General features: G+C 43.5%; 1 protein-coding gene, 1 long non-coding RNA gene and 1 pseudogene across 2 annotated transcripts; 2 read left to right on the forward strand and 1 right to left on the reverse strand.

Annotated features, from left to right (window-relative positions):
• Positions 1-204: 204 nt before the first annotated feature.
• On the forward strand, positions 205-7,686 carry LOC101521402 (dnaJ homolog subfamily A member 1-like; annotated as a pseudogene).
• A 10,567-nt stretch (positions 7,687-18,253) lies between these two features.
• LOC131480805 (uncharacterized) lies at positions 18,254-44,711 on the reverse strand. The gene is made up of 3 exons (XR_009245832.1): positions 44,613-44,711; positions 39,803-39,902; positions 18,254-18,370 (listed from the first exon to the last, which is right to left on the reverse strand). It is a non-coding gene; the product is annotated as an uncharacterized LOC131480805 (long non-coding RNA).
• On the forward strand, positions 44,353-59,275 carry PGRMC2 (progesterone receptor membrane component 2). The gene is made up of 3 exons (XM_004588159.3): positions 44,353-44,823; positions 57,200-57,355; positions 59,030-59,275. The coding sequence occupies exons 1-3, from the start codon at positions 44,406-44,408 to the stop codon at positions 59,125-59,127; spliced, it is 672 nt and encodes a 223-aa protein (XP_004588216.2). The 5' UTR covers positions 44,353-44,405; the 3' UTR covers positions 59,128-59,275.
• The last annotated feature ends 1,673 nt before the right edge of the window (positions 59,276-60,948 follow it).

Genomic DNA, 60,948 nt, shown 5'->3' on the forward strand with positions numbered 1-60,948 from the left:
ATCAGATCCAGGGCTTTAGTCTCGGCGGGGGACGGGGCCGAAGGGCACAGTAAGAGGCTTTCTCATGTCTGATGGATTTGAAATCTTGGGAGTATGATATCTTGGGAGATAGTAGCCTTTCTGCAACCAAGAGTGGAGATCACATCTGAGAATAAGATCTATATGTGAAACAGAGAGACATGGAGATGACAGGTGGCCCTGGAGATGTTTCTAGATGTCAAGCAACAGGTAAGGTAAGCCAGATTTGCCAGTTACTAATGACACTTAGATTTTTTTTTTTATTGGAAAGGCAGATAGACAGAGAAGAAGATCTTCCATCCACTGATTCACTCCTCAAGCGGCCAAAACGGTCAGAGCTGAGCCAATCCGAAGCCAGGAGCCAGGAGCTTCTTTCCGGGTCTCCCACACGGGTGCAGGGTCCCAAGGCCTTGGGCCATCCTCGACTGCTTTCCCAGGCCACAGGCAGGGAGCTGGATGGGAAGCAGGGCCACTAGAATTAGATCCAGCACCCATATGGGATCCTAGCGCGTTCAAGGTAAGGACTTTAGCCTCTAGGCCACTGTGCCAGGCCCTATTAAACCCATTCAGGTTGAGCATTCCAAGCTGTCTACCAAAGAAACTTAACTTATTTACAGCTTATAACACAAAGATAGCAGTTTGCTCCTACGCATTCCTGCAAGAATACGGAGGGGGCAGACATGGTCAATAGTGAGTTTTGTCAATAAGGGATTTTGCAAGGTGGAGGCTGGGGTTTTGTTGGTTTTGACAACTCTGAATCCAATATTTTTGTTTAATTCATCAAACTGGAGCTTTGCTGTGCACATAATACTTATAAAAGGACCTTACATGGACCCAGCACTGTAGCGCAGTGGCTAAAGTCCTCAACTTGCACTTCCGGGATCCCATATGGGTGCTGGTTTGTATCCCGGTTGCTCTACTTCCTTTCCAGCTCCCTGCTTGTGGCCTGGGAAAGCAGTTGAGGATGGCCCAAAGCCTTGGAACCCTGCACCCTCACGGGAGACCTGGAAGAAGCTCCTGGCTCCCTGACTTTGAAATGGGTCAGCACCAGCTGTTGTGGCCACTTGGGGAGTGAATCAGTGAATGGAAGATCTTCTCTGTCTCTCCACAACTCCGTATGTCTGACTTTTCAGTGAAAGTAAATAAATCTTAAAAAAAAAGGAATCTTACATGGACCAAGTGCTGCTGCTTAAATACTCACACACCACTTATCTGAGTGAGTGCCTGGGTTCAAGTTGTGATTGCACTCCAGTTCCAGTTTACTGTTAAGGCAGGTCCTAGGAGGCAGCAGATGACGACCTGCCACCCACACTGGAGACTGGGATGGAATTCCCATCAGACTGGCTGGGCGTGGCTGACATGGGCCTTGGGAGTCAATCAGTGGATTAGAGATTTCTGTCCATCTCTCACTCTCAATCTCTGTCTTTCAAGTAAAATAATCAGTACACAGTTTTCGAAAATACTTTCATAAGGACTGGCATTGTAGTGTGGTGCATAAAGCTACAGCCTATGCCAGTTTGCGTGTTTCCATGCAGCTCTCTGCTATAGCCTGGGAAATGCAGCAGTTTAAATCCCTGCCAACCAGGTGGGAGACCTGGATGAAGCTCCCTGGCTTTGGCCTGGCCCAGCTGACCATTGCAGCCATCTGGGGAGTGAATTAGTGGATACAAAGTTCTCTCTATATATAACTCTTCTAAATAAGTAACTAAATCTTTAAAAAAAAAAAAAGATAGACCTTATGTGACTTAACTTACATGATTTAACAGAACTTTATAAAAATAGACTTGTAGGGGTGAGCATTTGGTGGAACATTTGGGATGCTGCCTGGGACGCCTATATCCTTTATTGGAGTTTCTAGGTTCAGGTTCTGGCTCCACTTTCGAGTCCAGCTTCCTGTTCCTGCACACCCCAGGAGGGAGCAGGTAGTTGGCTCAAGTAGTTGGGTCTTTGATACCCATATAGGAGACTCAGCCTGACTTCATAGCTCCTGGTTTCAACCTGTCCCATCCTCCCACCCTTACCCCAACTGTAGAAGGCATCTGAGGAGTAAACTAGCAGACAAAATAATTCTCACTCTCTTTCCTATCTCTTTTTCTGTTTTTCAAATAAATCTAAAAAGAAAAAATTAAAACAGACATATTGGGAATTGCGTACCGCGTGGAACGAAAACATTTTCCTATTGCAACTTAATTCCCATATTGTAGAAACTGAAACCAGCCTCTTGTCTGTTTGCTTTAGTCCAAGATGTTTTTGCTTGTCCTTTATCATAAAGAATTCACTGACTTGAGAGTAGTTCAACTGGCCTTGCAAGGCTCCAACCACCAGATTCAAGGAGTCATTTGCTTCTCCAATAGATAAGAACTGTAACGGCCAGTTTTGTCCTGGGGTGCTTTGTGTAGGGGAATTTCAGGTCTGGGCACAATCTGTCCTTTCCTGTAATCCCCAGACCAGCTGGAGCCCACCTGGCCATCATAAATTCCCTAAAGAGCACAGCCTCACTGACCAATTTGAGGAAGGTCATGAACACCATGGACCTACTGGGAACCTGAACATCAAAAAGCTGATTACACACCTCTCAGCCCCAATTCCAGTGTAAGAACCTTCTCTCCTAACTCGTGTGGGAGACCAAGAATTAAGCAATAGCTGCTGCGGGGCTCCTTGCCCTGTGATCTGCAATAAATACCTACAGTCTTCCACCACTCCGATGTTAGCCATTGGTTTTCTGTGCATCAAGTGAACAGACCCAGTTTGTGGTTCTGTAGCAACATCTCCAACTAGTTTGGAATGTTGTTCAGCATCCCAATACAAATATTGTAAGTAGTGCAAATACAAATGGAATTCTGATGCTAATTTTTCCATTTGCGACTCCTTCAGGAATTAAAAATATTAACTAAGTGTGATTACAACAACAGTTTCTATTTTTGTACAGACTTTTCATTACTTGCCTATTTCATATGAGGTTGGAATAAGAGGAGATTGTATCTCAAGACCATGGCCTGCTGAGATCCATCCCAGGTGTGCCAATGCCTGCCAACTCACTCTAAAATACCAAGTACATATCAATAACACTCCCAAAGAGATCTCTCCAGGCTTCCCTAGTATTTCAGACAATTTTTAACTCTATGGTTCTTCCCAATTTAAAAACAAAATGAATTTCACAAACAGAATTGAAATGTCAAATTTTACTACCATCTGGATTTAAAGACTGTAAGGAAAACTAGGTTTGGGTTGTTTTATTTTTGTACCCAACATAAATGTATTACAGTACATTTGTTTTCAGACCATTTACCACCCTGTCTCTATGCATTTCACTCCCAGGGAATAAGATATTCAAGTGAAGAAAGGGAAACTGTCTAGAAAATTCTAAGCGGACCCAATAAATCCGGCAGTCTCATTCGATATCACGGGAAAAAATCTTCCAAATCCTCCTCTTCATCATCATCATGGGGATACACCAGACCTGTTCACTGCACTGAATTTAGAACGGTGAATGTGAGTTAAATTCAGTGGTTATGCTCCTCCAGGGCTTTCAATCTGATGTGTATAGAAACATAAAGGTTATGCGGGCAACTGAACAAAGGTTTTATGGTCCATCCATTTGGAGCTCAGTGCAGCTTCATTGCTCCAGAGCAGGAAAAAGAAGAGCAGCTGTGACCATCAGGCAAGGTAGATCTGTTATGTAAGAGAGGTGACAGTGACAGAGGTGAGTTTACATCACTGCTAACATGGGTAGCCAAGATCTCACCTAAAGGAAGAACCCAGGCCTGTGACACCTGCCAAAGGCGGCTGAGTAGCAACAGCAGAAGAGCCCTCCACCAGCGGATCATCCAGTTCTCTCAGGAATTCTCCAGAATCACAGCAGGCAGCTGGTGTTATAGTGCAGCCAGATAAGCCCCCTTTTGCACCATTGGTGTCCCATATCACAGCACTGTTTTGAGTGTTGACTACTGTGGTTCTGATCCAGCTCCAAGCTAAGGTGTCTGAGGATGCAGCAGATGACCACTCAAGGGCTTGGGCCCTTTCTACCCACTTTGGGAAATCCAGATGAAGGTCCTGGCTGGTGGCTTCTGCCTAGCCCCACCCAGGCCTTTGGGCCATTTGGGTGTGACCCATTTCTCTCTCTAGCTCCCCACTCTTTCTCTAACTCAACTTTCTAAACAACTTTTTAAAAAGATTTTTTTTAATTGGAAAGTCAGATTTACAGACAGAAAGAAATACGGAGAGGAAGATCTTCCATCTGCTGATTCACTCCCCAAGTGGCCACAATGGCCAGAGCTGAGCTGATCCAAAGCCAAGAGCCAGGAGTTTCTTCTGGGTTTCCCATGCAGGTCCAGGGTCCAAAGGCTTTGGGCCATCCTCTACTGCTTTCTCAGGCCTCAGGCTGGGAGGGAAATGGAGTAGCTGGGACATGAACCAGCACCCATATGGGATCCTGGTGCATGCAAGGTGAGGACTAGGCACTAGGCTACAGTGCTGGGCCCTCCAAACAAATTCTTAAATTGTTTCGTCAAAAAAAAAAAAGGAAGGAAGGAAAGAAGGAGGAAAAGAAAAGAAAAGAAGAAGAAAGAAAGGAAAGAAAGGAGTGAAAGGAAAGAAAGAAACAAAGAAAAAGAATTATAAGAGGCTGGTCAAGGACAACCCAGATTTTAGAGACATGGAAACTTGGACCCTAAGAAGTTATAATTTGACTTGGCTGACTTGAGAGAAGCATGGTGAGAACATGTGCCACAAAATGCTACATTGACTTTAGGCCAAGATTCCCTGGATGGAAATTTGGCTCTGACTGGCTTGGTCTCTCCCCCACCAAGGCGTTCCTCATATGTTCATTCATTCATCCCCAACACACGGTTCTGCTACATCCTATGCACTGTGCAAAGTGCTGGACACACAGCTCTAGAAGACAGTTAAGTTCGTCATCAGCAACCAAGCTTGTGCTTAGCAGGGAACATAGATTTTCTTTTTATTCTTGTGTTTGTTGTAGTAAAATATGCAAAACAAAAACATTCCTTTTTCAGCACTTTTATGTGTGTAGTTCAGCAGCATCAAATAAATTCACATTTGTGTGACCATCATGACACCTATTTCTAAGGCTTTTTTCCATCTCAGCAAGGAAAAAAGAAAAATTTAACTCACTAAATAACTAATAACTTGCTATTCTTTTCTCTCCCTAGTCCTTGGAAGCCACCATTTTATTTCCTGTCTCTATGGGACTATAAGATTCTCGGTACCTCAGGTAATCAGAATCACATAATGAGCCCGGCGTGATAGCGTAGTAGTTAAAGTCCTTGCCTTGCACGTGCCAGGATCCCATATGGGCGCCGGTTCCCAACCCGGCAGCTCCACTTCCCATCCGGTTCCCTGCTTGTGGCCTGGGAAAGCAGTTGAGGACGGCCCAAAGCCTTGGACCCCTGCACCTGTGTGGGAGATCCAGAGGTGTCTCCTGGCTCCTGGCTTCAGATTGGCTCAGCACCAGCTGTTGCGGTCACTTGGGGAGTGTACCATCGGACGGAAGATCTGTCTCTCCTCCTCTCTGTATATCCGCATTTCCAATAAGAATAAATAAACCTTTTTAAAAAAAGAATCATGTAATATTTGTCTTTTTTCTATATAGCTTCTTTCAGCTAACATTTGGCATCATATCTCATTCATATTGCGACCTGTTTATTGACTCACTCCTCCTTGTGGCTATTTGGCTAACACAGATATGACCGTTGGATTATCATTATCATTTCAACTCCCTGTTCTAAACTCTTTTAGACACACTCAGAAGCGAATTTCTGAATCGTATGGTAAGTATATTTATAAATTTTTGAGGAGCCATCATGCTGTTTTTCACAGTGGCTCCACAATTTCGCATCACCACGAGCAGTATACAAGTGCTCTGATTTCTCTACATCCTCATCAACTCTCATTATTTTGTTTGTGAAGCGTATTTGCATTTCCCTAATGATCAGGGAGGCTGCACATCTTGTCATGTCTGTACAAGTCACCTGTATATCTACTTTGGAGAAGTGTTTATTCATTTTAGAAATTTTTTATGTTATTGGATATTAATCCCTTATAAGATATGTGATTTACAAATATTTTTCTTCCATCCTAGGGATTTTTTTTCCCACTCTGTTGATGGTGTCCTTTGATGTAAATTCAGATTTAGATGAAAATTGCAAGTATCAGGCATATTTGAATACAAAGGTATAAAAATGAATAATAAAAAAACTTGTCATAGTTTGAGAGGGTGGAGCACTCCCTCTGTCATTCATCAGTCCAACATTCATATATTCTGGGCACTGGGGATAGAACAATGAAAACAACAAACTCCCCAGCCCTAAGGGGCTCCTAAGCAAATGACATTGGTACAGTGACATCCAAGTTGAAAAAAGAAACATCAGGAGCAATTTTATGGGGGCTGAGCTTGGGAGTTAAGAGAAAACAAAGACACAGAGTGGAAGGGAACCAGAAACAGTAAGTCTGAATGCTGTTTAGGGAACAGAGTGGAGGTGACTAAGCCTTGAGCAGAAGAGGCAACTAAAACACAAGTCTGAAAAAGTTGGAAAGCCTACATTTTAGAGAGTCATACTCGACAGTCTTACCCAATAGCCGAGACACTGTAATACAAGTAAGAATTCATCATATAGGACCAGAAATAGTTCAGCAAGTTCAGTTTGTATGCATGGAGTGCCAGAGCCATGGGGAACATGTCAATCCTAAAGACAGATGTAAAAGCTGTAACGCAAGGAAAATAGTTCGAGAGAAGAAAATTCTAGAAGTTACATGTTGAAAAAAGCATGAAGGATGGGCAAAGCATAAAATTCCATGGTGAAGGAGGCCAAGAAGCAGGACTGGAGACAGGAGATATTACCATTGAATTAGATCAGAAGGACCATGCTCTTTTCACTCAACAAGGGGAAGACCTTTTGTTGTGTATGGACATACAACCGGTTGAAGCGTTGCATTATGTGGTTCCTGAAACCAATTTTCACTCTTTCTCTTTTAAAAAAAAATTATTTTATTTTTATTGGAAATACAGATATTCAGAGAGGAGGGCAGGCAGAAAGGAAGATCTTTTATCTGCTAATTCACTCCCCAAGCAGCTGCCAACAGCCATGTGCCGATCTGAAGCCAGGAGCCTAGAGCTTCTTCTAGGTCTCCCACATAGGTACAGGGTCCCAAGGCCTTGGGCCGTCCTTGACTGCTTTTCCAAGCCACAAGCAGGGAGCTGGATGGGAAGCAGGGCCACTGGGATATAAACTGGCACCCATATGGAATGCCAATGTATTCAAGGCAAGAACTTTAATCATTAGGCTACTGTGCCAGGCCCACCAATTTTCACTCTTGACAACCAAAGCAAAATCATCACCTCTGACCCAGGTCAGACTGTCTAGCCTGTAGATACCAACGTGTGCTAAGTGAAGACATGCTGATTATCATAGACCTTATGAAAGGGGTTGCCTTGTCATTGAGTTTAAGGTCAACTTTCCTGAGAATGACTTTTTCTCTCCTGATAAATTCTCTTTACTGGAAAAACTTCTTTCTGAAAGGAAGGAGGTAGAAGAGACTGACGATATGGATCAGTAAGAACTCATGGACTTTGATCCAAACCAGGAAAGCGCCATTATTGTGAAGAGTCAAACGAGCCAATGTTCAGTTAGGGCCTCTGGTCCCTGGTGAAGTTATTTTTTGAAAATATTAATGCTAATATTAAATATAAAATATTAAATCATGACTCCCCCCTATTTTTGCCACCTTTGGAAAGAAGAGTTCCTCCAGGTTTCTGGTTTTACCATAAGAATGGCAACTAGACTGCTAGATGGAACCCCTATTGGTGGGAATCAGATAAAGACAGGGTGTCTCTGATCCTGGTGAAGTGATACTAATTTGCTATCCACATTTTTAAAGTTTTTTTTATATTTTTATTGGAAAGTCAGATATACAGAGGAAGAGAAAGACAGAGAAAGATCCTCCATCCATTGATTCACTCCCCAAATGGTCACCAATGGCCAGAGCTGTACTGATCCAAAGCCAGGAGCCAGGAGACACCTCTGGATCTACCACACAGGTGCAGGGGTCCAAGGCTCTGGGCCGTCCTCGATTGCCTTTCCAAGCCACAAGCAGGGAACTGGATGGAAAGCGGGGCCACTGGGATCAGAACTGGCACCCATATGGTTTCCCAGCACGTTCAAGGCATGGACTTTAGCCGCTAGGCTACTGTGCTGGGCCCTGCTGTCCACATTTTTATGATGAGACTATTGGTCTTAACTAATAATGTCTCTGGTGTAGTCACAGGAATGGCAGTGACTGACTACAGTACAGTGCAAGAGATAACTGGATAGACAAGTTCAAAAAATTGAGGTACCTGAAGTGGACATCTAGCTCAATTAAGACATTCACATCCTCTATGGAAGTACATGAGCTCAATAGCTATGTTGGGCTCTTGACTCCAGCTGCTGCTAATGCACTCCCTGGGAAACAGTAATGCTAAACTCCAGCAGCTGGGCTCCCGACACCCATGTAGGAGGTCATGATTATGTTTCTAGCTCTTGGCTTTCATCTGGTCTAGCCCCAGCTGTCATGCTGAGTATTTAGCCAGAAGTCAGGTCATCAATTTGCCCTAGATCACAGCAGGAATGTTAGGGCTGGGTTAGGGAAAACAGCCTTCCACCGGACCAGCTCAGCCTAGGCTCCAAGTCGTCCCGTGGACAGTGCTAGGTGGTACCTCATGGAAAACAGTAACTGCCATTGAGACCCCTTTCGGTCTGGTCTCTTAACTGTGACATGGCCCCAGTCTGAGCACTCGAAGGGCTGCTGGTCACCTTCCAGGGGGCCAGACAGAAGGACCATCATCTGTTTCAGGTCAACTGGACAATAAGAACAAGGGAGGAGATGGGTGATCAGTGTCCCCCTAGAGAGGGTCATCATGTCCACTTCTAGTCTCCTTTCAACAAAGTTCTGCCCCTTTTGTCCCAGTACTCCACACTGTGTCTCTGCAGACCCCAGACAAGTCCTCTTCTTCCATGACCATTCTTCCAGCAATTGACATAAACTAGTTATGATTTAACTGTCTTCATGAACTACTTTTAAAAATGCCAATAACATTTGAGACATTGGACAGCTAGTACCCCTTCTCATCCTTTGTTCCTCTTACCAAAATAAACATAAGTCCCCAGATGCAGGCGACTACCTAGATTGCATTGTACCTAGGCAAGTGTTAATACTGCTGGGAGAAAAGCAGTTAATAGCTCGCAAGCATTCTGGGCCTGCTTAATGCCAAATTTGTGTTAACTACACCAATATGCCAGCATAGCTATTCTTTCTTTTCTTTTCTTTTCTTTTTTAAAGTGGCTGACCAGGACACTGCACTTGCAGGCAAATGAGGGGGCTGAGACAGGGTGGTTTGGAAGAGGAATACCCAGGACATCTGCCAGCACTTCTCACATCTCAGATGAACTCTCTGGGTCAGACCAATGCACCTACCCATGGGAGACCTGAGCCAGGCTAGTTGGCATCAACCACTGCCCATCGGCACACACAAAAGCTAAAGTTTAGCCCTACTGGGCTAGTCCACAGTATCCACTCATGAGTGTCAGGACATAGGGCAGGCCATATTAGGCTGGGCCATGACACTAACTGGCACATGAGAAACCAGGCCCAGGGACAGATTCTGTGGGGGATTTGTGGGATCACCCCTTTGGGACTGCAATTCCTGCTGGTTTGCTGAAGAGCTGAGAGTGGTGATGGGCCAAGCTAGGCATAATCACAGAATTCACCAACACTCATGGGAATCGGTATTGAGAGCAGGCCAGACTGATCCAGGCTGCAGCATCCACAGGCACACCCAAGAATTGGATGTGGGGTGGACTGGGCCACAACTTCCACCAGCACACCAAAAGGCCAAAACTGAGGCACAGACTATGCTAGGAAGAGGCCTAGCACCTGCTGGTCTGAATGAGATCTGGGCCTAAGAGTGACCCTGGTAGGGGAAATAGGGAATTCCCCTAGTGTGCTGTGGTTCCCACTGATAAGCACGAGTTTGGGCTGGGTGTAGGCCAGGCCAGGCAAAGCCGCTCCACTTGTTCACAGGTGTGTGGACTGATTCAGGGAGGTGAACCAAGCAGGGCCTGACCAAACCATAACACACTGGCATGCGCCCACTGGAGAGACGGGTTTGGGCTCATCTGGCATGGCTGCAGTACCTTCTAATGAACGTCGGGACTGGAGGTGGGCCTAGTCAGGCTGAGCCAAACACCCACTGGTATGAGGTGGTCTTATAGGTGAGTTCTCATGCTGGCAGACAGTGAGGCAACACAAGCCATGCCAGACTGGGCCATAGCACCCCTCAGCACATGCAAGATCTCAGGCCAGGAGCAAACCTGGTGAGGGTCATGTAAGGCTCCCGTGCTAAGCCACTACTTCCATTGGTGAGGTTGAGAGCTTGGACTGGAGACAGACTTTCTGGGCAGGGCTGCAACACCATTGGCCTGTGTGCAATCTGGGTTTGGGGGAAATCTCAGCTAAGCCTGGCCACAGCATCCACTGGGAGATGCCAGAGCCAGGATAAGTGCCAACTAGCTGGGCTTTGCTGCAGGATCTGCTAGCAAGTGCCAGTACAGGATGCAAGTCATGTCAGACTGGACCACAGTACCCCCTGGAAAGTACAAGATCCAGGACTGGAAATGGGACTAGTAAGGAAATTGTGGGCACTCCTCTGCTGAGTTGCAGCTCCTGCTGGTGGGCATGACAGCCAGGGCTGGATTTGTGGTCTGACTTGGCTCAGCACTGTGCCTCCTTGACTGCTGCTGCACGTGCAGTGGACAGCATGCCCAGGTGCATATGAGGGACAAGACAGCCAGCCTATTTAGGCCTGCAGAGAGGTGGAGTGCCATGTCAGAAAATGGAGCACAGAAGATTGGCTAACTCTCCTGGCTGAGCTTTAGCAGCAAGTGTCTGAGTGGATGCAAGGAGGTAGACTCTGTCAGTCAATGGACCTTGGAAGGATTTTCTCAGCCTTGGAACAACCAGATCAATGGCATCTCAGAACTATAAAGATCATTCAAATAATACCCTCAGAACATTCTCCACACCTAAGATGACATCAAGTGAACATTCCCCATGCCCAGGTACTGATGTAGTTTGGCAGCTGGGAGCAGCTCCCTCCCCATCCCTTCCCCACCCCAACCACATCACCAGATAGAGGAGAAAAGGGAAGAAAAGGAAAATTGGAAGCATTTGTCCCGTACATCTTCCTCCATGCTTCGACCCTTCCCACTATAATCAGTAGTCCTCATGGGTACATATCCTTGTCAACTATGTAAACAGCATCAAAGATAAAATTATCCTTAAAAAGCCAAAATAAATGTAAGTTTAAAAAGACATATTTAAAGATAATAGATGGATGGCTAGATAGTTAGACATAGATGATAGCTGAAGAAGCTGAACGTAGATAGTCAGATAAGTAACTAGGTAGATAAACAGATAGGGAAACATAGATGCATAGATAGATATTAGATAGGTAGGAAACCAAAAGGAAAGGAGGGGAAGGACCAAAAGATAGGTAAGACTTGGTTGACCCTTAGATGTCTGGAGAAATATCTAGTCGTTCTTTGGAATAATTCAGTTCTATAATCTTTAAAAAATTATATTATTTAAGAATCTTATCAGCAAAATTAAGCCCAATTTTCTAATCTTCCCATTTTTAATTCCGAAAATTAGTGCAGCTCGGAAACAAATATAATGAAGCAGGGAAAGGGCTAGAGATGAAATCAGAAGGCTACTCTGGAACTGTCAATGTAACCTCTGGTCATAAAGACCGAGGGTAGGCCGGTGTGATAACCTAATGGCTAAAGTCCTCGCCTTGCACGCACCAGGATCCCATATGGGCGCTGGTTCTAATCCCAGCATCCCCATGCTCCGTCCAGCTCCCTGCTTGTGGCATAGGAAAGCAGTGGAGGACAGCTCAAAGCCTTGAGCCCCTGTACCTGCGTGGCAGACCTGGAAAAAGCTCCTGGCTCCCCTCTTTGGATCAGCTCAGTTCTGGCCGTTGGCGGCCAGTTGGGGAGTGAATCAACAGACAGAACATCCTCTCTGTCTCTCCTCCTCTCTGTAGAGATGAGGGACTTAAAAAAAAAAAAAAAAAGACCCAAGATAGGAATCAGCTGGGAGACAAAATTAGCTTTCTTCCAAAGCATGGCCTCAGTCTGTGCTGCCGAGGCAAGCACCGAAGAGTGGCTTTAAAGAGAAGCTGATATTGCCAGGAAAAAATAGAGTTAAATCAGAACCAGTCTCCCTCATGAAATGGACCTGGCCCTGGCTCTCAGGGAGGAGCCCCTGGTGGAATGGGGCAACTCAAGAAGGGAGTCCAAGGAGCCCTCATTCAAAACTGCTCTTGCGTTTGTGCCTTCAGGGGCCAGACTTCCTCTTTAAACTGTGATTTGACTCTGCTCATTCTAGAGAGGCAGTTGACAAAGCAAGCAAAGCCTCCATCCTAAATCCCCAAGCCTTGAACACACCCTAGCCAGGTGTTCATCACAGCCTCATATGCAACTTCTGGGAAAATAATTCTTTTCATTCCCATTTTCCACATGAATAAACTAGAGCTGAAGAAAGTCGGGTTTGACTAAGCCCCTCGTTTGCTATGTGATACAGTTGCTCCCACATTCAAGGCCAGAATCTGTGGGCTTTGACTTCATGAACACATTGTTTCCTTCTTTCAGCCATAGGAGGATTCTGTAATTTAGAAAAAAAAAGTGTTTTGAAAATGTTTATTTATTTAAAATGCAGAATGACAGGGAGAGAGATGGAGACACACAGAAAGACACAGAAAGACCTTCCACCTGCTGATTCACTCCCCAAATGGCTGCAACAGCCAGGTCTAGGCAAGGCCGAAACCAGGAACCAGGAACTCCAACCATATCTCCCATGTGAATGCAGGGGCCCAAGCACTTGGACCATCTTCTGCTGCTTCCCAAGGCACATTAGCAAGAAGTTGGATCAGAAGTGAAGCAACTGGGACTCAAACCAGCACTCTGACATTGGATGCCAGCATTGCAACCAGTGGCTTAACATACTGTACCACAACATTGTCCCCAAGGAGTTTATTTTTTCAAGTTGATTTGTTTTGACTAACTTCTCTTCCTGAATATGTTATTTTCTTGTTAAACACCTTACACACACACACACACACAAACATAACCATGCTGCACTCTATAAAAGTTGGCATGACAATTACCAAAGGAAAACAGGAACTTTGCTATTTCTACAGCATTCAAGGTTGTTAAAGTACTCAAAAAAAGTGTGGACTATCACTCTAGGACACGGAATTATTTATGTAGCTGCCACAACTTGTAAAACAATGTTGGCATTTGATATCATTTACTCCATTAAAAAAAAAATCCTGACCTTCCCAGATTCATTGCTCCTTAAATTAGTCAATCCAAGGCAAGCATTCTGAGCATCGTACATGACTCCACTCTGGTATGACACACTTGAGCTATATTTACTTACAGTACTTGTGCTTAGAACCAACCACTTCAGGCACACACAGATCTGCAATTCAGCCAGCCTTTCTCAGAGTTCCCCTTCCCCATGTCCCTCACTCAGATCTGTGTCCATTACCCCTCCTCCTCTCCTTTCTACCTGCACCAACATCCCCACCCAAATGCACCCTAGCTATGGGTCATCTGATTTCACTGAATCTATTTCTTTAATGTGTCCTACAGCTCTCCCTTCTGATTTGAATGAATGAACATTCTTTCTGCTTCACTCCCACATCTCTCATGCTGACTGCCCTGGGCTCAGCAGCCTCACCTCATTTTGAATGAAGGTCATAGGCCTAGGCCGCTCTCTGCCATCCTCTGCGTGACTGTCTGTAGAAAGGAGGATAGAACTGTCTATAGAATAGAATCCCAAGCCTCTTGCTGGCCTCTACCCACAAACTTGATCTTCCTCTGTACTCAGTCTCCTTCAGGCATCTTTGAGATGCTCCAGTTATGTCAATATTCCTGTCAAGACCCTGACTTTCTTCCTCTTCAATCCAGCAAACTCCATCTTCATTGCATCTCAGTCTTCTCTCAATGTAACTAAATTTGGACTTTCTTCATCGTCCATATTGGCTCATTTCTAAAATCTTGAACTGAAAGAAGTACCATGTCCTCAATTTTTCTGTTCTTTCACCTTCAGTGCCATTTGAACTTCTTCATGACCATAATCCCATTAAGCTATCTCGGTTCTCTTTGAACTTCCTCTTTCCAGCACACTCCAATGGTCAATTTCCTCTCTCCAATGAATTTCCCACCCCCAATCTCTTGCATTTCCCTTTGTCAATTATTCTCTTTCCCTTAATTTATTAAACTGTTCCTGCCTTTAACCTCCATTTTTTTTTATTTAAAGATTTATTCATTTTATTACAGCCAGATATACACAGAGGAGGAGAGACAGAGAGGAAGATCCTCCGTCCGATGATTCACTCCCCAAGTGAGCCGCAACAGGCCAATGCGCGCCGATCTGAAGCCGGGAACCTGGAACCTCTTCCAGGCCTCCCACGCGGGTGCAGGGTCCCAAAGCATTGGGCCGTCCTCGACTGCTCTCCCAGGCCACAAGCAGGGAGCTGGATGGGAAGTGGAGCTGCCAGGATTAGAACCGGCACCCATATGGGATCCCGGGGCTTTCAAGGCGAGGACTTTAGCAGCTACGCTAGGCCATGCCGCCGGACCCTAACCTCCATTTTTTTAAAGATTTACTTTTTTTTTTGAATGGCAAATTTACAGAAAAGGAAACACAAAGATCTATCTGCAAAATTCGCTTTCCTAAAAACCTTTGTTTTGTCTAAAACTGTGATCCAGGATGGATCCCTCTTGCTTGTTGAGTGGAATCCTTACTCCTTTGGCTGGCAACTGGAGCCTTCCCTGATGTGACCAAATTCACTGTCACGGTTTTCCATGTATATCCTGTGTTCTTCATCTCCATGTCTTCCCTTATGAGCTCCCTTTCACCTATATAACTCTCGCTTCCAAACTACCAAAATCTGGCCAGTCTTACGGTCTCACTCAAAACTTGGAAAGTCCTCCCTGATCCTCTGAGTTGAGTTGCTTTGTTCCTCAGCATTTTAAAAATGATTTTATGGTTCTTAATATACCCTATTAAAGTTTAAAAACTTAAAAATCTGCCCTCTCCACTATGCAACAAGCCCCATAAAGACAGGGAATGTTTATTATTAGTTTTATATCCCCCAAATCTTTTTATATCCAGCAAAATCTTTCGAAAATAAAAGGCTGGAGCCTGACATGATGGCCTAGTGACTAAATCCTCACCTTACAAGTGATCTCATATGGGTGCTGGTTTGTGTCCCAGTTGCTCCACTTCCCATCCAGTCCCCTGCTTGTGGCCTGGGAAAGCAGTCAAGAATAGCCCAAAGCCTTGACTCCCTGCACCTGCATTGGAGACTTGGAAGAAGTTTCTGGCTCCTGACTTTGAAATTGGATTAGCTATGGCCATTGTAGCCACTTGGGGAGTGAACCAGTGGACAGAAGATCTTCCTCTGTCCCTCCTTCTCTAAGTCTGTCTTTCCAACAAAAATGAACAAATCTTTTAAAAAAGAAAAGAAAAAGTTGGCAGTACATATCTGTTCAATTCACATGCATGTATCTGTAAGAAAGCACAAGCCAGAATACAAAGTAGCTGAAACCACTCGTGATCATTTTTCATAACTCAGCTTTTAAGGTTCCTTGGTGGCATATCTCTTTGATAGAAAAGGCTTAGAAGGTAGATTTCTATCAGAGCAGTAAAGCGTCTTCCCCACCCATGTCGTGTTCCACCTCCAGAATGATGGCTGAGCTTATACATGCAACAAGCAATTTAGAGGAAAATAATTGTCATAGTCTGTCCTGGAAAATCCTTTCCCTGCTGAAGCGAACATCAGATTATAGGTTAAAGTATAAAATAAATATCTGTGACTCCATACTGATGTAAATAAGTACTTGAATCAATAAACAAAAGAGATGACTATTTGCAGAATAAGCTTCTAATAATTTACCTACTCTCCCTTCTAGAATTTGGAACAAAAGTTTCCATTCACCCATGTCCTTTCGAACACCCCGGGCATAGTGACTTGCTATCATGAGTGTGGAAAAGGAGGAAAAAGCAACTTGATAGTGAGAAAGCCTGAGGAACTAACATCAGTGATGTGTTGAGAACAGAGCTGCAACTCTGTGTCTTTCCTCCCCAAACCCATCACTTCCATCTAGCATCCAGGAAATGCACACTGAAGGCCACTGTGCAAAAAAAAAAAAAAAGCTTGATCGATAGTTCTTGCTAATAACATACTTCTGAAAATTGCCAAGGACATGAAAGACAAGGGAAATTTGAGAAACTGTCCCCGAGCAGAGATCAAGGGCAACGTGCAGCCTCAGCCCATTTATGCAGGTATAACAGAATGCCACAGCCTGGGCCATCTATATAATGAGCAGAAATGTATTGGCTCACAATTCTGAAGGCTCAGAAGGCCAATCTCAAGGTGCCAGCATTTGGCAAGAGCCTGTTCACTGTGTCTTACTTAGCAGCATGGAAAAAAAGGCATCCTGTGGCAAAAAGGCAAAATAAGAGGGTAGACAAGCCTACTCCCGTGTTAATTAGCCCACTCGTGAAATCACAGCATGAGCCCATGGATGAGGGCAGAGCTTCCATGACCTAATCCTCTCAAAGGTTTCACCTCCCAAGACCATCTCCAGGATAAATTTCACCATGGGATTCAAACTATAGCACATGATGACTAAATGTGATGGGACATCCTGCATGGGATCCTGTAACAGCAGCAGGAAAAGGAAATGGGAAAAAAAATTAGTGAATTCTGAATAAGAGGTAATCTTGGTTAGTAATAATGTAGAGGGGACTGGGACTGTGTACAGCACCTTAAGCTGCTACTTTCAAAGGCGCATCTCGTATTGGCGCAGCAGTTCGAAGCCCACCTGCGGGACTTCCTATCCAGCTCCTTGCCAAACACTTGGAAAGGCAGTAGTGGATGGCCAGCGTGCTTGGTGCCTTACCACCCATGAAAGAGACCAAGATGGAGTTTCTGTCTTCTGGCTTCCACCTGACCAAGTCCTGACCATTGCAACCATTTGCAAGAAATAAATAAATCTTTAAAACAATAATTATGTACCAAATATTGATTTCTTTTTTTTTCAAATGTTGATTTCTAAGTTACAAGAATTAAGCATGATGTTACAAGATGATAACAACTAGAAAATTAGTTAATGGCACACAGGAGCTCACTAAACTACCATTGCAACTTTCTGGGGGTTCTAAAACTATTCTAAAACAGTTCATTTTAGAAATAATAATAGGGCAACAATAAAATAAAGAAAGCTCCACTGTGAAGAAATGATGTGACTTCATGATTTCAAAATCTTGAAAAATTACACTTCAGAAAGTTATGCATCTTTTACACTTCTGAATAAAGTTAACAAGCAGCCCAGTATGCTCTTACTACTCTAATGCAAGTCAGTTGTTCCCTAAGATTTAATTGACCTACTTAGAATTTTGTTTCTGGGCCCGGTGCAATAGCGTAGTGGTTAAAGTCCTTGCCTTGCACGTGCCGGGATCCCATATGGGTGCCGGTTCTAATCATGTGGCCCTGCTTCCCATCTAGCTCGCTGCTTGTGGCCTGGGAAAGCAGTCGAGGATGGCCCAAAGCCTTGGGACCCTGCACCCATGTGGGAGACCTGGAGGAAGAGCTCCTGGCTCCTGGCTTCCAATTGTTGCTGTACTGGCCATTGCACTCACTTGGGGAGTGAAACATCAGACGCAAGATCTTTCTCTCTGTCTCTCCTCCTCTCTGTATATCCACCTTTCCCATATAAATAATCTTTTTTAAAAAAAGAATTTTGTTTCTTCCAACTGATCATTAAACCTACAAACTAAATTTATGCATGTTCTTACATGTCTTGGCAGGACAAATTAATACTATCTGATCAAATTAATAACGTTGGCTCCTGACTCCTGTGATTTTTGGCAGGTTATTCTTGGAGTTTCTACAGCTGTCCTCAGGGGGATTTTTGGGTGAGGGTAGACTTTCTGATCAATGCAGGGAGTTATCCTTAATGAGGGCTAAAGAACGCCCCTGAGGAAAAACAGACCTCCACAGACCTTCCTGTCAAGGCAGGAAAAGCTGGCACCGTGCCCTAGGAAGAGACCAAGATGAAAACACGAAATACAAATCCTCGCGGTAAGGAAGTAATTCACTTACTCAACCACACTTTTCTTAATACCTGTGCCAAAAATACAGAAATGACAAGCGCTGAAGGGTTTCCATTCCTACTTCAGGGGCAACATAGCAACATGTTGTCAAGCAGGAAGTGCAGAGCTGTTAAGCAAATGAAAGGAAGTTTTCAAAATACAACTAGCACATCAGAAGTGGGAAGCAGTTGGAATCAGCATCATACACGCTTCATGAACAAATTCTGATCTGTGTTGAATCGCATTGGTTGCTTCCTCTGGGCCCAGTAGAGGCTACACCGAAGCTATTAGGACACAGTCTGAGCCCTGAGGGTACTTGCTCTCTGGCAACAAGGATAAGGAAATATACATTTATTATGGGCACAAAGTAAAAGTTAAAATATGCCCCCCAAAAAGTACAAAGTGCTCCTAATGTCCTAACAGGTAAGGATGGAGGAAAAGGTAGCATTTGAGCCAACCCTAAATCATGACGCAAACTAGACAGGTTTCAATGGGGGTATGAGAGGCAAAGGGACAGTCTCAAAAGTCAGCCCATTTTTTAGTTTATCTGGGGTAGAAGTAAGTATGAGCGAGCTTCAGAAACTCATAGAAAATTGAGTTACAAGATGCTAATTGTCATACAACTTTTTGAAATACCTGCATGTTATTTCTTGCCATGTATATTCCATGAACTTGTGGAAATGCCCTAAGTTCTTTAAAACGTGGCTTTGAATAGGAACCAGGGTAGATCCTAACTCTACAGCAGACAGTGGTATGAGACACATGATATTGACATGCCCTTAAAGCATTCCCACTGAGATTGTGAGAGAGGAAGTAGCAGCAGTACCGTGAGGAAGGCAGAAGACATTTTGACCAAAAGAATGACACTAACACAAAGGAAAAACCAAATGTGTCCAACTGTTAAAAATCAGTGAATATTGGGGCAGGTGTAGTGGTGCAGAAATCGTTATCAGAGACACCCACATCCTGTATCACAGTGCCTTGGTGGAGTCCTACCTCCGCTCTGACCCAGTTTTCTGATAATGTGCCTGGGAGGCAGCAGATGATGGTCCCAGCATTTGGGTTCTTGTTATGTGGGATACATAGCTGGAATTCTTGGTTCTTGGCTTTGACATGCCCTAATCCTAGCTGTTGTGGGTATTTGGAGAGTGAGCCAAAGAATAAAAGATATTCTCTCTCTCTCTCTCTCTCTCTCTTTCTCTCCCTGTGAGGGTATGCCACTATGTCTGTCACTCTAGCTTTTATGTATATTATTAAGTACATAGCTGCCTTCAAAATGTTGCAATATCAAATTTTATAAATCTGTCAACATAAGCAAAGGGCATATAATGTCACAAGGCATTCTCAGTATCATTCTCCTAACTTTTCTGTGACTTCAGGTATCTCAAAATAAAATAATCGCTAAACACCCTAGAATACACTAGAATCAAAGCTTTTCTCTTCATGATACTAATTTAAGTTCAATTAAGACATAGGTTTTCAGGATTAATTTACTTGTTTGAAAGTCAAAATTACAGAGAGGAAAGGCAGAGACACAGGAAAACAGAGTACTCCTCCAACTGCCAGTTTACTCTCCAGATGGCCACAGTAGCCAAAACTGGACCAGGCTGAAACCAGGAGCCAGGAGCTTCATCCATGTGTCCCATATGGATGCAAGTGCCGAACATTGTAGTCCATCTTCCACTGCTTTCCCAGGTGCATTAGCAGGGAGCCAGATCTGAAGTAGAACAGTTAGGACATGCACCGGCACCAATATGGGATACCAGCATCATAGGAGCAGATTTACCCACTATGCCACAAGCCCAATCCCAAGATATAGATTTCTTACATAGCCGTAAATTACTATTAATATAATATTTGAAACTTTAGGGTCCTAGTTTTCACTTAATATTGTCTTATTAAAATATTTTCATGCATCAACATAGTCATATATCCATCATGCTTAGTAAATATTAATATATACTATATTATATATGTGTGTGTCATTAGATATAGAAATAGCTGTCATTTAATCATTCCTCTGCTATTGGACGTTTCATTATTTTCAGTTTTCACATAGCATCAGTGCTGTAAACATTTCAATCAAAATTATTTTATTCTTTGAGGCATATTTCCTAGGGTATTTAGAGTAATTTTTTATACTTTTCAGGATCTGTAAAGAGGTTGTATTCTGTATTCTGTTTTAGACGTCAAAATAGTGTGGACGGAGATTTACTCATGCAAGAGAACATTTCCCATACTTGTGAAGATGGAATCAGTCTCAAGGTTAACCATCAGTACATTGGTGCTGCTGTCAGGTGGCAAGCCTCAGACACATACACATCCACACCATTCACCACGCCCCGAGGAGAAAACCAAATGGAGCAGAAGGATGCCCTAAGAGACCAAGCTGACTATTGCTGGGAAATTATTTTATTTTACTTTATTTTGCTAGAAGGTTATTGCCAACCCAGCTGGAACGCTTTATCCAGTTCAAATAAAGCACAGTAAGTCAAACTGAGAGGCAGTGGTTTGGATTAATATATCCTATTCTCACAGAACTTCCAAGATTTTAATATAGAAATAACTGGATTTTTATTCTTAAAAATGTGTACTTTGACTACACTAGGGAACTTGAGCATCTAATGGTTGGAGAATAACTTTGGGTGTGATGATAATAACTTTAGGCTAAAGATTAGCTTGAGTTAATGTTTGTAACCCAGGAACAGTAATAGGCAATTTCAGCAGTTGGGAAGTGGTTTGCCAAGGGTAAGAAACATTGGACACTGTGAAAACCATATTTCTGTCTCCAAGGAAGTACATATCCACACTCATCAGAATGGCTCCTCCACTAAGCAGCCTCAGAGTGAGGCTGCACAGGGCAGTAGTCCAGCGACATCATCAGCCAGGGCAGAACCTTTCTGCAGTCACTCAAGGGATTTGATTTTTTTTTTTAGATTTATTTTATTTTTATTACAAAGTCAGATATACAGAGAGGAGGAGAGACAGAGAGGAAGTGGAGCTGCCGGGATTAGAACCGGCGACCATATGGAATCCTGGTACATTTAAGGCGAGGACCTTAGCCACTAGGCCACGCCACCAGGCCCTCTGCAGTCACTCAAACACCAGGCTTTGGGGTCCACATCCAAAAAAGAATACCCAAAGAGCCAGCATTCATGAGGTTATTGTAAAGATCAGATCTGATACACAGGAAAGCACTTAGCACAAAAACCCACAAAAGCCTGGCTGCTGCTGCTGCTGCTGCTGTTACTGCTAGTAAACCTTTCATTATTTCATAATAACATAGCTACACTTATTTCTTCCAGTTCAGTTGAAGAATAACTAATTTAAACATGAGTATGAATTTGAAGAAGTCAAAGTACATCAAACATGAACACACTCAGCAAAACAGGCCTCTTCTCTTGTACTATTTCTCTGCAGCCCAAAGGGATCTTTGATATCAACGAAAGCACCTCATCCATGAAGGAGGTCAAGCCAATCACAATTCTGTTACTAATACTTCAGAATTTTACATAACACAGGAGGTGCTTAATAAAGGGGAGAAAGGATGAAATGTATATTTTAGAACAGCCACATCCAAGCTATGTCATAGTGCTATTCCATGTACTTTGACAGGGTAGTTAAAAGGTGGGTTTCCTTGCTATTTTTATACAGCGGAGATTGTAACACCTGCTTGATGAGTGTCTCAGCTTTTGTTTTTAGGCTTGTGCAGGAGGGTCCAAGGTGTTTGTTCTATGATTTCTCTATTTACTCAACATAATTTTATCATGTAGAATGCTTTAATAACACAGGGGCAGGGAGAGCCTGGCTCATTAGAATTAGGTTTCTTTCTCTTGATGTAGTGACACAGATATGGAGACTGAACTTTCCCCTGAGCAAGAATAAAGTTCCAAGCTTTCCTCCACTCAAGCTCAATCAATTGTTCACCTTTACACACAGTGATAAGAGCCTGTACCAAAGGTTCTTGGATCTGTCGATGTAAAAGGACTGTTACTAATGGTCAACAGTGTTGGAGATGAAATGTTGAGAACCCAGACCACAGGTGGGCACGGGGCCTTCTCCATAGGCACATGGATGCTCCTTCTGTTGGGGTGGCTCTTGTACTGACAGGTAGTCCCTGTGCTCCTATGTAGCCCACCCCACAGAGGGCACAGCCATTGCTGGGCTCTGCTGGAGATGACAGAGACAAAGGGGAGGCAGGAAGCGCCGAACTTGCCCTTTAACCAGACCCAAACAGGTTACCCTGACCCTCTGGGCCACATGCCAAATCAACAAATTTCCAAGAGCAATGATTGGACTCGAGCAACAGAATGACCTATGCCCTGGTGGTGTGATCTGAAGATCCTTTTGCCCCAGATTTTCCCTTCTGGACCTTTAGCTTATCTACTTAATGGGCATTCTGCACAATTTTACAGAAAAATGGAATTAAAAGATAAAATTATTTTGGTGCAAAAGAAAAAAAGGAAACCCAGACCTTTTTTTAAAATTTGAATTTCTGCCAGCCTTTAAGATTGAATTAGATTGTGTTGTTCTGTGATTTTATTTCTGAAAGTAAAACTTGCCATAAATTAGAGGTCATTTCCCCAAAATAAAACCCTTTTTGTAAAATGGTATATAGTTTTCAATACTGATGCATATATTGCATCGATTTTTTTTTGCCCTAAATGTGTTATTTTAATAAATATCTCTTGAATGGAAAAAATAAGCAAAAAAAAATAGAAAAAAATAAAATTTGCATTTCCAATGAACTTTTAGAAAACTCCCTTCAAGTCTGGAACCCATTATTAAAATGCAAACGCCCCTGGGACTGGTCATTAGTGCTGTAAGCCATTAACTGGTCATTCTCACCATGGAATGAGCTTATTCCTGTCTTCTTACCAGCCGGCTGAGATCATCAAATCCAATGAATAAGTTTTGGGGTTAACTTGCATTGCTGCTTTTTGGTTTTGGGGGTTTTTTATTATCTTTTGATTCAGGAGAACTTAGCAAGGATTGAAGGTGATTTGGGGGTGTAGACGCCTGCAGTGGAAGCATGGGGCGATAACAAACCAGGGTTAGTTTCTAGAGGTCAACAGGAGGGCTCTGGCCACTCAGGACAAGGTGAGGAACCCTGAAAGTGAGTACAAATCCCCAGGAAGCCCCCATTATTTCCCAATGTTGGGACCAGTCTGTTTTAGGAAACATAAACATCACTTCAGATCTGGGCAGTAATCCAGAGTTGCACAAACTGCTTATCTTTCACAGTAGTGATTGATGAGAGAGCAATTTTTCAGTGCATAAACTGAAAAAAATGAGGAAAAGTAAGTATACACACAGGCTATCAGGTGCAGATTCTAATTTAGTTGAGAAATGGAATTCCCAAACTACAAGTGATGCAGAGAAAACAACCATGCCTATGCTTTTCTCCCTCTTCACAGAGGCACAGAGCAAGGGCTAAGGGGGCCTATGCACAGTGCCTTGGGGCATGGCACATTATCTCCTCACACTGACTTGCTGTCCTGGCCTACCTTTCATGTCGCCATGGCCATCATCATGTCTGGAGTGGATAAGGACAAGACCTTCATAACTGTCAGACTCCCAAGCATGGGACCAGTGGTCACCTCTCGTCTTAAGTGGGCCAGCAAATATGTTAGCCAGCAGCTGTGGGTTGTCTTCAAATAAGTGACTGCATTCTAAATTTTTCGGGATTTGGAAAATTATCCAGGTTGCCATCCCTCAGAATTCTGATTCAGTCGGTCTGGAAAGGGCTCAGAAAATTGTGCTTCTCATCAGCACTTCAGATGATTTCTGTAATCAGGGAAATTTTGTAAACACGAAGATAAGAAGTCTGTAATTGCACACGGTAAATTAGGAAGAAGATGAGGCCAGAGGGAGTCGCTTCTTGCCTGAGAAATATGCATTGATGTCCTGTCTGGGGGATAAAGTAAATTATTATGCAGCTCCAGTCCATTGTCTGCCTGAAACTGAGAACTTTCCATGGTGTCAACAGGACACAAGACTCCAAGATAAAGAAACTATTTCATTCCTATGTGCGAAGGTTTATTAATATCCAAGACCTCATTAGCCTTTTGGTAATATATCATGAAGATCTAATGTTGTATAGCTCTTTGTGGTACTCTTTGTTGTGCTAGTCTTAAAGTCATAACCCTACCATTAGCAAAGAAAACAGATGCTAACTTTGGTTAATGCAGTAAATCAAACACGGGTTTAGTAAGAGCTAGTTCATGGTGCAATGCACTGTCATTTTGTTTAAAGATTCATTTATTTTCATTGGAAAGGCAGATTTACAGGACAGAAAGATCTTTAATTTACTGGTTTACTCCCCAAGTAACCACAATGGCCAGAGCTGGGCCAAGAACTTCTGGATCTCTCACACAGGAGCAAGCTCCCAAGGCCTTGGGCCCTCCTCCACTGCTTTCCCAGGCCACAAGCAGGGAACTAGATGAGAAGTGCAGCAGCCAGAGCATGAACCAGGGCCCATATGGGATACCAGTGCTTACAAGGCAAGGATTTAGCCACTGATATCATACTAGCCCCTGGAATACATGATGACTCACACACAGCACCGTATCTTGAGCCCCAGCCAACAGCCTCACACCATGTGGCCTGGCTCTCTAAGACAACATGGGAAGGTAAAAATGGTATTTTTATGGAGCAACAGTAGTATCAGTAAAGCTTTTCTGTATGTATTTCCTCCTTTGTTATTTTAATGTAGATGTGATAGATAAGAAGCTGACAAACACTAACGCATTCTTTGCCTCTCACTCATGACTATTTTGTCAAAAACCAAGTGAGAATAGAACAACTGAGTCTATTTCCTAATCCTCCTATTTAGGAAGACATTACATTCTAACAACATGTTCCCTTAATTTTAACTTCATTTTCAGACACAGAAACAGATGTGGCATTCAGAGTCATGAACCAATTGCAGATGAAATATTTTATACAGGGTGAAAACAGAAGTTGCTATTTCCTAAAGTGAAACTAGGTATTCTGGAAGAGTTAACATATGTCACATTAGTCTCTGAAGAAAAATGAAAGGAGAAGTTCAATAGTAAGAGAGAGGAATGGACAAGGTCAGCAGCCTCAGGATTGATGCTGTACTTGTCAACCAGGCTCTCTGCCACCATCTTTGCTGTCACATAGTCAGAACTGCCCAAGGTGGTTCCATGATCCTTTCATGTTGATAGAGCAGAAGGAACGAGTAAACAAATTAATAAGAGACGTAGCAATCACATATTAATAGGCCCGGCACAGTAGCCTAACAGCTAAAGTCCTTGCCTTGCATGCACCAGGATCCCATATGGGCACCGGTTCTAATCCCAGCTGTTTCACTTCCCATCTAGCTCCCTGCTTATGGCCTGGGAAACCAGTCGAGGATGGCCCAAAGCCTTGGGACCCTGCACCTGTGAGGGAGACCTGGAAGAAGCTCCTGGCTCCTAACTTTGGATCGACTCAGCTCCGGTCATTGTGGCCACTTGGAGAGTGAATCAGCAGACAAGATCTTCCACTCTGTCTCTCCTCTTCTCTGTATCTCTGACTTTCCAATAATAAATAAATGAATTGTAAAAGAGAGAGAGAAGTAGCAATCACATATTAAATAAAATAGAAACAAATGGTGATTGTTCATTAAGTATGGGCAAAGGCTACAATGCAACCAACCCTAGTGAAGATTTTATAAGCCCCCATGTTTTTTGCTTTTTTTTTTTAAGATTTATTTTCTACTGGAAAGTGAGATTCACAAAGAGAAGGAAAAAGATTTTCAGCAGCTTTTCCTTGTCTACATGCTCCCACTTTTGCTCTGGTGGACTCCGGTGAGTTTTGGTCACCTTGACCAGTGATTCTCCAACTCTCTGTTGCACCTGTTCCTGTCCCAAAGCTCTCTGCATGCTCAGCTACACCTGCCTTTCCTGATTAGCCATCTTGTCCTATCTAAGAGAAAGAGCTTCCATCTGCTGCTTCACTCTCCAGGTGGCTGCACTAGCCAGCGTTGAGTCAATCTGAAGCCAGGAGCCAGGAGCTTCTTTCGGGTCTCTCATGTGGGTGTAGGGTCCCAATGCTTTGGCCCACTACTGCTTTCCTAGGTCACAGACAGGGAGCAGGATGGGAAATGGAGCAGCTGGGATACGAACTGGCACCCAAATGTGATCCCAGCAGATGTAAGGTGAGGACTATAACCACTAGGCTGCTGTACCAGGGAGTCCCTGTTTCACCAGCCAGCGCTTCCTTTCGGTTACAGGAACTCAATACAGCATGTGGCTCAGCTCTCACTGGAGGGATGAGGGCCTGTCCCTCATCTGCTCCAAACTCCCTCTCCAGCCAGGCATTCTCTTTCTCAACATGCTCCTCACTCCTGATAATAGCAGGCCACAAATAAAACAGTCCTTGCATTCAGAAAAATGTGTCTTAGCAGAGCCCTCACCAAGAGAACAAAGCCCCTGAGCAGAAACGCAGGATGCAAGGTCTTGACCCTACACCTCCTTGTCTTTCTGGACAACTTACTCTTCTAGATCTCAGCTTCTTCATATGTAAAATGGAAGTAAAGTAGCCCCTACATCATAGAGCTGTTGGGAGAATTTCAAAAAAACTCCCCACGTCTTACCAAGTATACATAGCAGCTGTTCACTAAGTGTAAGCATTTGAGGGCTAGGGGCCTGGTGAATGATAGCAGCCCTGTCCCCTCCAGCAGAACCTCTGCTGTGATCTCCAACTGATCCTTGAAATAACCCATCAGGAGAGTCAGCATGGTACAGTAGGTCTCCTTGAATGCAGATGATTCGTTTCTAGCTGGGTGACCTTGCAAGAGTTGCTTAACCTCGTGGAGCCTCAGGTTTCTCATACGTCACAAAGTAATAATAGTCCCTCCTCCATACATTACCATGAGAATTCAATATACACTCTGTAGGAACAGGTCCAGTCTGTAACTGTACAAATTAGCCACTGTTGATATTGCAGGCCACTGTTCACCTGCACTTTTTACCGAATAGCTCCTCACTAAAGTAGAGGATATGACATTCCATGTGGTCACCGAAGGAAGTTTAAAAGACCTACCTGTGATATTTTGTGCTTAGTATTTCTGTTGGACGAACTTGGAGGCCAACACATCAATTAGTTAATTTATGTTTTAATTTATTGTTAAACTGGAAGAGGCCCTAAGCACCACTGACAATGCACATCAATCATATTTCTCCCAGAAAAGCTGGGATCACCTGCCCCTCAGTGTGTGTATGTGTGTGTGTGTGTGTGTGTGTGTGTGAGAGAGAGAGAGAGAGAGAGAGAGAGAGAGAGAGAGAGAAGAGAGAGAGAGAAACAGGAGAGCTGTTTTGTCAAATAAAAATGACCAGAAAAAGATATACAATTTTCATCTGATTGCTCTTTACTGAAGAAAAATAGTAAATTTGGTTTACAGGGATTTTTAAATAAAATTTTCAATTACTTGCCAAGGAAATGGCACGAGTTACACACAAAACCATCACATCGTTTTGGAGTTAAATAAAGTAAGGAAGCATCCAAAATAAGACTGATCATTCTCTTCCCTTTGGCAATCTGTTCACTCAAAAGAGAGAAGAAAATGAAAAAGAAGGAAGAAATGAAGGAAGCAAACTTTGAGGATGCAACAGAGAATCGGACAGACAAGCCCTATCCCCTACGGAATCATAACAGAGGGACAGATCATAGTCATAAATACAGCAAGATGCTCTCAGGGAATGTTAAATGCTATGAAGACAATCAAATATGATAAAGAATGGTTAAAGTTGGAAGAGAGAGTGAGTGCTCTATGAACCACAATGAGTGAGGAGAGGAGAAGATAGGGAGGAAGGAATTATAATTGAAGTCAATCCTAGGACCAAACTGGGTCTCTACCAAAGGTATCTTCCCGACTCCTACCCATATACTCAACAGCACTGTACCGAGACAGAGCTACAATTTAGTGCTTAATGCTTTGCAAGTCACTGGGTCTCAGTCTCTCTCCCAGTCTCTGTCTTGGTCACTCTCCACTCTTCCTGGTAGTACTACCTAGGTGCATCATGTTGCTTATTAAGCTACCCAAGACAAATACCTGAAGAACCCTAAAGTCCGGCTCCCCTAGTAACACGTATAAGTTTGCCACGTGTCAGAACGCTACTGCTCTGGGAGCAGCTATGAGCCTGTGTAAAATGAGTCAGGACACTCCATCTCATTCCACATGACTGATATCTGGGTCACATATCACACTGGAATCAGTATCCCAGTGACATTCTGTGGCTGGCATGACAGGCCAGAATGACCTTGGACCCTGAGCAACCAGAGGCCAGGAACAGAGCTGACTGGGTTCCAAGAGGGGTCACTGTTACTGGGGCGTTCACAGGAGGAAAGGAGCGGGGGCAGCTGTGAATCCTCAGTCAGCACATGTAAAATTAAAAAAAAAATGTAGACATAATAAAAGTAGAGTATTAGATGGTGCCTAACACATGCTTTTGGGGAAAGGGTTGAAGAGATGGTGGTGAAAGGGTACAGAATATCAGCCTGACTGGAGGAATGGCATCTTGAAATTTATTGCCCAGTATTATTATTTCTCATTTTTTTAATCTATCTGAAAGACAGAGAGACAGAAAGAGATTTCCCATCAGGGTCCAGCCAGGCTGAAGAAGAAAGCCTAGCACTCTCCTGGGTGTCCCACATTGTCCAAGCACTTGAGCCTCCTTCTGCTGCCTCCTGCGGCTACATTTACAGGAAGCTGGATCCAAAGCAGAATAGCTAAGACTCCATCCCAGGAGTTTCAACACTTGCCCCTATATTGGTTACTCATAATGTATTATATGTTTTAAAACTACTGAAAGAATAGATTTTAAATGTTCTCAGTTCAATAAAAATGATAAGTATGTGTGGTGTTAGACATGCTAATTGGCTTGATATATACATTCTATAAGGTACACATATATCAAAATATCACACTATATTCCATAAATATGTATACACAAAAATAAAATTTAAAAACCACCGAAATGTAGGCCAGACTTTTTCCTAGCCTCCATCTTCAACCCACATATGATCTATCCTGGTTCCTTGGCTGTAAGCCATGATTTGCACACAATAGTCCCAAATTTAATTTCCATTAAGAGCTTAAATGTTTCCCTTCTCAATAATGAAACTGGAAGTTCATTCCAGAGACTCTGTAAAGGATATCAGTCCTTAAGATCAACACATTTTATTCTTTTATAAGCTGGTAGTGAATGAAAAGAGCTTATTTCACCAAAAGGGGTACAAACACCATTTGTGAAACTTTTTTGTCATTAAAATATTCTAGAAACATGACCCAAAAGGAGACAACATCAAAACTCACTTTTAGAGGCTTCTGCTGAAAAGTGGCTTCAGAGTAATAGTATCACTTTTCCCATTTTATGGGACAGAGCCCTGAGGCTCAGAACAATCTCCCAGAATTATAAAACTAGAGTCAAACTCATTCCCATATCCACAGCCTTCCCACCACAGATTTATCACCCTAACCCACAGGTCTGGCATCAAGAGCACATCTTGCCTCTAAACTCTTTAAAAAGTTTAAGGACTCAAAGCAAAGATGGCTTGAAAAGTAAAACACACACAAAGTAGAGTAAAATAAAACACAAAACATAAGGGGCAAGATAGCTGCAGGTAAAAGCCAGCAGAAAGAAGCCAAAAATAATCTAATAGTGAATCAGAGTGAATTCAGGCCAACCTACCTTTCTATGTGACATATGATTCCGAGGTCAGATAAGCTTTGCTTTAGACTAGTTAAGTGAACTCATAAATCCCAAGAAAGCAAAGATCTCTCAGAGGAGATCAGACACAGACCCAAGCGTAATAAGGTCATCAAGCCTCCAACACCCTTCTAGGAAAGTCTGGGCTTCAATACCAGATGAAGAAAATCTCCTAAAACTTGTCCAATTCAGGAGTGTCAAAGGTCATGAAAGAGGGCCCAGAGTGATGGCCTAGCAGCTAAAGTCTTCACCTTGAACGCGTCAGGATCCCATATGGGTGTTAGTTCTAATCCCGGCTGCTCCACTTCCTACCCAACTCCCTGCTTGTGGCCTGGGAAAGAAATCGAGGATGGGCTAAAGCCTTGGGAACCTGCACCAGTGTGGGAGACCAGAAAAGGCTCCTGGCTTTGGATCAGCTCAGTTCTGGCCATTGAGGTCACTGGGGAGTGAATCTTTGGATGGAAGATCTTCCTGTCTGTCTCTCCTCTTCTATGTGTCTCTGACTTTGTAATAAAAATAAAATATTTTTTAAAATGAATATTGTAAGATTGAAAACGAAGAATCAAAGCTACAAGCTTTTGGTTCTCCTCATCAGAAATGAATGCCCCTACTGGTTGCTAACAAGTTCTGTTGAATCTCTACTTGTTGATCACAAAATCCTAACTTTTGCTAGTGCATGGCAATACTTGAATTACATGCATTAATTGTCACAAAAATCCAGGAAGTTTAACCTTAGGCTTTTAACTGCTGATTTTGCTGAAAGAGGTTGGGATTGCAGTGGGGTTTGGAGGGAGAGACATCAAAAAAGCAGTTCAGGGGTCAGCGCAATGGCTAAATTGGCTAATCCTCTACCTACACTTCCCATTCACCACCTCTTGTGGTGTAGGAAAGCAGCAGAGAATGGTTCAAGTCTTGGGATCCTGCACTTACAGGAGACACATAAGAGTTTCCTAACTTCAGATCAGATCAGATCAGCTCTAGCCATCACAGCCACCTGGGGAGTGAACAAGAAGAAGGATCTGCTTTTCCATTACAAATAAAAATCTTTTTAAAAAATCAGTTCATTCTTTAAAGATAGATCCAAATGCTTGTAATACATAGATCTATTTGCCTTTAAAAAGTCCATTCCTGGGCCCGGCGGCATGGCCTAGCGGCTTAAGTCCTCACCTTGAACGCCCCGGGATCCCATATGGGCACCAGTTCTAATCCTGGCAGCTCCACTTCCCATCCAGCTTCCTGCTTGTGGCCTGGGAAAGCAGTTGAGGACGGCCCAATGTTTTGGGACCCTGCACCTGCATTGGAGACCCGGAAGAGGTTCCTGGTTCCTGGCTTTGGATCTGCGCAGCACCGGCCCGTTGCGGCTCACTTGGGGAGTGAATCATTGGACGGAAGATCTTCCTCTCTTGTCTCTCCTCCTCTCTGTATATCTGACTTTGTAATAAAATAAATAAATCTTTAAAAAAAAGTCTATTCCTGGGTTGCAACACAATGGCTCATTTGGCTAATCCTACCCCTTCAAGTGCTGAGATCTCATATAGGTACCACTTCCTGTCTCGACTATTACACTTCCATCCAGTTTCCTGCTCATGGCCTGGGAAAACAGCAGAGGATGGCTCAAAGTCTTTGGAACCCTACACCCATGTGGAAAACCTAGAAGATGCTTCTGGCTTCTGGCTTCTGGCTCCTAGCTTCAGATCAGCTCAGCTCTGGCTGTTGCAGCCACTAGGAGAGTCAACCAGTGGGTGGAAGAACTTTCTCTCTGTTTCCTTTTCTGTAACTCTGCCTCTCTAAGAAAAATACATAAATCTTTTTTTAAAAAAAGTATCATTCTCCTGAAACACTACAGATGTATAGGTTCAGCTTCATTTCAAGTAAGCATTTCCTTTTTTTGCTTTGAATATTTAATCTAATACAACAGCCCCATATTTAACATTACTATTTTACAAATGTTCAAACCAATATTTAGCAAGCCAGTTAAGGAAGCACAGGAAAAAATAAAAAGGATAGCCTGATTTCCTTAAAATCAATCCTTAATGTATTCATTTACCTTCTATGAAACTGATGGTATATACTGAAAAACTATTTGAAGCTATCAAGCAATTTTCCCTTGAAGTTAATTCTTCTGATGTTTTGAGATTTATTTATTTATTTATTGGAAAGGCATATTTACAGAGAGAAGGAGAGACAGAGAGAAACATCTGTCCTCTGGTTCACTTTCCAAACAGCCACAATGGTTGAAACTGAGCCAACCCAAAGCCAGGAAAATGGAGCTTCTTCTGGGTCTCCCACATGGGTGCAGGTTCCCAAGGCTTCGGGCCATCCTCAATTGCTTTCCCAGGCCACAAGTAGGGAGCTAGATGGGAAGTGGAGCAGCCGGGAGTAAAACCAGCACCCATATGGGATCCTGACGTGTGCAAGGTGAGGATTTAGCCACTTAGGCTATCACGCTGGGTCATACTCTGACATTTTAGATTACCCAATAATGGTGTTTTAGAAAATAACATCTTGGCAGTAAACTGTATTTAGTGGAATGCACAGATCTGGGACATACCATATATATATATATATTTTTTTTTTAATACAATTGAACTTACTTTAAGATTAATTCATTTTTATTTGATAGACAGATTTACTGAGAGAAGGAGCCAGGAACCTCTTCCAGGTCTCCCACACGGGTGCAGGGTCCCAAGGCTTTGAGCCATCCTCAACTGCTTTCCCAGGCCAAAATCAGGAAGCTGATAGGAAATGGAGCAGCCAGAACACAAAGCAGCACCCATATGGGATCCCAGCGCTTGCAGGGGCTGGATTAGCCAATCGAGTCATCATGCCAGGCTGATTGAACTTGCTTGTATATACATTTTTTTAAAGATTCATTTATTTTTTATTGGAAAGTCAAATCTACAGAGAGGAAAGACAGAGAGGACGATCTTCCATCCAATGATTTATTCCCCAGGTGGCTACAATGGCCAGAGCCAAGCCAATCTGATGTGAAGAGCCAGGAGTTTCTTCTGAGTCTCCCATGCAAGTGCAGAGTCCCAAGCCCTTGGGCCGTCCTCAACTGCCTTCCGAAGCCACAAGCAAGAAGCTGGATGGGAAGCCAGGCCGTTGGGATAGTGCTGGCGCCCATATGGGATACTGAAGTGTGCAGGGTGAGGACTTTAGCCACTTGGCTGTCACTCCAGGCCCTGAACTTGCTTTTAAAGCTGAAAGAATTTAGGGAAATTTATAGTATGTATTGTGTCATTATGAATAGCACTGATAAACAGGTTGAGTGTGTCAGGATTAGGAGATCCAATAAACCATCATCCTCTTCCCTATCAAGTTGTGAACTGAGAATTAGACAAAAAAGAATCAAGATGGCGGAATAGGGTAAGGACACGTTTAAATGGACGGAAAAACATTTAACCAGGATGAAGCAGAGAGGACATATTTCAGGAAATAGGAGAGGACAGAACAACAGCAGAGGGGTACCTGGAGACTGACAGACACAGGAAAGCAGCAGACACAACGGTGTGGTGTTGCAGTGACTGATATTCCAGCACGGCGATCTGAACTCCACCGCAGCCGGAACTCCACCAGCAACCAGGTGGGAAGGGACTTTCACTGGGAGCTCGGGTGGTGAACCCAAAGAACTGTCCATTCTGCTGGTCCGTTTGATTTGACCAGGAGCATAGACAGAGCAGCAGATCTCAGATGGGCAGTGCAAGAACAGAGTGGATTTCACAGTCCAGTCAGCCCCCTAGAGCTGAATTGGGCACCATTTTGTGTAAGGAGGAAAGGGCGAGGGAGAGGACTGAGCATGCGCTAAGCTGGGAGTGAGCTCATTTCTGTCTGGGTGAACTGCAACGACGTGCACTCTACAGGTTCCACTTAGGGCAGGTCTGGGATAGCCCTCAGATCTGACGGCCAGCAAATCAAGAACCTTAGTGGTTGTACAGCAGGCGCCATTTTGGGCACTGTGGCAATAGCTTTGGGACTGCAGGGGACAACAGTGAACTGCACATGTGCTGATCTCGCGAGAACTTGCTGAGGTCCGAGATTGCACTGGTCCCACAGGAAAATAATACTGACTGGGTCATCATACAGGTCAAAATAGGTCCGTGTGGCACCCAGACCTAACGTCCAACAGGTTCCGACAAGATCAGCGCCACCAACAACCTAATTATATAGGACACCTGGTGTCTCTCTAATCCTGGGACCTGCTCCAACTGGAAGTGGGAGAAAGGTTGCAGAGACAACAGTGCAGCCTCACCACAGTATCACAGGAGGTGGAGAGTGGTGAGCCAAAAGCTGGGGCTGTGGAGACCACAGTGGAAATCTGACATAAGAACCCAGACCTGGAACTCGCTGGAAGTTGTGGCACAAGTGGCTGCAAGAAAAGTTGTGTACCAACCGCAATAAGTAAAATCGCATTGTAGACCTGTGGGTGACACAGCTTAGAAACCTACCCCAATGAGAAGACTCTGCTAACCAGAAGTACAATGATCAAGAGCAAAAGAAGAGACAAAGGCACAGTGAATAATGCCGAAAACTCTCCTGCAAGGGAGCAAAACCCTATGCCAATCTCAGAGTTAACGGAGGAAGACATCGAGAAAATGGAGCACACAGAATCCATAAGACTCATTTTAAAGATTCTGATCAACAATGAGAAGCTCATGCAAGAGTTCAAAGAATTTAAGGAAGCAATAAAGCAAATCAAGGCTGGTATATCAGAAATTAAGAACACAGTAGAGCAAATTAAGAGTACAGTGGAGAGTCTCCAAAATAGAATGAAGCAAGCAGAAGAAAGAATCTCAGAATTGGAAGGTATTTCCTGTCACCAGGGGGAACCAAACAAAAAGCTGGAAGCAGACCTGGAACAGGCCAAAAAAAGTATTCAAGAATTAAAAGACACTATTAAGAGGCCAAATCTAAGAGTTATGGGAGTCCCAGAAGGTGCAGAAAGAGAAGCTGAGTTTGCAAATGTATTTAATGAAATAATAAAGGAAAATTTCCCTAACCTAGAGGAAGAATTGGGAAACAAGTTCCAGGAGGGGCACAGAACTCCCAACAGGCTTGATCAAAAGCGATCTTCACCACGACAAATGATCATCAAGCTCTCTTCAATTGAACATAAGGAAAAGATCCTTAAATGTGCACGTGAAAAAAAATCAGTTGACATATAAAGGAAAGCCAATTAAGCTTACAGGAGATCTTTCACAGGAAACTCTACAGGCAAGAAGAGAATGGAGTGACATATTCCAGACTCTAAAAGAAAAAAATTTTCGGCCCAGGATAACATATCCAGCAAAGCTTTCTTTTGTCTTTGAAAATGAAATAAAATTCTTCCACAGTCAAGAAAAGCTAAAAGAATTTGCCTCTTCCAAACCTGCCCTACAAATGATACTTCAAGATGTTCTCTTGGCAGAGAAGAGGAATAGCACCTACCAAAACCAAAGGCAAACGGGAAGAACATCCCAGTAAAATGACAACAGAAGACTAAACCAATGAACAACCCATTCCTAAAATGACAGGACCAACGTAACACCCATGTATATTAAACTCTGAATGTAAATGGCTTAAGCTTAATCAAACATCATAGAGTAGTACACTTGATTAAAAAACAAAACCCATCTGCTTATTGTCTGGAGGAGACACACTTGAACAAAGATTAGCGGAAACTATATCACATGGGTTTTGTTATTCTCTGTTAGTTTCATCTCTTCAAAACACTTTCTTCTGATTAAATCATTCAATGACTCGTATGTCATATGGCAGCATCATTTTCTTCAAGAAGGTTCTTGGTTTTCATTTCTTCAGCTACACATTAGTCATTTAATAGCATGTTATTTAACTTCTTGGTGTTGTAAATTTCTTTTTTCCTCCTGTTGTTGATTTTGTTTTGTGGCTCTTCATTTAAGGGGATGTATAGTAGCTGTGTAATGGAGACTGTCATATCTAGTAACATGTCATTTAACTTCAGGCATTGTAAATTTCTATTTGTTGATTTTGTATCACGACTTTTCATTTAAGGGGATGTACAGTAGTTGTGTAATAGAGACTGTCATATCTAGTAACATGTCATTTAACTTCACGGCATCATAAATTTCCTCTTTTCTTTCTATTGTTGATTTTGAAACATGACTTTTCATTTAAGGGGATGTACAGTAGCTGTGAAATGGAGACTACATTCAGATGTGAGGATGTAGTGTGGTATGCATTTCTGCATCCAAAGATGGACTTACAATGAAACTGTTTACTATATCTTGACAATAGGATTCTGGACTCTCTGCCATTGTCCAGTCCCGCAATGATGGACATATGACTGAGTATGAAGAACTATATGTTAGTAATGATATAGAGGAACTGGGGGGGAGGGAACTGGGGAGGGGATAAGGGAATATGAAACTGTACTATAAAATAATAAGAATAATAAAAAAATGTATTTAAAAAAAAAGAGAGAATTAGACAAAAGAGTAACCAGCAAGAACTATCACGCCCACTGATAGCTGGTGCTGGAAACTGTGGCAACTATAGGCCTCCAACCCTGAACTCTAGGACAAGGGAAGCTTACCACAGAGTTAATAGTGGCCAGTGTTGGACTGCCATACTTCAAGACTTCCCTGTGAAATTTGCAGCATAAAAAATTGAATAAACAGGCAGCATGATCCCTAAGGCAGCATGATTCCTGAAGGTAGGTTCACTCCAAGAGTATGTTTCAGTCAATGGTGTTGAGGTGTCTCACGCAGTTTCCCACTACCACACAAGTTATTCCAAGAGGAAGAGGCTGGGGAGATCCAAGAAGCCGGTAGTGTTAATTCAACACTTGGCAACTACACTACATTCCTCACCTCATTGTAATCTCTTCATTTAGTCATCTTTAAATCTGACCTGGATTCCATGAGTACTTCCTATGGGGAACACAAGCACTAACAATTTTGGAAGAAAACAATTCCATTTATTCAATTTTCACCTACTCCTTCCCAGACAGAACTGCCTAAAATGTGACAGGCCAAAATGTGGCACCAATTCTATTTTTTCAACTTCCTTTAAAGCTCATTCTTTTGGGGCTGGTTATGGGTCATTGGCTAATTCTCCACCTTGCAGTGCCAGCATCCCGTGTAGGTGCCTGATTCGTGTCCCAGCTGCTCTAGTTCTCATCCAGCCACCTTCATATGGTCTGGGAAAGCAGTGGAGGTTGGCCCAAAGCCTTGGGACCCTGCACTCATGTAGGAAATCCAGAAGAAGTTGCTGGCTCCTGGCTTCAGATCTGCTTAGCTCTGGCCATTGTGACCATTTGGGGAGTGAACCAATAGATAGAAGATACTTCTCTCTCTCTCTCTCTCTCTCTCTCTCTCTCTCTCTCTCCTTTTCTCTGAAAATCTGCCTCTCCAATAAAAATACATAAATCTTTGTTTGAAAAAGTCATTATTTTTCCACCTTACAGAAAACTAAGTATCTTTCCATCTGTCCCAGCTTTACCATGGTTAAGTGGCTCTGCTGTGCAAAACAACCTTTAAGGCCCCTCACAGAGGATATCAATAATTTAATCACTGACACATCAATAGTGACATCAATAATTTGATCATTGCATGATACAAGACTCCCCAATCTTAACTATTTAAAAGACAGCATGGTACTAGAAACTGAATATTTTGGTCTGTATAGGAATATTCTGAGTTCAGATTATTGTAGGAACAAAGATGTTTAGATAATTTTTGTCTAATATCATTTCCAGTTCTACCTCCTAATGTCAAAGAATGCAGCTGAGAAAGCAAAGAGAAATATTGAAGGTGATTGTGCCCCATTTCATCACATAACCAACAGACAGCGAACTTTCATGATCCACACGTCTATCTCATAATTTCAGTATGTATGATTTGTGGAAAACATTCTGGGAAATTGCACCAGCTACCAGGCATACCTATTTTTCAGTAATGGAAGAATGTGACACACATCTCTATCATGTGTCTCAGCTGCATGCATATCACGGCAGTTCAAGGAAAAGGATACAGAGAATCTTCTTCCAATAGATCAATGTTATATGAAAAAGGTTAGCTAATGCTTGTTCTTACTTGAACAATTATTCATATACAGAGAAGAGCTGTATTCAATAATTTTGTCAAAAATGAAGGGCCCGGCGGCGTGGCCTAGCGGCTAAAGTCCTCGCCTTGAAAGCCCCGGGATCCCATATGGGCGCCGGTTCTAGTCCCGGCAGCTCCACTTCCCATCCAGCTCCCTGCTTGTGGCCTGGGAAAGCAGTTGAGGACGGCCCAATGCATTGGGACACTGCACCTGCGTGGGAGACCTGGAAGAGGTTCCAGGTTCCCGGCTTCGGATCGGCTCACATCGGCCCGTTGCGGCTCACTTGGGGAGTGAATCATCGGACGGAAGATCTTCCTCTCTGTCTCTCCTCCTCTCTGTATATCTGGCTGTAATAAGATGAATAAATCTTTAAAAAAAAAATGAATACTGCAGGGACCAACACAATGGCTCAGCTGACTAATCCTTCACTTTGCAGCACTGGCAACCCATGTGGGCACCAGTTCACATCTGGCTGCTCCACTTCCCATTTAACATCCTGCTTGTGGGCTAGGAAAGCAATGGAAGATGGCCAAAAGCCTTGGAATCCTGTACCCAAGCAGGAGACCATGAAGAAACTCCTGGCTCCTAGCTTTGAATTGGCTCAGCTCTGGCTGTTGTGATCATTTGGGGAGTGAAACAGTGCACAGATGGATGATCTATGTATCTCCTTCTGTCTTAAATCTGACTTTCCAAATAAAATAAATAAGTCTTTTTTAAAAAGTACTCATAGTTACATTAACGCTAAAAATCACATCTTTTTATGTTAACAAAAACAACAAAATCTGATTACTAACCGAACCCGTTCAGTTAGTCCCCTGCCAGCTTGGAATCCGAATATTCCCTTAGCTGAGATTCCAGGAGCCAGGGCAGCGCTGCTCCCATCTTCATGAAATCACTTCTCCAGTACTGACTGCACCTGTGTCGTAGGACCTAAGTAAAGTAGATTTATCCTGTACTGAATGAATCAAAACAGTATATCAGTTCAATCAGTGTGTATGCCATTCTGTACCCAAAGCTGAAATTTATAACCTGCTGAATTGCCATCTCATATTACATCCTGCCACTTGTCCAATATTGTGAGCTCTAAAACGCAATCACCCACTTTAACAGAAGCCAAAAAGATGTCCCCATTTGATGTCGATTCTCTCCCAGTAAGAATTTTCCAGGGCGAGATTTAGAGTTCACAGTTAAACTACTTTGCTCTTCTAAATTATAACCCAAAGTAGCCACAATCAACTTCATATTAAAGTCCAAAGCTAATACTGTCCAATATTGAACTCTCTGACCCTCATGAATTAATGTTCAAACAACAGGTCTCGGTACTCTCTGGAGGTGAACTTGGCTCCTCAAACCAGAAACCTCCCTCCCTGTCAGGAGCCTATCCTGTTAAGCCTACCCCCAAGTAACCCTAGCAAGGGCAAGGTTCTGTAACACATTTGTGAGGTAGCAGGGAAAACAGTCCACTTTCCAAGGGCAGCTTGGCACCCAGGAGAAAGAGGAGGGGACGGACCATACCTGTGCCAGAAGTATCACAAAACTCAATAAGGAAACATACTGGCAGCAATACAACAAAGGGACAAACATCATGTGTTAGTGGCATCCTTTCCACATGACTAAGACCACCCAGGACACACATTCAGGGGAGCAGTTAAGGCAGCCACTATTCAGGTGCCTGAGTTCATTCAACATCCTGCTCTGCTCCCAACCCCAGCCTCCAGCTGCCACTGACCCCAGGAGGCAATGTCGTCAGTTCCAGGAACATGGCTCTTGTCACCCACCTAGGAGACCTCGATCGTGTTCCTTGCTCTGGGCTCCATTGTAGTCACTTGGAGACTGAAATTATAGATATATGTGTTTTCTCTTTCTCTCTCCCTCTGCCTGTAAAATAAAGAAAAATTTTTAAGCTGATGGGGAGAGGAGAGTGTTTTCTCTTTAAATTGAGAACTACAATAGCACCTCTTATTTAAGAAATATTTACTGAATGGCATGGCACACATTTCAGGGCTTGGTTCACCTGAAGGTTCACGACTTGAGGTTGGATGCTGCCTCCAGCCACTAATGTTTGAACAGATTGATAGATGTCAATTTCTCACATATTTTTTGAGAGCTAAAATTACTTCCATCCTTTGGTTCACTCCCCAAATGGTCCCAACAACCAGGACTCGGCTAGGCTGAAACTGGGAATTTCTTCCGTATCTCCCACGTGGGTGGCAGAGGCCTAAGCACCTGGGTCCTTCTCACCTGCTTTCCCAGGGGCGTTAGCAGGGAGCAGTGTCTGAAGTGCAGAAGCTGTAACACAACGTAGCACCAATGCTGATGTAAAAGGTGACTTAACCCCTTGTGCCACAATGCCAGCAGCCTCATGACCAATACTCTAGATGTCTGCTGCGACAGTGCCCTATCACCCATACCAGCTTTTTTTTTTAATTAGAACAGAAAAGCTGGTATCAAACCACACCAAGATCTCAGTGCCTCACAGAAGAGATGTGTTTTTGATTCACAAGTCGAAGTATGTTTGCTGGGAGGTCTTCTTGACTTTGACTCTGAGACAGGACCCTGGCCAGTGCAGGGAGTCACCACTGCAAACACTGTTGGAATGGAGGCTAAAGATTCCCCCAGATTCGCTTTTACTCTTTCTCTAACCCTCATGAGCGGATTTTTCCCCTTCCTTTTAAAAGTCATCCAACCCCATGACTGCTTACACCAGTAAAAAGCCTTCATTTCCACGCCCAACACTTGAAAAAAAAAATCCTGACAATGTGCTTGGGAGAGTCTTGAGCTGCCAAGTGAAAAGGCAGGCTATTTTTCTGGAGAAACTTTGGAATAACACAGGGAGAAGTAAGGCTCAGTCCTTCTAGCCTGTCAGCTGAGCCTCCGAATTACCCAACCCCCAACAACATCTGGCTGGAACCAGAGGAAACACCCTAAAGCAAGATTAGACACCTGCCAATGGGCTTGGTCAACCCTGAAGTTATTAGAGATAATAAGGTGACTGTTTTAAGTCACTAAGACTGACGATGAGTTGGAATGGGACAACAGAAAATCAAAATCAGTGCGGCCAAAGGAAGAGAGCATGACACATGTGCACAGGCACTTCGAGCTCTTGTTTGGATGTGACACACATTACATTCTAATCACATTTCATTAGCTATGCCTCAGGCCAAAGGACTGCATGTATGGGAAAGAAACGGAAATAATTGGTGACTTACGCTAATGTACCTCAGAGAGAAGTCAGGGCTGCTTTTTGGTGTCACATTTCTGCGATGACAGGTAGTATTTACATGCAGTGTCAGGATGCAAAAAGGTAGTAACAGGAGGAAAGAAGTTGGATGACAGATGCTTGCAGATGACCCCTACACAATGTTAAGAATACAAGAAGGAAAAAAAAAAGAAGAAGGCAGTCAGAAGCAAAAGGAAGAATCTTGGATTCTGAAAGAGAATTTCGAAAATGGATTAACAGCACATGACAAACAGTAAAAATGGGTGCCATAGGCAAGGAATCTGGAGAAATCCAAGGCAAGAAAAAGATGAGTCCAGGTGAGCTGATGTAGCCACAGACATTAAGCCCAAGCAGAGAAAGAAGTAACAGAATTCTGAAGCCTGGGAATGAAATAAAAGGATATTGTCAGTGAGGAAACAGCAATGAGGAGTAAACTCTTGGAGTGGATCATGAACCTAGCATGGTGGAGACAAGGGACCAGTTATCCTAAGAGAAAATCCATCACTATGAGTGTTTCAGGGATTGAGTTCAGTGAGGAAGGGGAAGGCAGGGAGGACATGTAAGGATTTATGGAGGCCCTTGTACATCCCTGAGCTTTCTCAGTGGTTCCCTTTAAATTGGTAAGCACTCCTGGAAACCGGTGTCTGCAAAAATGAATCAGATCTCAGGTCAAGACCCTTCGGGTGAGACTGAAGTAGAGAGACTGAGCAAGTCACTAGTTAGAAAGCTAACTGCAGTCTTCAAAGCAGGACTATCCTGGAGTAGACTGGTACCTCGAGGGAAAAAAGCAAGAACTCCTACACCAGTTCAAGGGACCTGCAATGAGATAACTCAAAAAAGTAGGGGTTAGGGGAGGGGTTGAAGACATGTATGTTATCTTGGGTATGAAAGAAAACTTCTATTCCCAAGCAGATAACATCGGTTGCCCACTCAACATTCCCCACCCTATTCCCTTGACAACAGAACTCCAATACTATGCAAATCCCCTGCTCCAAACCAGTCAGGAAAAGAAACACACAGATTTCAGTTCCAAAGTAAATTGTGATTGGTAAAAAGGCAGCAGTTCTAAAGTAGTCACACTCCTCCAAGGAGTATTTCTGTGGTGGATGGGAGAAGGCTGTGCTTGGATGTCACAGTGCGTGATATGTGCTATTGACATTTAGTGGGAAGGGACCACAGCTATCAAGTGCCCAGAAATGAACAACACAGTCCTGCCTACACACTGCCAAGAGCCAGGGAAAGACGAAGCAATCCATGCCTTGTCGGTGACTGTTTCCGGGTTACGTGGTGACCCAGTTCTGATCAGTAAAAGGTGTGGCCTGCTCTGAAGCCTCCAGTGCTCCTGTCTTCCCAGCTGATGCTGTCCCACTGTGTGACACTGAGGACTGTAGCCATCTTAGCCCATAAATCAGCCTGTCATTGGTACTGTTACCAAGCCCTTTCTTCACCCTTAACCCCAGGGTGACAGTTCATCTCGGTTTGCCTGTGAGAATTTCATGACTCTCCTGCTTTCCCAATGGAATTGTTAATAGTGCCCTCTTGCATTCCCAAAAATCTTTTGTGTTGGATGATTACATATTCAACTGCCTCCCAGTTGAGTCCTCTTGGTTCTGCCTCAAGAAAAATACTTTTAATTCAAGGATTGGCAGCCTGTGGGCTCTTTCTTGCACTTCCTGATGGCTTTATAAAATAACCTGCTATATTATTAAGTAGTGGAAAAAATCAAAATAATATTTTCATGACACCTGAAATCATTGTCTATAACAACGTTTTATTGCAAGAAGGCCCTATGTTTATGGCTGCTTTCTGGCTACAAAGCAGAATTAAATACTTGGAACTCGTGGCACGCTAGGTATTACCTGGCCCATTATGGGAAAGTACTCACCAACACCAGCAGTTCCAGGTGTCCTAACTTCATGCAAACCGATTTCCCAACCCCCACTTCAATCGTTCATATATTTGGTTGCTAAATGAAGTCTCCAGGAATTCCTGTAGTAGCTCCTCCAAGTCTGTCACCAACGTATATGGTCCAAACCTGATACTAAAGGCAACCAGGCTGTGCTCCTCTTAAAGTGAAAAGGGCCACTTGCTGCTGTCCTTAGCTCCTACCGTAAGGCCCACTGTTAGTCCCTGCCTTTCCTGGACACCACCAGTTCCTCAAAATTAAGCGAAAACCCTCACTCATCAAACCAAGGTGGTTCTTGTGGGAAGGCATAGAGAATGGAGACAAGAGCCAGCACGAAAGAGGTCGAAGGAGTCCCCACATGAAGTTTCTGAAGTGAGCATGTGGGAATTCTTAGGATCTGAAAGGCTCAGACATCCCAGAAACAAAACTGCATCAAATTGAACACAAGGAGCACGCCGTCCTATCCACGTCCTACCGCCGCAGACATTAGGATTAGTCTCAAATTCTGAAACCTAGGGACAGCGGCTGCTGGGTGTGGGGTCAGGGCGAGCGGGCACAGAGACTGCCCCATCGGGGAAGCCCAGCGCAGGCTTCGTGCACCCTGGGCGCGCCGGCAGCCGCCCGCTCCTCGCCTCAGTCTCTGGCCGCGCGCCCACGCTGCCCGCCTCCCGCCGGCCGACGGCTCCCGGCGGAGCAGCAGACACCGCGCGCCCAGCACCTAGCCTCCCTCCCACGGGCCCGCCCCCGCGGCCACCTCAGCGCACGTGCGCCCGAGTGCCAAGAGGCGGGAGTGGACGGACGCGAACTCAGGCCTGGGAGGGGCCGCGCGACCCCGAGCGCACGCGCACAGCAGGGAGCCCCGAGACGCCACCGAGGACCGGAGAGCGCGTGGCGCTCCGTGACCCGCGCAAGCGCCGCGGCCTAGCTCCGCCCCCTGCGCGCGCGCGCGCGCGCTCTGCGCAGCCTCGCCCCTCTTCAGATCCGCCCTCCTCGTCGGTGTCAAAGAGCCGAGGAAGCAGGGAAGTGTGGGGCGAGGTGGGCGGGGCGTCGCACGCGTGCGCGGGGAGGGAGGGGTACGGGGAGACAGCCGCGACAACGTTACCCCGCCAACACCCAATCAGGAGCCTGCCCGGCCCCGCCCCCTGCCCTCCCGTGATTGGCTGGGAGGCCCCCCTCATGGGCGGGGCCGGCCTGGGGTTGGGGGAGGGCAGGGGGCGGGGAGGAGGAGGAGGAAGGCGCTGGCGCGCGGGCAGTGATGGCGGCGGGTGATGGGGACGTGAAGCTAGGCACCCTGGGGAGTGGCAGCGAGAGCAGCAGCGACGGCAGCGGCGAGAGCCCGGGCGGCGCGGGAGCGGCAGCGGAAGGAGGCGGCTGGGCGGCGGCGGCGTTGGCGCTCCTGACGGGGGGCGGGGAGATGCTGCTGAACGTGGCGCTGGTGGCGCTGGTGCTGCTGGGGGCCTACCGGCTGTGGGTGCGCTGGGGGCGCCGGGGTCTGGGCGCCGGGGCCGGGACGGGCGAGGAGAGCCCCGCCGCCTCTCTGCCTCGCATGAAGAAGCGGGACTTCAGCTTGGAGCAGCTGCGCCAGTACGACGGGTCCCGCACTCCGCGCATCCTGCTCGCGGTCAATGGGAAAGTCTTCGACGTGACCAAAGGCAGCAAGTTCTACGGCCCGGGTGAGGAGGAGCTGGACGGGGAGCGGGAGGACTGCCCCGTTCGCATTCGGGAGGCCCCAGCCTTGCCGTCGCCGGGACCCGCGGCCGCAGCGCCTGGAACGGCCCTCCCCACGCCCCCGGCCGCCCCCGCGGGCTCGGCGTGCCCCTGGGTCCCCGAGGAGCCCGTTCGCGGGGCCCCCCAGCTTCTTCGTTCCACGCAGCCTGTTCTTCAGCTGAGTATTCCAGAATCCTTGTTGTTGCCCGTCGGACGTCCACCTCTCCTTGAGCATGCTAGTTCCTGGGATGGGTGTGGGCGGGAGGGAGGGACGGTGTCCAAACCTAGGGCCTCCAAGTTTTAGACCCTCGTAATTTGTACTTTTAACCCTTGCCACGGATCTGTCTCGCTCTTTGGGCTCGTTACCACTCGTCACAGGGCCACGTTTAAGGACACGTAGTTTCAGGTTCCAGTCTTCAGTCTGGGAACTACATTCGGAGAAGCGATGTCTGAGATGCTTTCCAAGATTAACAGTGTCTGGGATGAGGGCTGACGAGAAAGCAGATCCTACTTAAATGTGGGGGCCAGACTACTCGCCCCAAGTCCTCGGGGGTGGAGCACATACACGCAGCAGGCGCGCCTGCCTCTCTCTGCTTGTTACTTTTTACCCCCTCTCTTTTTTCCTCTTCCTTCGTTTTACGTTTGTGACAATTTTCTTTTTTGCTGGTGGGAAAGTGAACGTTCAAATTCAGATAAGAACTTAATGACCTACTACTGTGTTTTTAGTTAGCCGAACTGAGGAGGAAAAAAAAAGAAAAAAACTTGGAGGAACTTTAGATCCGTACCCTGCATGTACCAGTTGAGCGAGTTAAAGATGTTTGCAATTTGCTTTCGGAGAGCTGTTGGTGGTGAAACCCTTTCACAATGTAGTTGAAGCTTACGTTTCACATTATGCTAATAAGCTTCAGATTCAAGGAACCTATCCCTATTCCTTAAAAATTGAGCAACACATTGTGCATCCTGGCTGTGCAGTGATGAATAAGATTTAGGAGGAAAAAATGACTACAATCAGAATCATAAAAGTAGAGGCCTAAAAGTGACTTAGTGGAAAGAGTACATCGCAGCCTTCCAGTCGAAGGGGCTGCCGGCCAGGGACAAGCTACCTCTGCCTTGCTCTCATCTGTTAGGCCGTAAGGTTTATTGCTTAGTGCATGGAAGGTATTTTGGGAATACTTTGGTTTGTCGTTTGATTGAAAGAGACATAAGAAATTGGAGATTTTCAGTGTTAAAAACGATTAACTTGGTTTCTTAGTTGTATCTCTAGTGGCATAAAGATATTTATTTGCCTCTGTTTCTGTATGAATACCAGACATCTATTCCATATATCAGTTTACGTAATACTTTTGCTTACTGAAGTGTATGCAGGACAAAGGAAATTTTTAATCAAGGATTTTCATAGTGGATATTACAGTGTTCAGGGATAAGAGATGGTGTTCAGCTTTAGACGTGTACTGTAGATTACACAACAGCGAGGTGCTAGAAGTGTGAGTTCTCCCGCACGTTAAGCTTTACAACGATCTGAAAATAGGTAGTCATAAACTAAGCTTGGCAGCCTACAGTGGCAAATGCTGTGTGACAAACTAAAAGCTGAGGTGAGACACAGGTGGGCCTTGGGTGGATTTCCTGAGGCGCCGGTGTGTAGGGGTCTCCAGCCGGCCACAGGGAGGCACGTGTGGATAGCTTCCACCAGTCCCAGGCCCCAGTGACCATCCCGACTATTACTTTATGCTAGCTATTGATCAGCAACTGAAAGGAAGCTTAAAGGTAGCTACATGGCTCACTGGGCTTAAAACATGGTAGTTCATGTTAGTGAAAACTGGAAACGCGTTATGAAAGACTTGAAGTAAAATCCTGGTTATGAAGGAGCCATATGTTCAGTTTTGCTTTTAATTTTTATTTTCATCCTGAAATAAGGTAACCAGATTTGTAGCAGAATAACTTAGATGCAACATGGTGTATGTAAGGAACTTGAAAGAATAAGCTGAGAGAGCTGCAAAACCTAGTTTCTGTGCATAGCCAATACCTACTGCCATTTCACAATCATCATTTTAGGGTTCGCTTTCTGAGATCTGTTTCCATAATGAGGGACATATTTTTATTTTTGAAGTTTAGATTCTTAACTAAGTGTTGACAGTTCAACACAGTAAACAGTTTGGCAAACAGTTGACATTAACTGCATTTGTCAATATTTAGTAACAGGCCAGTCACTTAGCTAATAAAGTGTGGTCAGGTAAGGGATGAATATGGGAGGAAAAAGGAAGCACAATTTGTTGAAGACCTACTGTATCCTTTAACTTGCCATTTCCACAATGGTTTGGTAGGTGAGTACTCTTGTCCTGTTTGAACACAAAAGTTACCTACAGTGTTTCTGGTAAACCACATTTTAGTATAAACGTATAGAAAATCTTACTGTTGCTTTTTTTATGTGTTCCTCCGTTCCCATAAGGATTTTTTTGTCTTTGAAGATTTATTTTTATTGCAAAGGCAGATTTACAGAGAAAAGGAGATACAAAGAGAAAGATCTTATGTCTGCTGAGTCACTCCCCAGGTGGACACACACAGCTGGAGCTGAGCTGATCCAAAGCCAGGAGCCAGGAGATTCTTCTGGATCTCTCACATAGATGCAGGATCCCAAGGCTTTGGCCCATCCTCCACTACTTTTTCAGGTCACAAGCAGGGAGCAGGATGGGAAGTGGAGCAGCCAGGACACGAACTGGCGCTCCCCGGGCATGAGAGTGAGGATTTAGCCACTCAACTGTCACACTGGTCCCTCCCATAATAAAACCTCAAAGAAACGTACTTTCATGACTTTTAGGTTTTGCTTACCAATATGGTAGCCACACGTGGCTAAATAAACTTAAATGTAACACTAGCCACATATGTGCTCAGCCACGTGACTGACAGATTGGACAGTGTATTTTATAGAGGACACATATGCATTGCTTCATCTGCAAATTCAGTCAGTCTTGGATTGAAGATACATTTTTATAAAAATTCCAAAAAAGTTCAAAAACACTACACTTGAATTTGCCTCACGCTAAGCACCATGCTAATTATACCTGAATGAAATGGTGTTTCAGCATGCCCTGCTGTAACCTATTTCACAGATTCTGTCTTTCTCCAACACTCCTTGTTGCAGCAGTGTTTGCCTTGAAGCTCTTTCATTTGTTAGTTTGTCAGGACTACGGTGGTTGCTCCTGAACTGCTGAGGCCCAGACTTTTATTAAGCATTGTAAGTAAGTTAGAGGTGATTTGAAATAAATAGGAGAATGTGTATAGGTTATATGCAACTGCATCATTTTATATAAGGTCTTGCACATCCATAAATATTATCTATTAGGATTCCTGGAACCAATGGCCTGCAGATACTAAAGAATAACTTTCCATTGAACACCAGTTGATTCTAGAGGCCAGGATAAGTGGAGGAATCTCCAGTTATTAAGCCCATAATCCCATTTAATTTTCAAACAGTTGTATGAGATGGCAATGTTCCTGTTTTATAGATATGGAAATTGAACCCCAAAGTCAACAAATAGAAATCCAGCCTAAGTGTAACTGGCTTCATAGATCTTCCCTTCCCATTGTATCACATCATCATCTAACTTCACATATTTTTTTTTAAAGATGTATTTTGTTTTTATTTAAAAGGCAGATTGTGTAAGAGAGAAGGAGAGACACAGAAGGCTACTGCTGGTTCACTCCCCAAATGGCTGTGGCTAAGCCAGTCTGAAGTCTGAAGTCAGGGACGCGAGCCATCTTCCACTTCTTCCCAGGGAGCAGGATTGGAAGTGGAGCAGCTGGGACACAAACCAGTGCTTAGACAGCATGCTATTGCCACAAGAGGACGATTAGTTTGCTGTGTCACCATGGGGGCCCACATTCAAATTCTTTTACCCATCTGACACAGACCACTCTTACCGCTCTACACAGACTCCTGTCCTCTCTTGCAGCCTATATATCCTGTCTCTGGATCTTGGGGTTTCTCCTCTCTTTGTAGTACTAAGAGGGAATTACAGTAAAACCTTAAATAAGATGCTTTGAGACGTGGCATTAACAGTCTTTGAAACAGATGCATGAGTACCCTCATAGAGTCAGTGATTTATTGAGCAAAATAGGTAATTAACGAGCATTTCAATTACATGTAATTAAATATGCTATGAAGGAAATTAATAGGATATGTAATAGGGGATAGCAAAAGACTATTTAGATAAAGTCTGTTTACATATTAGATTAAGAAAAGGCAGGTGGTATTTAAAGCAAAAGCCTGAGGAAGTCAGCCGTACAAAGTGAGCACCAAGAATGTGCTGAGGCCGAGTTATTTCTATGCTCACCTACCTAGGGATACTGGATAGGTTCAGAGCCATTTAGTGCGTCCTAATCTTTATTTTTATATTTGGCTTCAGTATGAATTAGTTCCAGTATTTCTCTTTCCACTCCTTTGCTTTTCATCAATCTGATACATTTTTTTCTTTTAAATAACCTATGTGGGTATTTCAAGAAGTTCTCAAAATGGAATCAAAATTTTTGTGCAAAAGCATTTTGAAATCCTTGCTTTTTTAAGAAAAGTGTATTTATTTATCTGAGAGAGTTACAGAGAGCCCTTCCAGTCACTGGTTCACTCCCTGCCTAGCCACAGTAACCCAGCCTGGGCCAAAGCCAGGAGCCAGGAACTCTGGCCCAGCCTGTCCTGTGGTTGCAGGAGCCCATGTACTTGGGCCATCTCCCATTGCTTTTCCAATTGCCTTGTTTGGTTTTTCATCTTTTCCCACTTACTTCCCTTCTCAGATTGATGTAGTATGCTTCCCAATTTCTTTTTTCTTTTTAAAGACTTATTTTATTTTATTTTATTTTATTGGAAAGGAAGATTTACAGAGAGAAAGCTCTTTTATCTGTTCGTTTGCTCCTCAAGTGGCCACAACAGCCAGAGCTAAGCTGATCTAAAGCCAGGTCTCACGCAGGTGCAGGGTCCTAAGGCTTTGGGCCATCCTCTGCTACTTTCCCAGGCCAGAAGCAGAAAGTGGGAGCAGCTGGGATACGAACCAGCACCCATATGGGATCCCGGCGCATGCAAGGCAAGGACTTAGCCACTAGGCTACTGTGCCAGGCCCGACTTTCTGTCTTTTGATTTTGATGCATTCTATTGGGTAAGAGATGCAATTTTCCAAGATTTTGCTGTAGTATAACACTATTCTGTCCTGAATAATGTAAGAACTTTAGTCAAACATAATTTGTATCATGGGTTAGAAAAAGCTGTCCTTTTTCACGTGCTTTGCTGGCATCTGGCAAGTTATTAAAATCTATAGATATCTTGCAGGCAGTATTACTTCCTCCATCTTTTCCTTCCACTGGAGCGATGAACATCTATTAGCATTTCACGTTGTTCTTCATGTCTCTTGATGTTTCCTTCTTATCTTCCACATCTTACTTTCTTAATTTTTAGTATTAACTTTGCTTCAGCAGTTGTTTCTGTTTGTTTTGTTTCTTCGGGTGTTTCCTGTACTATTCCAGGAGACTAGGTTGTAAAAGTGTTCCTGTGGAATGGTTTGGGGTGTGTTTCAAATTAAGACTTCATGTTAGGCTCTTTTTGTTGGTTTGTTTAATGTATCAGGCAGTACATATTTCAAACAGAAAAGTCAAAAGGTTATCCAGTGCAAAGTAAGAAACCTCTCTTCAAGAATTCCCCAGCCACTGTGTCCCATCCCATAGACACCAGGAGCCAGTGTGAGCATTGTCCCAGCGCTCTTCCATGCAAGTACAAACATGTGGCCGTGTGCCTTCCTCCACACTAATTATAGCATACTGTACATACCTCTGACAATATTTTTAGTATTAGAAGTCTTTCATATCAGCATAGAAAGCTATCTCATTCTTTTGGATGCACGAGTAATAATAATTACTATTATGATATTGATCGCTCCTTGATTACAGGTGTTCTTTATAAAATAAATCAGTCTTTGCTTCAAATGCTTTTCTCATTTTGTTTCGTCAGCTTATTTTTGGTGTGTTTTGAAACATGCAGAAAGTTTTGGATTTAGATAGTCAAAGTTACCTTTTCTCTTATAGCTACTGCTTGTGTATCATACTTTAACGCTTTTTGCACTTAAAGGTTATAATCTGTGGTTTCTGTAGTACTTTGCATACTTTCTGTTTTTTAGTGCTATTGGGGATTGATTGTGCTTTAAGACATAAAATAAAACTCCAACTTCTGTGTTTCCCTGTCCCAACCGGAAGGCTATGCATCATTAGACTGACTCTCTTCCCCAACATTGTTTATTTTCTTCATTGTTGATTCATCCTATAGATATTTGAATCCAGGCTATTTTTTCACCCTAAAATTCTCAGTCTGTATGGACTGGGTAGACTCGAGTCCCAGTCCCACAAGTGGCATAAACATGGGAGTTTCAGCTTTTGAAAGCCATCCCTTCTCCCCTCAACACCTGAGTCCTGGGGCCAGGCCCTGAGCCCAAGCCATGGTGTTGCTGACAGCCCTCTAATTTGCATTTCACAAACAAGTTTGGATTTTTAGTCTCTTACTAAATCATAGTATTTTTCTTTTTTTTTTTTTTAAAGATTTATTCATTTTTTATTACAGCCAGATATACACAGAGGAGGAGAGACAGAGAGGAAGATCTTCCGTCCGATGAATCACTCCCCAAGTGAGCCGCAACGGGCCGATGCGAGCCGATCCGAAGCCGGGAACCTGGAACCTCTTCCCGGTCTCCCACACAGGTGCAGGGTCCCAATGCATTGGGCCGTCCTCAACTGCTTTCCCAGGCCACAAGCAGGGAGCTGGATGGGAAGTGGAGCTGCCAGGATTAGAACCGGCGCCCATATGGGATCCCGGGGCTTTCAAGGTGAGGACTTTAGCCGCTAGGCCATGCTGCCGGGCCCAATAACTTCTTCAGGTTGTCTAGTTTGAACTAAACCTAAGGTAGATAAAATAATTTGTCCATTTTATATATACTAGAGGCATTTTAAAAGACAGGCCAAAATAAGCTGTAATACTGAGCTGGTTTGTTAACTTTAATGAACTTAGAAGTTTTTTTCCTCTATAGACTTACTTGTTTATTTGAAAGGCAGAGTGACAGAGAGATCTTTCAAGAGCTTTATTCCCTAAATGACTACAACAGCCAGGTCTTGGCCAGGCAGGAGCCTGAAACTGAATCCTGGTCTGCCACATCGGTTGATGGGGACCAGGCACTTGGACCATCTTCCACTGCCCTGCCAGGCACATTAGCAGCAAGCTTGGTCAGAAGGAGAATAGCTGGGACTCAGACTGCCATCCCATATGGGATTCCAGCACGGCAAGTGGCAGCTTAATCCTCTATGCTAGCTCTGCATTAAATTACTCCTAACACATTGTTCTACAATGAACATATGTTGCCTTTTCGAATTAAAGTAAGCCATTTTAGTATACAATAACCGGCAGGTTTAATTGAATTTGGAACTTTTAAAAATCTTAACCACAAGTTGGGTTGATTTAAAAACCAATTATAAAATCTGAATTCTAAGTAATATCGTGTTATTTTGGTGTACCTTAATATTATATTAATGTCTAAATGAGTCTTCATTATAAAAACCAGATTAATTTATATAATGTAGCCTTCTCCGTTAATTATACTATCCCACAGACTTAATATTATTTCAGCTTTGTTTTGTTTGGGAATTTACCTGTTATTTTAGTATTGTGGATAGCCAGGTATAATTATCAACACAGTACACTTGGGAACACTGATGTTGATTATGGAAGGGGGTAGTGGAATGGGAAGATACTGTGTACTCTTCTGATACCGCTTGTGGTAATATAGATGCCGGGAAATGTCATTTTATGAAACTCCAAAATCTGCTTACTTGACACCCTTTCCATTTGAAATCTAGTTCCTCATGTTATATTCTTTATCAAAAGGGCATTTCGTAAATTAAATGTTTCTTGAGGGAAACTCTAAACTTACAGAAAAGACGGCTTCACTCCAGGTTAGGGAAGAGGGGGTGTGTCTCAGTCACTTTGCATTTATTCAGTGTTGCCACTTCCGAAAGTTGACAGGGACATTTACTAGAGAAGACTAAATGGCACGAAAGCTACTGTGGCCTCCAGCTTCACTGTTAATTCTCTTTTGGCTTCAGTATTGTAACATTTCCAGTCCCCTGGGATTGTGTGATTGGCGGCCTTCTCCGGTTTTGAGGGCTTCATTCCACCTTTGGGCTTGTGGGTCTTTGTCGCTCCTCAGGAAACCAAGGAGTGCTGCAGTTAGAGCAGTGGGAATGGTGCGGGCCGTTCTGTAAGTCGCCGTGGCCTCTGCTCCTAGTTTTCATCTGCCAAGTGGGGAAGGCAAAATCTGTTCCTTCAACTTTGCGAAATGCTGAGAGGAACGTGAGGTGGCTGGGATTTTCTTCAGAAAGAATTGCTCAGATGTTTTAGAAAAAAAGCACATGGGCTATCAGATTTCCCGTGTAGGTTGACAGCATTGCTCAGTTTTATTTTTCCTGCTATGTGTTTCCTTCTGCGTGGTCTCTGTTTGAAGCACAATCCTGTCAGTATAAGGAGGTTATCTAGCAGTATTTACAGATTTTTTTTCTTTTTGGTAGTCCTTGTTTCTCTGTCAGTTCGTAGAAATCGTACCAGTTCCTCCTTAGGTAGTTTATCTTTGATCACCTTTAACAAAGTATGTAGAGTTCTGAAGAAAAAAGGCAACTCACGGAAATTGTACCTACAGACTAAATATTAACTAATCAGAAATTTTAAAAATAAAAATTGTTTAAAATAGAAAGACAACTCACTTTAGGGTTGGCCAGTCTTGCTTTAGAAATTATCATTTCGGGGCCCTGCGCAGTAGCCTACTAGCTAAAGTCCTCTCCTTGAATGCGCCGGGATCCCATATGGGCGTTGGTTCTAATCACGGCAGCTCCACTTCCCATCCAGCTCCCTACTTGTGGCCTGGGAAAGCAGTCGAGGACGGCCTGAAGCCTTGGGACCCTGCACCCATGTGGGAGACCTGGAAGAGGTTCCTGGTTCCCAGCTTCTGATCGGCACAGCACCAGCCGTTGCGGTCACCTGGGGAGTGAATCATTGGATAGAAGATCTTCCTCTCTGTCTCTCCTCCTCTCTGTATATCTGACTTTGCAATAAAAATAAACAAATCTTTAAAAAAAAAAAAAAATTATCATTTCCCCAATTGTAATCCTCTCCCACATAATGAACTTTTATTTTATTCTGCAAATAAAGATAATATTCAGTTGTTTTCTAAATGCCCAAGACATATTTGAATGTTAGTTGAGATGATGAGCAAAGTTTGAAAGCTACAAATGGTGGCCAAGGGCAAATTGTATCCCATTGATACATTTGTAAGTATGACAAAATAAAATAGCCTAAGTTTATAGTAATAAGAGAATGGCCAAATTATGAGTATATCCATTGAGAGAAAATATATAAATTATTAAGTGATACAGCAATAGTGAAAATGTTTAAGAATGAGAAGAAACAAGATTTAGAGGTACTTTAAGTATTACCTTTATTGGCATGGTAATGTGTCAGTAATGGCATTACTTTCAAGATTACTGCTAATGCTACTTGTTGAACCGTGCTATAAACTATAGAGAAAGAATCTCTGACATCTTGTGGATTTTATGGTACAGTGTTAATTCTAATTAATGTTCATAAGTGCTTAGATTTTTGTCTTAAGTGAAACTGATTTCTGGCTTTAAAAGGTACAGACACTTTAATATATAACATTTGACTTTATCATTTCTTTTGTAAGATTTATTTACTTTTATTGGAAAGGCAGATTTACAGAGAGAACGAGAGGCAGAAAGATCTTCCATATGCTGATTCACTCCCCAAATGGCTACAGTGCCAGAGCTGAGCTGATCCAAAGCCAGAACCAGGAGATTCTTCCGGGTCTCATGTAGGTGCAGGTTCCCAAGGCTTTGGGCCGTCCTCGACTGCTTTCCCAGGCCACAAGCAGGGAGCTGGATGGGAAGTGGAGCAGCCTGGATATGAACCAGCACCCTAATGGGATCGCAGCACATGCAAGGCGATGATTTAGCCACTAGGCTACCATGCTGGGCCCAACTTTTGACTTTCTAAACACTTTCAAAAGTAACTATTGATATAATCATTACTGTGCACATTTAAAAAAGAATTTCTAGTTTTTTCTGCTTGCTACTTCAATTAGAAAATATTTATTCCTTTAGGGCAGCAAGCCTTCTTTATTGATTGTTGTTCACAATAGTGAAGGCAGTGGGCAGTGACTGGTTTTTAAATTACTTCTTCCAGCGACCTTTGTCATACATGGATAACACAGGGAATAAATATTTTCATGAAACTATATTTTGGAAGTTTTGCTTATTAGCACTGCTTTAAAAATCAAACAGGGAAAAAAAATCTGCTTGGTCTGCTCTATAGCCGGAGATGAGGACCAGAGTCCACGGGAGAGGTTTGGTTTATGATAGTGTGGCCGTGGGGCACAGTGGTGAGACGCCCGCACCGCAGGCTGCAGTGCCTGGTGCAGGTCTGCCCACATCCGCTAGGAGATGCCCTGTGAGGCAGCAGGTGATGGCTCTAGTGCTGGGGCCACTGCTGCTCTTGCGGAAAACCTAAACGGAGTCTGGGCTTCTGCCTTCAGCTTGTCCCACCCCAACTGTGCCAGGCGCTTGGAGAGTGAATCAGCGGATGGAAGATAGCCCGTGGCTACCTCGCCTGCCTCCCTCCCTTCTCGCTGTCTTTCTCCCTTTCGCATAAATTCTTAAAATTTAAGGCTTTTATTGTAAAGCTCATTTTTTCATAGCCTCAGTTTACCATTTGAGTGAAGTAAATTTTCCCCTTCCATTCCCCAGAAATGTTGCCACTGCTAAGTATTTGGTTGGTATTCTTCCTGCTGGTTTGCATGCATCTACAAATATATGAAGTATGCATCCATGCTTATGATTTCAATTCAAAATAAATTCTGTGCATCCATCTGATCGCTCTGTTTAGTTACTGTGCGATGGATTTGTTTCAGTGTGATATCCAGGATTACCTAATTTTCATTGCAGTGTAACATATTTAACCAATATCTTGATAGAGAATATTAGATTATTTCCAATTTGTTGCTTATTATTGTTTCGAGCAACTGAAGTATTCTCTTAATTATGTATTTGAGCAGAGAGTTTTCATGGCTTAGTGAATCTATTTAGAAGATCAGAATCTTGAGCCTGACTTGATGGCTCAGTGGCTAATCCTTACGTTGCAAGCTCCGGCATCCTGTATGGGTGCCGATTTGTATCCCAGCTGTTCCACTTCCCATCTAGCTCTCTCTTATGGCCTAGGAAAGCAGAGGGGATGGCCCAAAGCCTTGGACCCTGTGCCTGTATGGGAGACCCAGAAGTTCCTGGCCCCTGGCTTTGGATCATCAGTTCTAGCTGTTGCAGCCATTTGAGGAATGAACCAGAAGATGCAAGGTTTTTCTGTCTCTCTTTTCTGTAAATCTGCCTTTCCAATAAAAATAAATACATCTTTAAAAAAAAACTCAGAGCCCAGTGCAGTAGCCTAGTGGCTAAAGTCTTCGCCTTACATGCGCCAGGATCCCATAAGGGCGCTGGTTTGTATCCTGGCTGCTCTACTTTCCTTTCAGCTCCCTGTCTCTGGCCTGGGAAAGCAGCAGAAGACAGCCCAGAGCCTTGGGACCCTACACTCACATGGGAGACATGGAAGAAGAATCTCCTGGCTCCTGGCTTCAGATCAGCTCAGCTGTGGCCATTGCAGCCACTAAGGGAGTGAACTAGCAGATGGAAGATAATTCCCTCTGCCTCTCTTCCTCTCTGTGTATCTGACTTCCCAGTAAAAATGAATGAATCTTTCTTCCTCTCCTTATTTCACTCTCTTTTCTATGAAGTTCTGCCTTTCAAATAAATCATTGGTTTTTTTGTTTGTTTGTTTTGTTTTTTGTTTTTTTAAGTTTATTTGAAAGAGCTAGCAGAGGGAGGGAGAAACAGATCTTCCAACTGCTGGGTCACTCCACAAATGTCCACCACAGCACGGCTGGGACATGGCTTAGCCAGGAGCTTCTGAGTCTCCGGTGTGAGCCGCAGGGGCCCAGGCGCTCTGGCCATCTTCTGCTGCTTCTCCCAGGCTGTCAGCAGTGCCTGTGTGGTTGTCAGCCCTGTAGGCAGCAGCTGTACCTGCTATGCCACAATGCCAGCATTGTCCCATCTAGTGTCCATGTATGTTTTTTTAATTAAGGCTGTGTACCATATAGGAATCATAGTGGGTGGAGTGTTTTGTTTTTGGTGTTTGACATTTGCCTTTGAAAAATATTGAAATATTGTTGGGCTGTCTAAGTACTCTTTTTTTTTTTTTTTTTCTAGCGGGACCATATGGAATATTTGCTGGTAGGGATGCCTCCAGAGGACTGGCAACATTTTGCCTAGATAAAGATGCACTTAAAGATGAGTATGATGATCTCTCAGATTTGAATGCAGTACAAATGGAGAGTGTTCGAGAATGGGAAATGCAATTTAAAGGTACTTTCGTTTTTTTAATTCTTTGGAAAATTAAATATATGTTCAAAGAAAGTATATGCCATTTCACATGCTTTTCAATCCTAAGATGTCATCTGTTTTCATTGCGATTGTTATTTGCTAGTTTAAACATTGATGTATATTAAGTTATAAGTGATAATTATTTTTTAAGTCCAATTTTAAAAATTGGCTTATGTCACAAAAAATGACAATTATAGTTGCAAAGGCTTGTGATTAAGGTATAGTTTTTAAAACACAGCATGAGACCTATGTTGTGATGCAGTGGAATAAGGTATCCCGTGTCAGAGTATTGGTTGAGTCCTAGCTACTGCCCTTCCAATCCAACTCCCTGCTGTTGCCCTTGGAAAGGCTGTAGAAGATGACTCGATTACATGGGCCAGTGTCACCATGGGGAGATCAGGGTGGACTGCCTGGCTCCTGGCTTTAGCCTTTCTGTTGTAACCATGAAGGAGGTGGAAGGTTTCTGCCTTTTCCTTTCCATTGCTTTGCCTTTCAAATAAATCAATCAGTCTTTCAAAAGGCTTACATTTAAAATGTAAATGATTAGTGATAGCACAACTATAGTTTATTCTGAAATGATTTTATTGGTCTTTTCCTTAAATGATAAAGAAAAAATACTGTTCCCCTGTATTAAGCCCTTGTGACATCAGTTTAGTGCCTTTGTAACACTGTGTCAGCTGGTTGTCTGACCCCTTATCCCTTGGAACTGCTCTTCTAGCTTCTTGGCACTTGCATTATTTCTGGTTTATGAAGCAGTCACCTTTCTTAATCCCTTGACAGTTAATTCTCTGAGCCTTGGTTAAGTCATTTGAATTCTTGATCAAGAAATAACTAATTCTGTATCACCTATGAATAGGCTTCTAAACATTAACACGTCTAAGAAGAAAGTTTGATAAGAGGAAAGAATGTTAGTGTGACAGGTATTACAAACAGACCCCGAAACACACACAGTAACAAGCAACAAATGGATTTTTAGTTTCTCATTGAGTTTATTAGCTTGAGAACTAGTGGCATCTTCTCAAGAGGAGCTCCCGGGAAGCTCTGCCTCCCATGTGAGTCATGCCTTCAGCCACAACCCACTCTCCCTTCTTCAGAGCCAAGAAAGCCATTTCCTCTTTTCAAACTCTGCTGCAAAACATTACTCTTGACTTGTTTTCATCATCTTCATAAAGTGCAACATATTTATACATTTTAAATACTTGTGAATTCCTCTTGTTGCCAACTGGTGTTTAGAATACTTTGGGGCTAGTAAGAGTTCAAGAACTGTGGGATTTCACAGCGGTGCCTTGGAGCAGCTTCAGGGTCACATGTCTCAAGGCCCAGCCCAAGATATGGCTGGTGTAGGTCTGAGATAGGTCTGTGACAGACATATTTTTACACAAGATATCCAAGTGATTCTGATGTTATGTCCAACTAAGAACCACTGGTACAGAGCACTCTGCTGCAAAGAGTGATTCCCAAGTCTTCAGGAGTCTGGGGTCCCACTTCAACTTGTTCAGGTTTTATGTGTGGGTAAAGGCCAGGCATGAGGAAGCAATAGGAAGAACTTCACTGATCCTGTTTGATTGTAGAAGAGGCAAAAGCTCTTCTTCCCAAGAATAATGGGACAGGAAAACAAAGCTCATTGTTTCTGACTACTTTTGCTGTATCTTTCAGAAAAATACGATTATGTGGGCAGACTGCTAAAACCAGGAGAAGAACCATCAGAATATACAGATGAAGAAGATACCAAGGATCACAATAAACAGGATTGAACTTTGTCAACAACCAAAGTCAGGGGCCTTCAGAACTGCAATTCTTAACTCCCTTTCACAGAATGCCCAGCGTCTTTGGGTTTGATTCACCTCCTGCAAAAAACACTCAACAGGTTGTGTACAAGATAAATTTGAATCTCACTATGAAGATTTGAATACTAGACGTTCTTTGTACTGCCAGACCCAGTGGTGGCAGGTATTTGTAATGTCTGATGGGGCTTCCTCATCCTGAAAGGAGACAGGGATTTTTTTTCTTTTAAGGAGCAAGAAAGTCACACGATCTCTCCTCCCTCCTCTTTTTTTCTTTGATTTTTTTTTTTTAGTTTCAAATGTATCAAAGACAACCAGAAATGTATTTGCTACTGAAATGTACAGATCTCCTCGAAACACAAAGGATGCCTGTTTAATGTGCCGTGGTTCTTTATTTTAGCATTGAGGAGGGAGGAGACCATGGCAGGGAAGGTGGGGGTGCACATCAGTTTGAGTATTTAGTTAAAATATGAATTCCCCAACTTTTCTGTTTGGACTTTGTCAGGGGAGGAAAAACAAAAAAATTTCTAAGAAATCTTTGTAAATCAGGAGATGAGGTTTCAAGTGGGCTTAAAGGCATTTAATTCTCCAACAGTAAAATCATTTGAAACAAGTGGGTTTAAAGTCAGTTAATTCTCCAACAGTAAAATCATTTGAAACCTGTTTCTCTCTTCCTTCCCCTTCCCCTAGGTCAGATCAATATTAATTGTGCCTTATTTCACTTATATAGACTTGAATTATTTTTAGGGAAAGCCCCTATATGAATTCTGAAGTCACTACAAGCAGCATTGAGACTGAAGTTAGAATTTTCTGCTGACCACAAAACCTTGACATCATTCTGTGTATGAAGAATGTAAAAGGAATATTCAGTGTTAACTGCCATGTATGTTAATATACACAAACTTAATTAGCATTGTGATGGCCAAATGCATTCCCCATGCTTTTCTCTTTTCAAAAAAAGAAAAACAAATCAACAACTCTTACCCCCCAACAGCTGCCTAATTTGGGAGGCTGATCCTCACATCTGCCCGGTGAGGGTGCGTGGGACTGTGGCGTGGATGGCTGTATGGGTGTGTCTGAATGTGTGTTGAGAGCGTCTGGGAAGGAACTCTCTGCAGATACTGTAAATACAAGTACCATTTTAATAAAGCATGTACAATAAACCAAAATAAGCCCGAGTTGGATTTTATATATAAAATTGCCAGTGCATTATGATGCAATAGTAAGATTGTGGATTTGATTCAGGATAAGGAAAAATCTTGAAATAAGAAGCAAGCACTGGTTAACCAGGTTGTACACATTGTACCACTTTCAGTGTAACTTTAGGAAAAAATTCCACTTTTGTGGAACATTCTCAAGAGAACTGAGATTATTCAGGTAAGAATTGATATATTAGAATGTACATATTTTTATTTTATAATCTGATGGCAAGTGATCATGCTAGAATTGATAGCACTCCAGACAGTAGCTACTGGACACAAACAATGTAAAGGGTACCTTACTCATAGGCATTAAATCCTTAACATTAGGTTGAAAAAGCCCTATTTATGCCAATCCGATTTCGTGATGAGAGCAAGTTGCAACAAAAAAGGCAAATTAACAAGTTACCAGTTCAAGAAAGGACCCACTTAATACATGCAGAAGCCAAGGAAGAAAGAGAAACTTAAGAGCAGTGAGTTACAGTATGTAAAAATACTCCGATCTAGTCAATCTTCAGATGTTGTGTTGACAATTACGATGTTGAGGCACATCTCTGCCAGAGATTGGTTGTGAAGATGAAGAGTGTTCATG

This window comes from Ochotona princeps, chromosome 7 (genome assembly GCF_030435755.1).
Source record: "Ochotona princeps isolate mOchPri1 chromosome 7, mOchPri1.hap1, whole genome shotgun sequence".
Lineage (NCBI taxonomy): Eukaryota > Metazoa > Chordata > Mammalia > Lagomorpha > Ochotonidae > Ochotona > Ochotona princeps.

What these genes read in the sequence shown, in the direction of transcription:
- PGRMC2 (XM_004588159.3), top strand. Translation starts at nt 44,406, where the DNA reads ATGGCGGCGGGTGATGGGGACGTGAAGCTAGGCACCCTGGGGAGTGGC. An exon ending in CAGCAAGTTCTACGGCCCGG is followed by an intron (nt 44,824 to 57,199) that starts GTGAGGAGGAGC and finishes TTTTTTTTCTAG; the next exon opens with CGGGACCATATGGAATATTT. An exon ending in ATGGGAAATGCAATTTAAAG is followed by an intron (nt 57,356 to 59,029) that starts GTACTTTCGTTT and finishes TGTATCTTTCAG; the next exon opens with AAAAATACGATTATGTGGGC.